The 72,089-nt window shown below is 37.3% G+C and overlaps 1 protein-coding gene and 1 pseudogene across 1 annotated transcript; one reads left to right on the top strand and one right to left on the bottom strand.

The window, feature by feature from the left end:
- Positions 1-37,574: 37,574 nt before the first annotated feature.
- Positions 37,575-38,429, bottom strand: LOC131825644 (olfactory receptor 5K1-like; annotated as a pseudogene).
- Positions 38,430-40,060: 1,631 nt separating this feature from the next.
- LOC131825643 (olfactory receptor 5K1-like) lies at positions 40,061-47,653 on the top strand. Its single transcript, XM_059165077.1, has 2 exons — positions 40,061-40,160; positions 46,713-47,653. The coding sequence occupies exons 1-2, from the start codon at positions 40,061-40,063 to the stop codon at positions 47,651-47,653; spliced, it is 1,041 nt and encodes a 346-aa protein (XP_059021060.1).
- Positions 47,654-72,089: the final 24,436 nt, after the last annotated feature.

Here is a 72,089-nt window from a genome sequence, read left to right as displayed (position 1 = left end):
ATCAACTTTGTGGGAATGGGAAGGTGGGGCTGTAGTCACAGTGCTAGTAGTGGTAGTAGCAGTTTCCTGAACTCTAGAGGCAGCAATAGAGCTGTGACCTTGAAAATGAAGATCAATGGTCAAATCCTGGCTTTTGATCCTCCAGCCCTTCCAGTGATTGTTTTTCTTTAATATTTGACTTTTGGGCAGCACATAGGTGGCTCAGTCATTAAGCACCTGCATTTGACTCAGGTCATGAGCCTAGGGTCCTGGAATTGAGCCCTTCATTGGGCTCCCTGCTTGGCTGGAAGCCTGTTTCTCTCCTCTCACTCCCCTTGCTTGTGTTCCCTCTCTCACTGTCCTTCTCTCTGTCAAATAAATAAATATAAATCTTTTTAAAAATCTGATTTTTTTAAAGCCCGCTTTATTAGGGTACAATTTACATAGAGTAAAATTCACTCTTTTTTCCCTCTTTAATGTCCCTTACCCAGTTACTCCATCTCCCAAAACCTCTCCCTTCCAGCAACCCTGTTTGTTTCCTATGATTAAGAGTCTTTTATATATTGTCTTCTCTGATTTCATTCTGTTTTATTTTTTCCTCTCTTCCCCTATGATCTTCTTTTTTGTTTCTTAAATTCTGCATATCAGTGATCACATATGATAATTATCTTTCTCTGATGGACTTATTTTGCTTAGCATAATATCTTCTAGTTCCTCCCATGTCATTGCAAAAGGCAAGATTTCAGTTTTCTTGATGGCTGTGTAGTATTCATATATATATATATATATATATATATATATATATACATACATATATATCACATCTTCTTTATCCATTCATCTGTCAATGGACATCTAGGGTCTTTGCATAATTTGGCTATTGGGAACATTGCTGCTATAAACATTGGGAGGAAGGCGCCCCTTTGTATCACAGTACCTAATTGAGGACACCTAATTCCCTACTTCTCCCACTATTTGGATAAAAGTTTCTGTTTTTTGCATCAAAACATCAGAGTCTCTTAGAACACATTTCTGTAACTTTAAAATAACTAAATAACTATCTTGATTCAACAAAATAGAGAAATACATGAAAAAGAACAGAGTATTTCATAGTGATAAAAAAATTGCAGTAAAAGGACAAGCTCCCTATTATTTAAGTACAAATAAGAGCACCAGTGGACTAGGATATAATTTATACTGTTGGAAGAAGGTAGTCATCAAATACCCCTGTTGAACTGAAGCTAACACCATCACTTAACTACCACAGCCTCCAGAAAACCGTCAGCCAATCAATAAATTATAGATGCTTAAAATTGATTTGTATCCTATAAATTTTTAAGAAGTTTATAAAATAATCAAAAGATAACTAGATTTAGAATCTGAATACCTAGAAACAATTAGGTGCATGATTTGGGGAAATTATAAACAACCTATCCCATCTGCTAATGAGGAAAACAGCAGTATCCTTCCAGAACTGTTGTGAGGCTTAAAGGAAATAATACATGAAAAAAATGTAGTTTTTTTAAAAGATTTTATTTATTTGACAGAGAGATAACAAGAGAGAGAATACAAGCAGGGGAAGTGGAAGAGGGGGAAGCAGTCTCCCTGCTGAAGAGACAGCCCTATGTAAGGCCCAATCCTGGACCCTGAGATCATGACCTCAGCCTAAGGCAGAGGCTTAACGACTGAGCCAACCAGGTGGCCCAAGAAAATGCTTTTTAAACAGAAAAATACTCCACACTTTTACATTTTATCTCTAGTCATTTTTCAGCAATAGTTTTTAAATCCACAATTTTACAATTCTTATTTAGTGATCTGTTCTGGTCCTTTGAGTTCATGATTCGTCTCTGTTAATTCATTCTGAGTTTGGCATAGCTAATCGGTGGAGATGAAACTTGTTTCATGTAAGTATGACCCTTCTTGTGAGATACTGAACTTGGATAAATTTTTCCTCTTTATTTTTGCACCATATTGCATAATTTATTGCATATTGCATATTTCATGATAATAAAGACAAATTTAAAGGAAACCTGTTTAACTTTAATCACACACATAAAGAATATTTAATAAATAAATCTTTCTTCACCTTGACATTAATGACTTCCATTATTTTCTTCTGAGGTATTCGCTATGATTTCTATATTGTTTATAATATAAAAATATTTAGGTAAGTTTTATTACAATATTAGACATCTTTATGAACTATTAAGAAAATTTACCAAAAAATATACATATAACTAAAAACTTTAAATATTTTGGTTCTGGAAGATATAGTAAACTTTGAATTGTTTTCTATGACAATGGAACCTAGAGGGAACCAAGACACAAATGGTCAGTAACAACAACAAAAAAAGGTCACGGACCTCTCATCAGAAATAGAGCCACAAAGACAGTAGGAACAACATCTTTAAAGGGATGAAAGAAAATAAAATATCTCAATGAAGAACTGTATATCTGTTATAAATATGTTTCAAGAATAAAACACAGTAAAGATATTTTTGTTAATAATAACTAAGAAAACCTACCATGGATATCACTGTGATATAGGAATTTCTTAAGAATGAGTGGAAATGAGTCCATGTGGAAAGTCAGATATTTGGGAAAAAACAACTGAAGATAATAATTTTGTAAATAAATAGAAATGAGTATTTTCTCTTTAATCTCTTTAAATACATATGAACAATCAATAAAACTAAAAGGAAGGCTATTTTCAAGAGGAAGATATTTTCAAATGACGTATCAGATAAAGGGTTAGTATCCCAAACCTATAAAGAACTTCTCAAACACAACACCCCAAAACTAAAAATTCAATTAAAAAGGGAGTTGAGGGAAATTGGAAGGGGAGGTAAACCATGAGAGACTATGGACTCTGAAAAACAATCTGAGGGTTTTGAAGGTGCAGGGGTTGGAAGGTTGGGGGAACCAGGTGGTGGGTATTAGAGAGGGCACAGATTGCATGGAGCACTGGGTGTGGTGCAAAAATAATGAATACTCTTATGCTGAAAAAAATAAATAAATTTTAAAAAAGAAAGAAAGAAATAGGCAGAATATTTGAATAGACACTTTTCTAATGAAGACATCTAGATGGCTAATGGCTAACAGACATATGAAATGATGCTCAACATCACTCGTCATCAGGGAAATACAAATAAAAACCATGATAAGATAATACCTCACACCTGTCAGAATGGCTAAAATTAACAACACAAGAGATAACAGGTGTGGGTGAGGATGTGTAGAAAGGGGAACACTCTTGCACTGTTGGTGGGAAAACAAACTGGTGGAGTCACTCTGGAAAACAGTTTAAAGTTTCCTCAAAAAGTTAAAAATAGAACTATTTTACAATCCAGCAATGACATTACTATGTATTTATCCAAAGGATATAAAAATATAGATTCAAATGGGTATGTGCACCTTGGTGTTCACAGGAGCATTATCAACAATAGCCAAATTGTGGAAAGAGACCAAATGACCATCAGCCGATGAAAAGATAAAGAAAAATGGTGTGTGTGTGTATATATATATACACACACAATGAATGCTATTCAGCCATCAAGAAGAATGGGATCTTGTCATTTGCAACAATGTGGATGAAGATAGTATATTATGCTAAGTGAAATAAGTCAGTCAGAGAAAGACAAATACCATTTGATCACACTCATATGTGGAATTTAAGAAAGAAAACAGATGAATATATAGGAAGGAGAAAATTTAAAAAAAAAAAAAGAGAAAGGTAAACAAGCCATAAGTGACTCTTACTGCTATAGAACAAACTGAGGGTTGATGAAGGGAGGCAGGTGAGGGATGGGTTAGATGGGTGATAGGTATTATGCCCCATAAAGGCACTTGTGATGAGCACTGGTGCTGTATGTAAGTGATAAATCACTAAATTCCACTCCAGAAACCAATATTGAACTGTATGTGAATTAACAAATTTAAAAAATAAACTATGATCCTGTATGGAAATCAACAAGCAAATTCCAAAATTTAAATAAAAATGTAAAAATATCTAGAATATCTAAAGCGATTTAAAAAATGACTGAAGGACTTATTGATTGATTTCAATGCTAACCATAAAGCTATTGTAGTTAATACAGTGTGCTATGGAAATAAGTTTCTACAAGTAGATGTGAGAGAGACAAAGCAAAGAGAGGCTCACACATATGAAGAAATTTTTTTTAAATAAAAGACTTGAAAGCATTCCATGAAGGAAGAATGTCTTTTCAATCTGTTATGCTTGAAAAACTAGCAGCCTATTGTTAAAAAACAAAACAAAACCAAAACAAACAAACAAACAAAACCCCCCAAAACCCTTGGTCTTTAACTCTTACCACACACAATAACTAATTCAGGATTTATCATAGAACTAAAACTAAAAGCTAAACCATGAAGCTTCTGGAAGTAAACAAAATTATCTTCAAGAATTGTGGGTATGCAACAATGCTTAAAAAGGTCATCATCAAGACAGCATGGTACTGGCACAAAAACAGACACATAGATCAATGGAACAGAATAGAGAGCCCAGAAATAGACCCTCAACTCTATGGTCAACTAATCTTCGACAAAGCAGGAAAGAATGTCCAATGGAAAAAAGACAGCCTCTTCAATAAATGGTGCTGGGAAAATTGGACAGCCACATGCAGAAAAATGAAATTGGACCATTTCCTTACACCACACACAAAAATAGACTCAAAATGGATGAAGGACCTCAATGTGCGAAAGGAATCCATCAAAATCCTTGAGGAGAACACGGGCAGCAACCTCTTCGACCTCAGCCGCAGCAACATTTTCCTAGGAACAACGCCAAAGGCAAGGGAAGCAAGGGCAAAAATGAACTATTGGGATTTCATCAAGATCAAAAGCTTTTGCACAGCAAAGGAAACAGTTAACAAAATCAAAAGACAACTGACAGAATGGGAGAAGATATTTGCAAACGACATATCAGATAAAGGACTAGTGTCCAGAATCTATAAAGAACTTAGCAAACTCAACACCCAAAGAACAAAGAATCCAATCAAGAAATGGGCAGAGGACATGAACAGACATTTCTGCAAAGAAGACATCCAGATGGCCAACAGACACATGAAAAAGTGCTCCATATCACTCGGCATCAGGGAAATACAAATCAAAACCACAATGAGATATCACCTCACACCAGTCAGAATGGCTAAAATCAACAAGTCAGGAAATGACAGATGTTGGCGAGGATGCGGAGAAAGGGGAACTCTCCTCCACTGTTGGTGGGAATGCAAGCTGGTGCAGCCACTCTGGAAAACAGCATGGAGGTTCCTCAAAATGTTGAAAATAGAACTGCCCTATGACCCAGCAATTGCACTACTGGGTATTTACCCTAAAGATACAAACGTAGTGATCCAAAGGGGCACGTGCACCCGAATGTTTATAGCAGCAATGTCCACAATAGCCAAACTATGGAAAGAACCTAGATGTCCATCAACAGATGAATGGATCAAGAAGATGTGGTATATATACACAATGGAATACTATGCAGCCATCAAAAGAAATGAAATCTTGCCATTTGCGACAACATGGATGGAACTAGAGCGTATCATGCTTAGCGAAATAAGTCAAGCAGAGAAAGACAACTATCATATGATCTCCCTGATATGAGGAAGTTGTGATGCAACATGGGGGCTTAAGTGGGTAGGAGAAGAATCAATGAAACAAGATGGGATTGGGAGGGAGACAAACCATAAGTGACTCTTCATCTCACAAAACAAACTGAGGGTTGCTGGGGGGAGGGGGTTTGGGAGAAGGGGGTGGGATTATGGACATTGGGGAGGGTATGTGCTTTGGTGAGTGCTGTGAAGTGTGTAAACCTGGTGATTCACAGACCTGTACCCCTGGGGATAAAAATATATGTTTATAAAAAATAAAAAAATTTTTAAAAAAAGGACATAGAAATAGCATCTTACAAATGATAAATTAGATCAAAACACAGTTTTCTGTTTATGAAAAGATGCCATTAAGAAGTGAATAGGTAGGTCAAAAATTGGGAGCAAATAGTTGTAAAACTATACTGGCCAACAGACAAACAATATAAATATAAAAAGCTACTACAATACAATTAGAAAAAAAATGAGTCTTTCAGTGAAAAATGGGCAGTCAATTGGCCTTTACACTAATTGAAATGGAGTTCCACTGAAGTGTCTTGAGCAGTGACATTACATAACTTATAACTCTGGCTGCTTTATTAGGATAAGACTGTAAGATGCATGGTTAGAAGCTGGGAAATTCATTAGATGCGTTTTCATTAACAGGTAAGAAATGGTAGTTTGCATTTGGATAGACAGTGATTGGACTACAAAGCTGTGATCACCAAGACAGCATGGTACTGGCATAAAAACAGACACATAGACTGTGGAACAGAGTAGAGAGCCCAGAAATAGACGCTCAACTCTATGGTCAAATAATCTTCGACAAAACAGGAAAAAAAATATCCAGTGGAAAAAAGACAGTCTCTTCAATAAATGGTGCTGAAAAAACTGGACAGCTATATGTAGAAGAATAAAATTCGACCATTCTCTTACACCATACACAAAGATAAGCTCAAAATGGATAAAAGACCTCAACGTGAGACAGGAATCCATCAGAATCCTAGAGGAGAACATAGGCAGTAACCTCTTCGATATCAGCCACAGCAACTTCTTTCAAGATATGTCTCCAAAGGCAAAGGAAGCAAAAGCGAAAATGAACTTTTGGGACTTCATCAAGATCAAAAGCTTCTGCAGAGCAAAGGAAACAGTCAACAAAACAAAGAGGCAACCCACGGAGTGGGAGAAGATATTTGCAAATGACAGTACAGACAAAAGGTTGATATCTAGGATCTGTAAAGAACTCCTCAAACTCAACACACACAAAACAGACAATCATATCAAAAAATGGGCAGAAGATATGAATAGACACTTCTCAAATGAAGACATACAAATGGCTATTAGATACATGAAAAAATGTTCATCATCACTAGCCATCAGGGAGATTCAAATTAAAACTACATTGAGATATCACCTTACACCAGTTAGAATGGCCAAAATTACCAAGACAGGAAACAACATGTGTTGGAGAGGATGTGGAGAAGGAGAAAGGGGAACCCTCTTCCACTGTTGGTGGGAATGCAAGTTGGTGCAGCCACTTTGGAGAACAGTGTGGAGATTCCTCAAGAAATTAAAAATAGAGCTTTCCTATGACCCTGCAATTGCCGTCCTGGGTATTTACCCCAAAGATACAGATGTAGTGAAAAGCACAGCCATCTGTACCCCAATGTTTATAGCAGCAATGGCCACGGTTGCCAAACTGTGGATTTTGAATACATTTTGATAGTAATGCTAACATTTATTTGATGACTGGATCGTATTTTGCCTGAGTAACTGAAATAATTGGGTGACCATTTTCTAAAATAGAGATGACACAGTAGAAATAGAATTGGACATTGATAGTAGTAACAAAACTCAAGCTTGACCTTGATAAATTTGAAATGCTTATTAGACATTTACATAGGGATATCAAGTAGGCAGCTAGATATAAAACATGATGTATTTGACAGTTAATAACTGAAGAACTAGCTTTAGTGCTCCTTGGGACAAAACTTTGTTTTGAGAAGAAAATGAATTTTTGACTCTTCTCTCTTACGCTAGACCAACTTCCCTTTGGAGATGATCTAATTGGACCCAAGACAAATCCAAATCAGCTATCTTTATCCTTAAAACAGTTAAAACACCCAGAATAGACCTCAATATATAGATTGAAATAGTTGAAAGGATTACCCTGATTGTCAGCAGAACCTTCCTAGTTTCGCTCTCACACCTGGAGACAAGTCAGGAGAACAAAGCACAGGAATAAGAGATACAAGAAAAGCAACTACAAAATAAACATGGAGAGAGGAAATAATGGAGGACAGAAGAGAAATATTTAGGCCAGGGTAAGTGATAAAAGTAGAGCTAGAACTTGGAAAAGGGAAGAAGGGATTTAGAAGGGAAACAAATAGGTGTGGAACTCACTCCATGATGTCTTAGAGTCTTAGATGCTTTACCGTTATACCACTATAATGGATAAAATTAAAGTTTTCCAAAAGTTTATTCCCCTTTATTCAATATCTCAAAGTTCACTACTAGACCAGTTTCCAATATTTATGCTGATTTTTTGTGTATTCTAAATATAAATTAATAGCTTCCACAAATCTCATACAGAAGGCCCAGAAATTCTTCTCTCATTTTATTATGAAACAGGCAGATGGGCTTCTTCAACTATTTCTAGAACATAAATGGTCAACATATTTCCCTTTCCAAGACTATCATCAGTCTTCGAAAAATAATCCATCAGTGAGAACCATTAAGGACAGTACTATGCTTAATGCTCTCATTCACTTGTTACATGGTGACATACATAGACAATTAACATTCTCTATTAAAGATATAGTAGTGAATCTGAGACTCTTCTCTAGAGACCCTATTAAAAGTTTGATGATTAGAGACTGGGACTAGGGAAAATTATGTAATGGTAAATGTGTATATGTAATTTACCTGCAATGTTCAGAGGATATTATTAGGAAATCAATAGGGATTTCTTATGGAAGGTAACATTGTTGTCACCAAATGAGAAAACATAAACCTCATTTTATCTAATATTGATATGGAAAATGTGTTTACATAGTATTAATAAAACCCAAAAGTTAATCTTGGCATTAAGGACAGAGATGTGTTTCCTCTGTTCTGGACTAAAGCCAAACTGACGGCACATCCTACCATCCCTCACCTGTTATCAAGCTGAGGTTAGAGCAAGATCCTAATGCTAATGAATGCTCTCTGAAATTTTTTATAACCCTACTCTCTGCATGTCAGCACTTATGCTTGTTCCCTCTAACATCTGACTCCATTCTCAATTCCATACCTTCTTGGGAATTCCTTAGATTTGGTAGTCCTGAGTTCTAAGTACTCCAAAGGAGATGTCTCTTTTTCCTCATCTGAATTAAAAATTGACCCCAGATTACATTAATAGAAATCTGCACTGGGAGTTCATTAGTACATTGGCTCTTGAAAAATGTGGAGGTTAGGGGCACTGAGCCTTCACACAGTTGGAAATCTGCAACAAACTATTGATTCCTCCAAAAATGTAACTACTAATAATCTTCTGTTAATTGAAAAGCATACTGATAACATAAACAGTTAACACGTATTTTGTATGTTATATATATTATATACTGTATACTTACAATAAAGTAAGTTAGAGAAAGGAAAATGTTATGTAACAATCATAAGAAAGAGAAAATATATTTACATTTCTGTACTGAGTTACATAAAAAAATTTTCACATATAATTGGACCCACATGAGTTAAAACCCATGTTGTTCAGGGACCAACTGTATTTCCAATTCCCCCTAAAATCTCCAGGAACTATTCATATATAAGAAATTGGATAGTGGCCTGATTTGGGTCATCAGTATACTCAATTATTTCTTTTTTATCTTTATTGTTTTAAAGAGAGACAGAGGGCAGGAGAAGGGGGAAGGGGGAGAGGGAGAAGCAGGCTCCCACTGAGCAAGGAGACTGATGTGGGGCTTGATCCCAGAACCCTGGGATCATGACCTGAGCCAAAAGCAGACATTTAACTAACTGAGCCACCCAGGAACCCCTCAATTATTAATAATATCACAATAGAGTAGTGAAGTGCATAAACTCTAAATTTAGAACCCTGGGTTTTTTGAAGTTTGGCTTTGCCACTTACTAGCTGTAGAATCCTCAGTCACAAACTCTCTGTGTCTTTGTTTCCTCATTTGTAAGTTGGGGGTGAGTAGAATAATATCATTGACTGTAGATATTTGTTGTGAAAATGTCTAAGATTAATTATTCTATTTAATGCTAGTCATTGATGCCAGATTAGTAATTGGCTGGGGCCTAGCAATTTCTGGAGGCAGAAACTGACTGCAAAGAGGTATTAGAAAACATTTAGATAATGAAAGTGTCCTAAAATTCGACGATGGTAGTGTCACAACTGCATACCATTTCTAAAATTTATCAAATAATACTCTTAAATAGATCTTACCACATATACATTATACCTCAATAAAGCTGTAAAAAAATGTTTTTTAAAAAGCTGGGTTTTTTCCTGATTTTTCCTATTCTCTTGGCTGCCTTATTTAAACTCCCCAATCTCATTAATTTCACTCTAAAAAATTTGCCATGGGACATCATCAAAATGGCTGAATAAGACATCTCTTGCTCAATGACAATTTCACATCCATTCACAGATTAGAGTGTCTTCAGATCCAGGTAAGAGACTGTGAAACCGTGGTGCATTCTACAACCTAGGAGAACTGCTTTGAGAAAGCAGTCTTGTACAAAGAAAGTTAACTCACTAACTCTGATCCCAGCTACAGACGCAGAAGTAGTTTCACTTCTGAAGACTTGATACAGCTTTATTTAGCTTTAGTTCTGTTACCAGCACCATACACCAAAAGGACCCAGGAGTCATCACAATCACCTGTGCATCAGGATATAGGCACACAAACCTCTGTCCCTGCTATGGACCCTGAAGTCGTCCATGAAAAGTTTCCAGCTCCTCTCAGTTGTGATCCAAAGGCCATTAGAGATAAGCTCACCAGGTTTGATATGACTATTGGTCCTGGAACTGAGTTCCAGTCCACCCTGTTGTACTCCTTGAACATTTCTATTGGCAGAGACTCCCAAAAGGAGACACTCTTGTCTACAACTTTAGAGGTTGTGAAAGGGCCCTAAACACCTCCTGCATACTTCTAGTCACAGTCTTCCAGAAGTCCTGAGAGTCCAAAGTTCCAATGGGAGAAACACCTGTCTACAGTCCTGAAGATGCTAAAATGCCCTATACTTGGCTTTGATCTCCCAGTCATAATTCATAAGCAGTTCTTTTGGCACAGGAACAAGATAGGAGATGCTCACAGCTGAGCCCTCAGAGATTTTAAAGGGACCTTACTCAGCTTCAGCCCTCATAGTTCAATCTATCAGCAGAATTGCTTGCCCAGGGAAGAAGCAGCAGACAGTGTGTCTGCACCCAGGAATTGCAAGAGATCCCTTTCTAGCTACAATCTGTGAGAAGTCATAGTAGCACAGGGTCCAGCTGAAGATCTTTCCATCTGTACTTCCAGAGATACTGTAAGTACCTATACTAAACTCTAGCCTCCTCAGCCATGGTCAGAGAGTAGCCCAGTCTTCCCAGAAACTGGCATGAGACATGCCTGTCCATGCATCTAGAGTCATATCTGAAGATCTCAATCTTGGCTGTAGAACAGATAACAAGTCCTGTGGTTCAGTCATTTCCAGCCCCTCTCAGCCATGGTCCAGGACCCACCCATGAACCTATGCAGTCACCTGGCAGGAGCCCTCTTGGAGTGTAGTGGGATCTACACATGTCTTCATACCTGTTAATGGGCCTAATGTCTGAGAACCCAATTGTTTACCTTGAAGCAGTTAGCTGTCCCAGTACAACTCCTCCAAACAAGGTACGAAGGAAGTCCCATCCACCCTGTACCAGACAGGATCCACAATTTCCTGAAAGCCTGGTAGAAAGACTGCCAATCATGGTCCCCACTGCAGGCTCAGCAACAGCTTCATAGCTGGTTACAAACCAGCACAACTACAATTCTGTGTTTAATCCTATTGACATGGGGAACCAATAAGGAAAAGAAATCTTCACCTGTCAACATTATCAGTGATGACTAGAAGAAGTGCTTGTTCCCTCAAATCCACAGACACTAATGTAAGGCTATATAGATCATGAAGTATCATGCAGACATAACACCAACAAAGGACTAGTTAACCCAGTAATTGACTCCAAAGAAATAGAGCTCTATAGTTTGCCTGAAAAGGCATTCAAAATAATTATCTAAATGAAATGCAAAGCAATGCAACAGAATAGATAACAAAATGAAATGAGGAACAATGTACAAAATCAGAAGTTTCATAGAAAAATAGCTGCAATAGGGGCACCTGGGTGGCTCATTCACTTACGTGTCTGCTTAGTCTCAGGTCATGATCTCAAGGCCCTGGGTTTGAGCCCTGTATCAGGCTCCCCACTCAGTGTGGAGTCTGCTTGTTCCTCTACCTCTGCTCCCTTCCAAACGTGTGTTCTCACTCTCTCTTAAATGAATTAATAAAATATTTTTTTAAAAATAATGTCCATGAAAATTAACCAAGCAAATCTTGGAACTGAAGAATACAATGTGAAGAATACAAAGTGAAAAATTCAATAAAGAGTTTTAACAACAAAGTTACTCATTCAGAAGAAAGAATCAACAAAATTGGAGGCAGATTATATGGAATAAGACAGTTAAAGGAACAAAAAGGGGGGAAACAATGAAAATGAATGAAAAGAGTCTACGTTAACTATACAATATCATGAAGTAAATGAAAACTTGCTTCACTAGAGTTCAGGAAGATGAAGAGAAAGAAAGAGCCTGAAAACTTATTTAAAGAAATAATAGCTGAAAACTTCCCAAATCTTGGTAGATATGGATATCCAAGGACAAGAAACTCCAAGGACCCTAAGCAAGATCAACGCAAAGAAGACTAGTCTGAGACACATTATAAACACAGTGTCAAAGTAATAGATAATAAGAGAATGTTGAAAGTAGTAAGAGCAAAACGACTTGTGATCTACCAAGGAACCCCCATAGGCTATATGCAAATTTCTCTGCAGAAAATGTATACACTAGGAGGAGGTATAATGATATAGTCAAAGACTGAGAGAAAAATATCCTGCCAACTAAGAATGCCATACCTGGTAAAATTATGCTTCAGAACTGAAGGAGAAATAAAGACGTTCTCAGACAAACAAAAGCTAAGGAATTCCATCACCACTAGACTTGCCTTACAAGAAGAGCTAAAGAGAGTTTTTCAGGAGAAGATGGAAGGACACTAAGCAACAACATGCAAACATATATAAGTATAAAACTGACCTACAAAGGTAAATGTGTAGCCAAACTTTGACTATCCTAATGCTATAATGGTGATATATAAACCATTTTTTTATCTCTAGTAGAAAAGTGAGAAAATAATAATATTAAAAATATCTATAGACACAATAATTTCCTAAAGGACAAGCAGAGAGAGTCAATTATCATATGGTTTCACTTACTTGTGGAGCATAAGGAATAACATGAAGGACATTAGGAGAAGGAAAGGAAAAGTGAACTTGAGGAAAGCAGAGGGTGAGACAAACCATGAGACATCTGTGGACTCCAAGAAACAAATTGAAAATTCTGGAAGGGAGGGGGTGGGGAATGGGTGAGCCTGGTGGTGGGTATTAAGGATGGCATGTATTGCATGGAGCACTGGGTGTGGTACATAAACAATAAATCTTGGAACACTGAAAAAATAAAATAAAATTTTAAAAAATGGATGCATTATAGAAATAGATGCAAAGTGTGACAATAACACAAGATGTGGGAACAAAAACCAAAGTATACTCTCATATGCATCTGAAGGGAAGTTTTATCATTTAAAATAGACTGTTAGATCTACAAAGTGTTTTATTTAATCTTCATGATAACAACAACATGATAACAACAACAAAACATCTACAGTAGATACATAAAAGATAAAAAGGAAACAAAGCATATGACTATAAAAAATAAATCACATAGGAAGACAGCAAGGGAGGAAGAAAGGGTCAAAGGCACTAAAAAATGAGAAAGCAATTAACAAAATGGCAATAGTAAGTCATTACTTATCAATAATTACTTTAAATGTAAATGGACTAAATTTTACAATTAAAAGACAGAGTGGCTGAATGAATAAATGTAGAAACAAAAAACAAGATCCAACAATATGCTACCAATAAGAAATTCGTTTTACCTTTAAAAATACACTTAGGGGTGCCTGGGTGGCTCAGTGGGTTAAGCCGCTGCCTTCGGCTCAGGTCATGATCTCAGGGTCCTGGGATCGAGTCCCGCATCGGGCTCTCTGCTCAGCAGGGAGCCTGCTTCCTCCTCTCCTCTCTCTGCCTGCCTCTCTGCCTACTTGTGATCTCTCTCTGTCAAATAAATAAATAAAAAATCTTTAAATAAAAATACACTTAGAATCGTAAGAATGATAACCAAAATGGCTACAGTGATATCAGATAGAACAGAATTTCTATCAACATCAATAAGAGAAGGCAAAGAAGTCACTATATAATGATAAATGTGTCAATTCATCAGGAGGATACAACAGTTCTAAACGTATACCCACCCAACATTGGAGCACATGAATATATAACACAAATATTAACATAAATTAAGAGAGAAACAGGCAGCCATTACAAAATAGAAGGGAACTTCAATACTTCACATTCAGCACTGGATAGATCATCTGGACCAATAATCAATTAGTAAATAGCAGAACTGAATAACACGATAGAGAAAATGAATGTAAGAGCTTTATTCAGGAAATTCTCTTTCATAACACCAGAATATACCAACTTCTCAAGCCACATGGAACATTCTGTAGGATAGATCATAAGTTGGGCCACAAAGGAAGCCTTAGCAATTTTATGAATATTAGAATCATTAAAAAAAAATTGCAGAATCATATTGAGTATCTTTTCCAACCACAATGATAAGAAGCTGAAAATTAGTAATATTAATAAAACTGGAAAATCCACAAATATGTGGAAATTAAGCAATGCACTACTGAACTCAAAGCAGAAATGAAAGCGAAATCAGAAAACTTTTTTAGACAACAAAACCACAACATGTTAAAACATACAAGATAATTCAAAAATGATTCTTAGGTGAAAGTTTAGAATGAGCAATGTGTAATTAAAAAATATATATCTCAAATAAACTACCTCATCTTAAATCTCAAATAATTAGAAAAAGAAGAAAAATTAATCCCAAAGTTAAGAAAAGGAAGGAAATAATAAGGATTAGAGTGGAAATAAATAAAAGACACCAGAAATACAATAGAAAAGGCCAGTAAAAATAAGTTTGTTTTTTGAATGGTAAGCAAACAAACAAAAAAACTTTAGCTCTATTAACCAAGAAAAAAAAAAGGACTTAAATAAAGTTTTAAATGAAAGAGGAGACATGAGGTGCCTGGGTGGCTCAGTGGCTCAGTGTTACAGCCTCTGCCTTCAGCTCAGGTCATGATCTCAGGGTCCTGGGATGGAGTCCAGAATTGGGCTCTCTGCTCAGCGGGGAGCCTGCTTCTTCCTCTCTCTCTCTCTGCCTACCTCTCTGCCTACTTGTGATCTCTGTCAAATAAATAAATAAAATCTTCAAAAAAAGAAAAGAAAAAGGAGACAACATGACTGACACTACAAATATATAAAGGATTATAAGAAGGCATGAGGAACAATGATAAGGAATCAAGTTGGATAAAATAAACCAATGGATAAATTTCTAGAAACATACCATCTACCAAGCCTGAACCATTAAGAAATAGAAAATGTGAACCGGCCAATAACAAAGTAAGAAAATTGAATTGGTAATCAAAAACCTCCCAACAAAGAAAAGCTCAGGAATAGGTGGTTTCACTGGGGACGTCTACCAAACATTTTTTTTTTAATTTTTTATTTTTTATAAACATATATTTTTATCCCCAGGGGTACAGGTCTGTGAATCACCAGGTTTACACACTTCATAGCACTCACCAAATCACATACCCTCCCCAATGTCCATAATCCCACCCCCTTCTCCCAAACCCCCTCCCCCCGGCAACCCTCAGTTTGTTTTGTGAGATTAAGAGTCACTTATGGTTTGTCTCCCTCCCAATCCCATCTTGTTTCATTTATTCTTCTTCTACCCACTTAAGCCTCCATGTTGCATCACCACTTCCTCATATCAGGGAGATCATATGATAGTTGTCTTTCTCTGCTTGACTTATTTCGCTAAGCATGATACGCTCTAGTTCCATCCATGTTGTTGCAAATGGCAAGATTTCATTTCTTTTGATGGCTGCATAGTATTCCATTGTGTATATATACCACATCTTCTTGATCCATTCATCTGTTGATGGACATCTAGGTTCTTTCCATAGTTTGGCTATTGTGGACATTGCTGCTATAAACATTCGGGTGCATGTGTCCCTTTGGATCACTACATTTGTATCTTTAGGGTAAATACCCAATAGTGCAATTGCTGGGTCATAGGGCAGTTCTATTTTCAACATTTTGAGGAACCTCCATGCTGTTTTCCAGAGTGGCTGCACCAGCTTGCATTCCCACCAACAGTGTAGGAGGGTTCCCCTTTCTCCGCATCCTCGCCAGCATCTGTCATTTCCTGACTTGTTGATTTTAGCCATTCTGACTGGTGTGAGGTGATATCTCATTGTGGTTTTGATTTGTATTTCCCTGATGCCAAGTGATATGGAGCACTTTTTCATGTGTCTGTTCGCCATCTGGATGTCTTCTTTGCAGAAATGTCTGTTCATGTCCTCTGCCCATTTCTTGATTGGATTATTTGTTCTTTGGGTGTTGAGTTTGCTAAGTTCTTTATAGATTCTGGACACTAGTCCTTTATCTGATATGTCGTTTGCAAATATCTTCTCCCATTCTGTCAGTTGTCTTTTGATTTTGTTAACTGTTTCCTTTGCTGTGCAAAAGCTTTTGATCTTGATGAAATCCCAGTAGTTCATTTTTTCCCTTGCTTCCCTTGCCTTTTGCGTTGTTCCTAGGAAGATGTTGCTGCGGCAGAGGTCGAAGAGGTTGCTGCCCGTGTTCTCCTCAAGGATTTTACATTTTTCTTAGGTGTTTTCTTTTTTTTTTTTTTTTTAAATATTCTTTTCTTTTCTTTTCTTTTTTTTTTTCTTTTTTCTTTCTTCCTTTTTGAACCTCTTTTTATCCCCTTTCTCCCCACTCACGATTTTGGATCTCTTCTAATTTGGTTAAAGCATATTTTCCTGGGGTTGTTGCCACCCTTTTAGTATTTTACTTGCCCCTTCATTTACTCTTATCTGGACAAAATGACAAGACGTAAAAATTCAACACAAAAAAAAGAACAAGAGGCAGTACCGAAGGCTAGGGACCTAATCAATACAGACATCGGTAATATGTCAGATCTAGAGTTCAGAATGACAATTCTCAAGGTTCTAGCCGGGCTCGAAAAAGGCATGGAAGATATTAGAGAAACCCTCTCGAGAGATATAAAAGCCCTTTCTGGAGAAATAAAAGAACTAAAATCTAACCAAGGTGAAATCAAAAAAGCTATTAATGAGGTGCAATCAAAAATGGAGGCTCTAACTGCTAGGATAAATGAGGCAGAAGAAAGAATTAGTGATATAGAAGACCAAATGACAGAGAATAAAGAAGCTGAGCAAAAGAGGGACAAACAGCTACTGGACCACGAGGGGAGAATTCGAGAGATAAGTGACACCATAAGACGAAACAACATTAGAATAATTGGGATTCCAGAAGAAGAAGAAAGTGAGAGGGGAGCAGAAGGTATACTGGAGAGAATTATTGGGGAGAATTTCCCCAATATGGCAAAGGGAACGAGCATCAAAATTCAGGAGGTTCAGAGAATGCCCCTCAAAATCAATAAGAATAGGCCCACACCCCGTCACCTAATAGTAAAATTTACAAGTCTCAATGACAAAGAGAAAATCCTGAAAGCAGCCCGGGAAAAGAAGTCTGTAACATACAATGGTAAAAATATTAGATTGGCAGCTGACTTATCCACAGAGACCTGGCAGGCCAGAAAGAGCTGGCATGATATTTTCAGAGCACTAAACGAGAAAAACATGCAGCCAAGAATACTATATCCAGCTAGGCTATCATTGAAAATAGAAGGAGAGATTAAAAGCTTCCAGGACAAACAACAACTGAAAGAATTTGCAAATACCAAACCAGCTCTACAGGAAATATTGAAAGGGGTCCTCTAAGCAAAGAGAGAGCCTACAAGTGGTAGATCAGAAAGGAACAGAGACCATATACAGTAACAGTCACCTTACAGGCAATACAATGGCACTAAATTCATATCTCTCAATAGTTACCCTGAATGTGAATGGGCTAAATGCCCCTGTCAAAAGACACAGGGTATCAGAATGGATAAAAAAACAAAACCCATCTATATGTTGCCTCCAAGAAACACATTTTAAGCCCAAAGACACCTCCAGATTTAAAGTGAGGGGGTGGAAAAGAATTTACCATGCTAATGGACATCAGAAGAAAGCAGGAGTGGCAATCCTTATATCAGATCAATTAGATTTTAAGCCAAAGACTGTAATAAGAGATGAGGAAGGACACTATATCATACTCAAAGGGTCTGTCCAACAAGAAGATTTAACAATTTTAAATATCTACCAAACATTTAATGAAGAGTTAATGTCAGTCCTGAAACTCTTCCAAAAAAGGAAGAAATATGTTCAAACTCAAGTTTTTTTTAAAGCCAGCATTACCTTAATACCAAAATCAGATAAGAACACTAGAAGAAAACAAAACTACAAGATGATATCTCGATAAATACTTAAGCAAAATTCCAGCAAACTAAATTCAACAGGATCCATTAAAAGGATCATATACACCATGATCCAGTGGGCTTTCTCCCTTGGATCCAAGTATGGTTCAACATCCACAAACCAATGTGATATACCACATTAATAGAATGAAAGATAAAGATCATATGATCATTCAATAGATGCAGAAAAAGCATTTGACAAAATTCGATATCCTTTCACGACAACAGCTCTCAACACTTTGAATTAGAAGTATTGTGTCTTGACATAATAAAAACCATATACAACAGGCTCACAGCTAACATCCTGTGCGACAGTGAAGAGCTGAAATTTACCCTCAAAAATCAGGAAGAACACAAAGGTGCTACCCTAATCACTTCTATTCAACACAGTACTAGAAATCCTTGCCATAGTAATTAGGTTAAAAGAATAACATAAATAAAAGGGATTCAGATAGGAAAGGAGGAGATAAAATTGTCCTTGTTTGCAGATAGCATAATCTTATATGTAGAAAACTCTAAGAACACCACCAAAACAGTTAGAAGTAATGAACAAAGTAACTAAAATTGCATGATAATAAAAATCAACATACAAATATCAGCTGCATTTCTGTTCACTAACGACAAAATAGCTGAAAAAGAAATAAAATAATACCATTTATCAATATCTTTGAACACCAACAAAATACTAAGGGATAAATTGAACCAAGGAGGTGAAAAATTTGTACACCAAAAACTATAAGGCATTGATGAAAGAAACTGGAAAATATGTGGATAAGTGGAACAATAGCTCATGTTTTTGGAATGGAAGAATTAATATTGTTAATATGTCCATGCTACCCAATGTTATATGTAGATACAATGCAATTCTTATAAAACCTCAAGGGCAATTTTCATAAAAAGAAAAAATCCTAAAGTTTTTATGCAACCACAAAAGAATCCAAAATCAAAGGTAATCTTGTGAAAGAAGAATAAAATTAGAAGCATCATATTTCTTGATTGTAAACTAAGAATCTATAATAATCTAAACAGTATGGAACCCTGGTATAAAAATGGTTACATAAATCAATGAAACAGATTTGAAAGCCCAGATATAAAACCACACACAAACAGTCAATTAATATTTGAAAAAGAATCCTAGATCTTTTCAGCAAATAATGTTAGGGAAACTGGATATTTCCATGCAAAATACTAAAATTTAATCTTTACCTTACACAACTCTCAAAAATTGACTCCAGATGGATTTAAGATGTACACATGTAAGACCTGAAATCATTAAGCTCCTAGAAAAAAACATAGGAAAATGATTCTTGGTAGTGCCTTTGCCAATGATATTTTGGATGTATTGCCAAAAAGCACAAATAATAAAAGTAGAAAAAAAAAACATTACTTCAAACTAAAAAGCTTCTGTACACCAAAAGAAACGATCAGCAAAATGAAAAGGGAAACCATGGAAGAAAAGAAAAATATTTGCAAGCCATATATCTGAAAAGAAGTTATTATATAAAATACATAAGGAACTCCTTTAACTTATTAGCAAAATACTACTAATAATAATCTGATTGAAAATGAGCAGAGGTCCTGAATAGACTTTTTTCCAAAGGAAACATACAAATGGCCAACAAGCCTGTGGAAAGTTGCTCACCATTATTCATCATCTGGGAAAAGCAAATCAAAACCACAATTAGATATCACCTCACACCTATCAGAATGATTGTTTTCAAAGGACAAGAAAGAAGCATTGGTGAGGATGTGAAGAAAAGGAAACTTGATACACTATTTGTGAGAGTGTAAATTGGTATAGCAACTATGGAAAACACTATAAAAGTTTCTCAAAAAATTAAAAAAATAGAACTACCATCTAATCCAGCTATCCCTATCTGGGTATATATCCAAAGAAAATGAACTATTTTGAAAATGTACCTTCATCCCCATATTTATTGCAGCATTACTCACAATAGCCAAACATGAAAACAACCTAAGTGTTGGTCAACAAATGAAGAAAATATGTGTGTGGGTATGTATATGTAAGTATATACACATAAATATGCACAAACACATAGATATATACATACAATGAAATATTCAGCCATAAAAAAGAAGAAAATCCTGCTATTTTTGGCAGCATAGATGGACCTTGAGGGCATTATGCTAAGTGAAATAAGTTAGAGAAAGACAAAGCCAGTTTCTCACTAAAATATAGAATCTAAAAAAAGTGCACAACAGTTTCCTCTTCTCTACATCCTCAGAAATACTTTTTATTTCTTGTCCTCTTGATCTTTATGTTAATACTTAAAAATTTGTTAATTTTAGGAGGAGTTATATGCTTTTCTGCTAATAAATGACAAGTATTCTAAATTTGCTGCTTCAAAAGTCATTAACATTTTTATTTTGTCCTTTGATATAATTGTCATATTTAAGTAGAAAGCAATTATTTTCCAAAAAGAAACCATGCAATACAGATAGAATTATGAAAACATATTTGGGATGTTCCCATATATCTTGATAGGATTTTCTAGTGAAAAATTATATGAGTAACATATAAAATTTTTTCAGATCTGCATATTTTCTTTAATTTTTAATTTTTTATTGACTCATAATGTATTATTAGCCCCAGGGCAGCAGGTCTGTGAATCACCAGGTTTACACACTTCACAGCACTTACCATAGCACATACCTTCCCCCATGTCCATAACCCCACCACCTTCTCCCTAACTCCCTCCCCACAGCAACCCTCAGTTTGTTTTGTGAGATTAAGTGTCTCTTGGTTTGTCTCCTTCCCAATCCCATCTTGTTTCATTTATTCCTTTTCTAACCCCAAAACCCCCATGTTGCCTCTCAACTTCCTCATATCAGGGAGATCACAAGATAATTGTTTTTCTCTGATTGACTTATTTCGATCAGCTCAGCATAATACAATCTAGTTCTATCCATGTGGTCTCAAATGGCAAGATTTCATTTCTTTTGATGGCTGCATAGTATTCCATTACACACACACACCCACACACACCCACACTATCTTCTTTATCCATTCATCTGTTGATGGACATCTAGGTTCTTTCCATAGTTTGGCTATTGTGGACATTGCTGCTATAAACATTTGGGTGCACATCCCCCTTTGGATCACTACGTTTGTATCTTTAGGGTAAATACCCAGTAGTGCAATTGCTAGGTCATAGAGTAGCTTTATTTTCAACTCTCTGAGGAAACTCCACGCTGTTTTCCAGAGCGGTTGCAGCAGCTTGCATTCCCACCAACAGTGTAGGAGGGTTCCCCTTTCTCCATATCATTGCCAGCATCAGTCATTTCTTGACTTCTTAATTTTATGAGACTGATTGGTTTGAGGTGGTATCTATTGTGGTTTTCATTTGTATTTCCCTGATGCCGAGTGATGTAGAGCACTTTTTCATGTGTCTGTTGGCCATCTGGATGGATGTCTTCTTTGCAGAAATGTCTGTTTATGTCCTCTGCTCATTTCTTGATTGGATTATTTGATCTTTGGGTGTTGAGTTTGCTAAGCTCTTTATAGATTTTGGATACAAACCCCTTATCTGATATCTCATTTGCAAATATCTTCTCCCATTCTGTCAGTTGTGTTTTGGTTTTGTTAACTGTTTCCTTTGCTGTGCAAAATCTTTTGATCTTGATGAAGTCCCAATAGTTCATTTTTGTCCTTGCTTTCCTTTCCTTTGGTGATGGTCGTAGGAAGAAGTTGCTGCGACTGCGTTCGAAGAGGTTGTTGCCTGCATTCTCCTCAAGGATTTTGATGGATTCCTTTCTCACAATGAAGTCCTTCATCCATTTTGAGTCTATTTTCAGGTGTGGTGTAATGAAATGGTCCAATTTCATTTTTATTCATGTGGCTGTTCAATTTTCCCAACACCGTTTGTTGAAGAGGCCTTCTTCTTTCCATTGGACATTCTTTCCTGCTTTGTTGAAGATTAGTTGACCATAGAGCTGAGGGTCTATTTCTGGGCTCTCTTTTCCATTTCATTGATCTATGTGTCTGTTTTTATGCCAGTACCATACTGTCTTGATGATGGCATCTTTGTAATGGAGATTGAAGTATGGAATTGTGATGCCACCAATTTTGGCTTTCTTTTTCAATATTCCTCTGGCTATTGGAGGTCTTTTCTGGTTCCATATAAATTTTAGGATTATTTGTTCCATTTCTTTGAAAAAAAAAAAAAGGATGGGATTTTGACAGGGATTGCATTAAATGTGCAGATTGCTTTAGGTAGCATAGACATTTTCACAATATTTGTTCTTCCAATCCAGAAGCATTGTGTCTTCCTCAATTTCTTTCATGAGGGCTTTATAGTTATTTGAGTAGAGATTCTTTGCCTCTTTGGTGAGGTTTAAAAACCTAGTTATTTTATGGTTTGGGGTGCAATAGTAAATGGGATTGAGTCCTTAATTTTTCTTTCTTCTGTCGTGTTGTTGGTGTAAAGACATGCAACTGAAATCTGTGCATTGATTTTATATCCTAACACTTTACTGAATTCCTGTACAAGTTCTAGCAGATTTGGAGTAGAGTCTTTTGGGTTTTCCACATATAGTATCATATCACCTGCAAAGAGTGATAGTTGACTTCTTCTTCCCGATTTGGATGTACTTAATTACTTTTTGTTGTCTGATTGCTGATGCTAGGACTTCTAGTCATATGTTGAATAGCAGTGGTGATAATGGACATTGCTGGCATGTTCCTAACCTTAGGGGAAAAAGCCCTCACTTTTTCTCCATTGAGAATGATAGTTGCAGTGGGTTTTTCACAGATGGCTTTGATGATATTGAGGTATATACCCTCTATCCCTACACTTTGAAGAGTTTTGATCAGGAAAGGATGTTGTACTTTGTCAAATGTTTTTTTCAGCAGCTATTGAGAGGATCATACGATTCTTGTTCTTTCTTTTATTAATGTAGTGTATCACATTGATTAATTTGCAAATGTTGAATTAACCATTCAGCCCTGGATTAAATCTCACTTGTTCGTGATGAATAATCCATTTAATGTACTGTTGGATCCTATTGGCTACTATTCAGTTGAGAATTTTCCCATATGTGTTCATCAAGGATGTTGGTCTGCAATTCTCTTTTTTAATGGGATCCTTGTCTGGTTTTGGGATCAAGGTGATGCTGGCCTCATAAAATGACTTTGGAAGTTTTCCTTCCATTTCTATTTTTTGGAACAGTTTAAGGAGAATAGGAATAAATTCTTCTTTAGATGTTTGGTAGAATTCCCCTGGGAAGCCCTCTGGCCTTGGGCTCTTGCTTTTTCAAAGATTTTTGAAGACTTATTTGATATCTTTACTGGTTATGTCTCTGTTCAGGTTTTCTATTTCTTTCTGGTTCAGTTGTGGTAGTTTATATGTCTCTAGGAATGCAACCATTTCTTCCAGATTGTCAAATTTGATGACGTATAGTTGCTCATAATATGTTCTTATAATTGTATTTCTTTGGTGTTGGTTGGATCTCTTCTCTTTCATTAATGATTTTATTTATTTGGGTCCTTTCTCTTTCATTTTGGTAAGTCTGTCCAGGGCTTGATCAATCTTATTGATTCTTTCAAGGAACCAGCTCCTAGTTTCATTGATTTGTTCCATTGTTTTTTGGTTTCTATTTCATTGATTTCTGCTCTGATCTTCATTATTTCTCTTCTCCTGCTGGGTTTAGGCTTTCTTTGTTGTTCTTTTCCAGCTCTTTTAGGTGTAGGGTTTGGCTATGTATTTGAGACCTTTCTTGTTTCTTAAGAAAGGCTTGTATCGCTATATATTGTCCTCTCAGGACTACCTTTGCTGTGTCCCACAGATTTTGAACCATTGTGTTTTCATAATCATTTGTTTCCATGATTTTCTTGAATAAATATTTAATTTCCTGTTTGACCCATTCATTCTTCAGAAGGATGCTATTTAGTCTCCATGTATTTGGGTTCTTTCCAAATTGCCTCTTATGATTAAGTTCTAGTTCAGAGAATTGTGGTATGAAAATATGCAGGAAATGATCCCAATCTTTTGATAGTGGTTGAGACCTGATTTATGACCCAGGATGTGATCTATCCTGGAGAATATTCCATGTGCACTAGAGAAGAATTTGTACTCTGTTGCTTGGGGATGGAATGTTCTGAATATATCTGTGATATCCATCTGGTTCAGTGTGTCATTTAAGGCCTTTATTTCCTTGTAGATATTTTGCTTGGATGATCTTTCTATTTCAGTGAGGAAATTGTTAAAGTCCCCTACTATTATTGTATTATTATCCATGTGTTTCTTTGATTTTGTTATTAATTTGTTTATATAGTTGTTTGCTCCCATGTTCAGGGCATAGATATTTAAAATTGTTAGATCATCTTGTTGGACAGACCCTTTGAGTATGATATAGTGTCCTTCCTCATCTCTTATTATAGTCTTTGGCTTAAAATCTAATTGATCGGATATAAGGATTGCCACCCAGTCTTCCTTTTGGTGTCCATTAGCATGGTAAGTTGTTTTCCATGCCCTGACTTTAAATCTGGAGGTGTCTTTGGGTCTAAAATGTGTTTCTTGTAGGCTGCATATTGATGGGTTTTGTTTGTTTGTTTGTTTTGTTTGTTTTTTTTAATACATTCTGATACACTGTGTCTTTTGTTTGGGGCCATTTACATTCAGTGTACTATTGAGAGATATGAATTTAGTACCATTGTATTGCCTATAATGTAACTGTTACTGTATATTGTTTCTCTTCCTTTCTGATCTACCACTTTTAAGGTCTCTCTTTGCTTAAAGGATCCCTTTCAATATTTCCTGTAGAGCGGGTTTGGTGTTTGCAAATTCTTTTAGTTTTTGTCCTGGAAGATTTTTATCTCTCCTATGTTCAATGATAGCCTAGCTGGATATAGTATTCTTGGCTGCATGTTTTTCTCATTTAGTGCTCTGAATATATCCTGTCAATTCTTTATGGCCTGCCATGTCTCTGTGGATAAGTCTGCTGCCAATCTAATATTTTTACCAATGCATATTACAGACTTCTTTTCCCAGACTACTTTCAGGATTTCCTCTTTGTCACTAAGACTTGGAAATTTTACTATGAGATGATGGGTTGAGGACCTATTCTTATTGATTTTGAGGGGGATTCTCTGCACCTCCTGAATTTTGATGCTTGTTCCCTTTGCCATGTTAGGGAAAATCTCTACAGTAATTCTCTCCATATACCTTCTGCTCCCCTCTCTCATTCTTCTTCTGGAATCCCAATTATTCTAATGTTGTTTCATTTTATGGTATCACTTATCTCTCGAATTCTCCCCGCATTGTCCAGTAGTTATTTGTCCCTCTTTTGCTCAGCTTCTTTATTTGGTCTTCTATTACTAATTCTTTCTTCTACCTTATTTATTCTAGCAGTAAGAGCCTCCATTTTTGATTGCACCTCATTAATAGCTTTTTTTATTTCACTTTGGTTAGACATTAGTTCTTTTATTTCTCCAGAGAGGGTTCTTATTTCTCTGGACATTGTTTCTCTAATGTCTTCCCTACCTTTTTCGAACCCAGCTAGAACCTTGAGAATCATCATTGTAAACTCTAGATCTGATATATTACCAATGTCCGTATTGATTTGGTACCTAGCCTTAGGTACTGCCTCTTGTTCTTTTTTGTGTGTGATGAGTTTTTCCTGCCTTGTCATTTTGTCCAGATAAGAATATATGAAGGAGCAAATAAAATACTGAAAGGGTGGCAAAGACCCCAGGAAAATGTGCTTTAACCAAATCAAAAGAGAACTGAAATCATGATGGGGGAGAAAGGGAAGTTCAGAAGAAAAAAAAATGAAAACAAAAAAAATATATAAAAAGAAAAAAAAAAATATATATATATATATATATATTAGACTAGTGACAAGAACAGGGTCACCTACTTAATTTTGGGAATATTTTGGTCTCTTAGAAGAAACTACCTCCCAAAATTTTATGGAATGGAAAACATTTATAGGGGTAAACACAATGAAGGGATGGAATATGACTATAAAGATTAAAAGAATTTTTTTTTTTAATTTCTAAAAAAGGAGTTGATAAGATAAGTTGGTTGGGAGTATGTAGAAAAAGAAAGTGGAGAGAATTTTCTCAGGCTGGAGACTGGAACAAATCCAGTGGCTAATTTAGGGTGTATTTTCATGTATTAGAAGAAGTTGTACCTCAATTTTTTTAGAAGAAAGAACCCTATGTGTATACAAAAAATAAAGTTAAATACAATGAAGGATAAAATATGACTATACTCATGAAGGTTCAAAAAAGATAATTTTTTAATGAAAGATATTGTTAAAATAAACTAGTTAAAAGAAAATAAAACTTTAAAAGAGGAGAGGGCAAAAGTTAAAAAAATTAGCAAAAGAAAAAAAATAAAATTAAATAAATTAATGAACTTTGCAAGACTAAAGAATCATGGGGAGAAAGCCATGAATTCCCTGGTTTGCTTTCTCCTCCTCTGGAATTCTGCTGTTCCACTTGGTAAGTGAGCTTAGTCTTGGCTGGATTTCTTGTTGATCTTCGGGGGGGGGGGGGGGGCGCTGTTGTAGTGATTCTGAAGTGTCTTTGCCAGAGGCAGAATTGCACCACCCTTCAGGGGCTGGGCTAAGCAATCTGCTTGTGTCACTTTCGGGAGCTTTTGTTCCCTGAACACTTTGCGTAGAGCTCCAGAGTACGGGAATGAGAATGGCAGCCTCCCAATCTCTGGCCCAGAAGAGCTGAGAGCTTGGGGACCCACTCCTCAGTGCGCCCTCGGAGAAAAGTGCTCAATCACTCCCATCTCTCTGGCCTCTAGCCCCCGCTTGGAAAAAAGCCCTCAGTAACTCCCATCTCCCTGGCCTCCAGATGTGCTTCGAGCTCACCCAGTCTTTGACCAAGCATTTCTGTCTTGGACACACAGCTCTGCCTGAAGTCTCCAAACCCCACAGATCCCTGAGCTCTTCCAGGGGGGGTCCCCTGGATCTTGTGGGGATCCTACTAACAGAGAAGTGGTGTGTGCTGCAGATTATAGTTCAAGGTAACCCCAAGTTGAGAGCTTGTTCCTTGGCTCTGTCTCTGTAGCCAGCTTCCACACTCTAATACCGGTGAGCTCTGCAACACTCAGACACCCCTGATCCTTCTGTGACCCCACAGGACCTGAGGCCACGCTGTCCCCACATGGCCTTCATCCTGGGTTAGCCTCTGGAGTGATGTCCCTCTGTGGAGCAGACTTTTAAAAGTCCTGATTTCATGCTCCATTGCTCCACTGCTTGCCTGGAGCCGGCCCGTCCCGCCATGGTCTATCTTCCCATTGCCTTGGATTCACTTCTTCACTGGTCCTACCATTCTGAAAGTGGTCAACTTTCTGTTTCTAGAATTGTTGCTCTTCTTCTCTTCAATCTCTTGTTGGATTTGTAGGTGTTCACAATGGATTGATAAGCTATCTAGCTGATCTCCTGCTACCTGGTGTCATTTCAGCCTGCTACTTCTCTGCCATCTTGACTCCTCCCCGCCTTCCCAAAGATTATTAAATCATCTTTTTTTTTTTTTTTTAACAAGAAACGGACTTCGTTTCAAAAACAGAAACAGTGTGCCAGAGTTTTGTTTTTTTGGTTTTTATTTTTAAGATTTTATTTATTTATTCGACAGAGAGAGATTACAAGTAGGCAGAGAGGCAGGCAAAGAGAGAGGAGGAAGCAGGCTCCCTGCTGAGCAGAGAGCCCGATGTGGGACTCGATCCCAGGACCCTGAGATCATGACCTGAGCTGAAGGCAGCGGCTTAACCCACTGAGGCACCCCTTAAATCATGTTTTTTAACACAACATTGTCACCTGTTCTGTTGGGAACTGGGCCATGGAACTTTCCATGCTGCTATTTAGAAGTGGACCTAAGCTATGGCTTTTTCAGAATTGTTCTCATCAAGTTGAAAAAGATCAATCTCCTTACTAGCATTGTTCTGTTAGATTTTCTATTTCTTCCTGACTCAGTTTAGATAAGTTACAAGTTTCTAGAAATTTATTCATTTATTTTTGGTTATCCAATTTCCTGGCTTATAATCACTCTTAAGTAGTTATCTTCTATGATCCTTTGTGTTTCCATGAATTCAAGTGTAATGTCCCCTTTTTGTTTTTATATGTTTTTAGTCCTCTCTCCTCTTTTCATAGTTAATCTAGCTAAAACCCGTCAATTTTTTATGTGTTTAAAAACAGCTCTTAATTTCATTGGTCTTTTCCATTGTCATTTTAGTTTCTATTTTTATTTATTTCTGCTCCAAACTTTTATTTCTGCCTGCCTGTTCATTTTGGGTTTAGTGTGTCCTTCTATCTAGGTCTTTGAAGTGTAATGATAGATTGTGTATCACAGATTCTTTTTTTAGTAATATATACATTTATTTATTTATTTATAATTTTATTTTATTTTTTTAATGTACTAAGATTCACTGTTCATGCACCACACCTAGTACTCCATGCAATACGTGCGCTCCTCAATACCCATCACCAGGCTCACCCCAACCCTCCATCCTCCTCCCCTCCAAAGCCTCAGTTTATTTCTCAGAGTCCACAGTCTCTCATGGCTTGTCTCCTGCTCCAATTTTCCCCAACTCACTTTTCTCCATCTACCTTGGTGTTATTCCTTATGCTCCACAAGTAAGTGAAACCATATGGTAATTGGCTCTCTCTGCTTGACTTATTTATCTCAGCATAATCTCCTCCAGTCCTGTCCACATTGAATAGAAAAGTTGGGTATTCATCCTTTCTGATGGAGGCATGATAGTCCACTGTATACATGGGCCATATCTTTTCTACCCATTTGTCTGTTGAATGGCATCTTGGCTCTTTCCACAGTTTGGCTACTGCAGCCACTGCTGCTATGAAAACTGCGGTGCAGATGACCCTTCTTTTCACTACATCTGTATCTTTGGGGTAAACACCCAGTAGTGCAATTGCAGGGTCATAGGGTAGCTCTATTTTTTAAAATTTTTTATTTTCAGCATAACAGTATTCATTATTTTTGCACCACACCCAGTGCTCCATGCAATCCGTGCCCTCTATAATACCCACCACATGGTACCCCGACCTCCCATCCCCCACCCCTTCAAAACTCTCAGATTGTTTTTCAGAGTCTATTTTTTTTAAAGGTATATTTATTTATTTGACAGAGAGAGACCACAAGTAGGCAGAGAGGCAGGTGGAGAGAGAGAGAGGGAAGCAGGCTCCCCAGTGAGCAGAAAGCCTGATGTAGGTCTCAATCCCAGGACCCTGAGATCATGACCCAAATAGAAGGCAGAAGCTTAACCCACTGAGCCACACAGGTGCCTGGGTAGCTCTATTCCCAATTTCTTAAGGAATCTCCACACTGTTTGCTGTTCACAAATAACACTAAAGACAAAGGGCTGACATCCAAGATCTATAAAGAACTCCTCAAACTCAACATTCAAACAACAGATAATCATGTCAAATAAATGGGCAGAAGACATGAACAGATAGTTCTCCAAAGAAGACATACAAATGCCTAACACACACATAAAGAAATGTTCATCATCATTACCCATCAGGGAGATTCAAATAAAAACCACATTGAGATACCATCTTACACCAGTTAGAATGGCCAAAATTAACAAGTCAGTAAACAATAAGTGTTGGAGAGGATGTGGAGAAAGGGGAACCCTTTCCTTGTGTGGGAATGCAAGTTGGTGCAGCTATTTTGGAAAACAGTGTGGAGATTCCTTAATAGCAACATTTATATCAACATGTATCTTAGAATTGATTTTGTTGCATCCCTTAAGTTGTTCTATGTGTGCTTCCATTTTTAAGTGTCTTGATTTTTTTCTCTTTTATTTTTAATTTGATCTAATTGTAATTTTCATGTATTTGTGAATGTTCCAACTTTCTTCCTGTTATTAATTTCTAGTTTTGTACCATTGTGGCTGGGAAAGATACTTGATGTATTTTCTATCTTCTTGAATCTGTTGAGGCATGTTTTGTGACCTAACATATAATCTATCCTACAATGGTCTATGTGCACTTGGGAAGAAGATGTATTCTGTTGTTGTTGGATGGAATGTCATGTATATAACCACTAGGTCCACTTGGTGTATAGTATTCCTCAAATCCACAGTTTCCTTACTGACTCTCTTTCTGGGCTATACTATCCATTGTTGAGAGTGGGGCATTAATCTTTGGAACTATTATTATATTTTTATTCCTCTTTTTAGTTCTGTTAGTATTTGCTTTATATATTTACATGCTGTAATGTCAGGTGCATAACTACCTACAATGGTTACACCTTCTTGATACATTTACCTTTATTATCATATAATGACCCTCTTTGTCTCTTGTGACCATGTTTAGCTTACATTCTATTTTATCTCAGTATAGGTACCTCTGATTTCTTTTGTTTACCATTTTTTTAGAATATTATTTTCCATCTCTTCACTTCCAGCTTCTCTGTGTCCTTAATGCTAAAGTGAGTGTCTCCTAGGCAGCATGCTGTTGCATCTAATTTTTCATTTATTAAACCCTTCTATGTCTTTGGCTTAGAGAATTTAATCCATTTTCATTTAAAGTCATTATTGAATGCTAAGGCTTACTACTGCCATTTGTTAATTATTTTCTGACTGTAGATCCATTCACCCATGCCCCCTCTCTTGGCTGTCTTCTTTTGTAATTTGATGACTTTTTGTGGTGGTATGCTCTGACTCCTTTAGTATAATCTTCTGTGTATCTACTAATGGGTTGACTTTTGTGGCTGCCCTGAGGATTACATAAAACTTCTTACAGTTATCCTGTTTTAAGGTAACAACAACTCTGACAGCATAGAAAACTTCTTTCCTCTTCAACATTTTAGATTAGTGATGTTATAATTTACATTTTTTAATTTCTATATGCAATGTCAAATTATTATTGAGTTATTTTTCATACATTTGCTTTTTAGCTTTTAAACTAGAGTTTGATTTTTATATTGCCATTACAATATTAGAGTATCTAAATTTGACAACATTTTTACTAACTTCATTGATGAGTTTTACATGTTCATATATTTTTTAAAGTATTAATTAGTATCCTTTCATTTCGGATGTAGAACATACTTCAGTATTCTTTGTGAAGAAGGTTTAATGGTGATGAACTCTGTCGGTTTTTGTTTGGGAGCCTTTATGTCTCCTTCATTTCTGATGAATATCTCTGCTGGGTATATTATTCCTGCTTAATAGGTTTTTGTTTTTGTTTTTGTTTTTTTATTATTTTTAATATAATGTCCCAATCTCTCTTGGCCTACAAAGTTTCTGCTAGGAAAACCACTGATAGTCTTTTAGGCACTCTCTTGCATATAATAAGTGACTTCTCTCTTTCTGGTTTCAAAATTCTCTTTTCCTTTTGCTTTTTGACATTTTAATTGCAATGTTTCAATGTATCTCTTTTGGGGTTCAATGTATATGAGGTCCTTTGAGCCTCATGAATTCTGATATCCATTTCCCTCACCACATTTAAGAAGGATCCACCCATTGTTGGTTTGCTTGTTTGTTTGTTTGTTTTAAATAAGCCTTTTTACCTTTATCTTTTTCTTCACCATCCAAGATTTCCATAATGCCTATGTTATTTCTGTGATGGTGTCTTCTAAGTGCCGAAAGCTTTCTTCAGTATTTTTCATACTGTTATTTGCTTGTCCGTTTAGATAATTTCAAACAACTTGTCTCCAGGTCATGGATTCTTTCTTCTCACTCATTAAGTCTATTGATACTATTGAATATTTCAGTCATTACATGCTTCAGCTCTACAATTTTTTTTTTTTATTTTATGGTTTCTGTTTCATTGTTGAACTTCTCATTTTGCTTATGCATTATTTTCCCAATTTCATTTAGTGTTCTTATACTCTATTGTACTACTTCAAGAAGATCATTCTGAACTCTGTCAGGTCACAGATCTGCATTTCTTTAGGGTCAGTTATTGGAGCACTATTAGTTTCTTCTGGTGGTATCATATTTACCTAATTCCTTGTGAAGCTTTTATCCTTGTGTTTGTATCTGTGCATTTGAGTAAGTGGTTTGTTCTTCCATACTTTATATATTTGCTTGGAAAGACCTTCCCTAGTTGTGTCAGCTTGAGGTCCTAGATGCTTCAACTGGTGGCATCCATTGGCAGGTGGGATTTGTTTTGGGGATCTTTGTTGGATGAGACCAGTGCCTATAATCTGAAGTGGTGGTATGTATGTGTTTGGGGGGAGAGTGCAAGCGTGTAAGCTTCATGGTAGGGTGGAACTGTAGGCTGTGCTCTGTACTCAAGTGGGCTCAGTGTATGAGCTTCCTAGCTGGGCATGATGCCCAGCTGTATGGAATCAGGTAGGGTTACTAGCTGAGCTCTCTGCTATTACCTCTGATTTCCAGAGTCGCATGATGTACTGCCTTGTAGGGCAGTGTCACCTTTTGTATTCTGTTATTCGACACAGCTAGGAGGTATGCTCCACAATCACTACTGGACAAAATGGGCCTCAGGTTGTGTTCACCACCTGTATTATGTCACTCCTTGGATTCCATATTTGGATGGAGGTAGTCACAGGTCAGGCTTTAAAGTCAGATGAATACTCAGACTGCTCTGTCATCAGGCAGGTGACAAGCTGTGCCCTGACACTGGGCAGACTATAAGCTAGACTATGTGATCAAGTAGACTGTTGTTGTATTCTGTGATTGGGTGACATTGCTGGCTTGTCTTTCTGGTCATGTGGGGCTTCCAGCTATACCCTAAAACTAGGTGGTACTAGAGACTATGCTCTGCAGTTAGGAGGGTTCACTGTCCAGGCTCTCTGATCAGGTGACACTTCAGGCTATGTTCTGTGATTAGATATGGTCACTTAGTTTCCTGCCTGGGCAGTCCCTAGGCTATGTTTAGCAATTGGGCATGGCCATATGCTGAACTCTCTCCACTGCTGGGTGGAGTTTTAAGCTTGGTTCCATGGTTGAGTGGCCTTGTAGTCTGGGATCCAAGGCTGCTCAAGTTCACCATTCAGTTTTCCTGGATATGAGGGCCAGAAATTATGCTCAATGGTTAAGCGAAGCTTTTAGCTTGGCTCCCTGACCAGCCAGGCTGTAGGATATGCTCTGTGGCTGGCAGGGGCCTGTGACCATGCTTCTTGAAGCAGTGAGTCTTGAGCAGTTGGGTACAATTGAGAATGTGCTTTCCTCCTTAGGGAACCAGTAGGAAGTGCTTCATGACTGCTGGATATAGACAGACCCATTCTTAAAGAAGTGCTTGGTACAGGCCATTCTGATTAGGCTTCTGCAGTGACATCTTCAGGTCAATGTCAGTAAATATAATTTATTTTCTTTTTCTAATATAAAAATAAAAATTATAAATATGATGCATTTAAAAAGTAAAAAAAGAAAAATGTACAACACAATGAATTATAAGGGAGTAAACACCCATGCAATATTCATAAAGACCAAGACATGGAATATTAGATTCACATAAGAGGTTTCCTGCATATATTTTTCAATCCCAAACTCCTTCCTTGACCTCTTGTCTACCTCATTCTTGATTCTTTACTTTCTATTCATTTTTTTCTTTTTTTTTTTTGCTCCTATTTTAGTGGCTGTAACATTCATTATGAAACCAAATACAAGTGATGACAATAGACATCTTAGTGTCAGTCCTGAACTCAAAAGGAAGCATACACTATTTACTATTAAGGCAATATTCATTTGTTATTGATTCCTAATTTTTTTATTAAAGAACTTCTTTTTAATTCCTAATTTGTTAAGTGTTATTTCATAGAAGATGACTAAATTTATTATGGCTCCATCAGAAAGGATGAATACCCAACTTTTGTATCAACATGGGTGAGACTGGAAGAGACAATGCTGAGAGAAATAAGTCAAGCAGAGAGAGTCAATTAACATATGGTTTCACTTATTTGTGGAGCATAACAAATAACACGGAGGACATAGGGAGATGGAGAGGAGAAGTGAGTTGGGGGAAATTCGAGGGGGAGAGAAACCATGAGAGACTGTGGACTCTGAGAAAAAAAACTAAGAGTTTTGGAGGGGAGGGTGGTTGGAGGTTGGGTAAGCCTGATGGTGGGTATTATGGAGGGCATGTCACTGAATACATAAACAATGAATTCTGAAACACAAAAGAAATTAGAGAGGAGAAGGGAGTTGAGGGAAATTGGAAAGGGAAGTGAAACATGAGAGACTATGGACTCTGAAAAACAATCTGAGGGGTTTGAAGGGGCAGGGGTGGGAGGTTGGGGGAACCAGGTGGTGGGTATTGGAGAGGGCACAGATTGCATGGAGCACTGGGTGTGGTGCAAAAACAATGAATACTGTTACACTGAAAATAAATTTAAAAAAATTAAAATAAATAAATAAATAAATAAATAAATAAATATTTTTTAAAAGGATTATTAAATCTGACCAACTCTTTTTTTTTTTTTACATCTGTTTAAACTGCCATATTATTTTCTTTTAATCTACTAGTGAGACAAAGTAGACTGATCAATTTTTAAAGCACTAAAGAATCCTTAAATCCCTGGAAGACACCACTTTGGTCATATTATATTTTTCATAGAATGCAAGATTCAGTTTGCCAATTTGAAGAATCTGAGGAGGTATACGTTTATGAGTCAGCTTGTCCTACAATTTTCCTTTCTCATGTCCGGGTTGTTGTAACCTCATAAATGTATCTGGGAGTCTATCCTCTCTTTGGATTTTCTGTTTTTAACCAGCGTAGTATTCATGAGAAAGATTGTAAGCTTCCAAATGACATCATGTTCCTTAATTTAGTAACATTCATTAGTAACTGAGGCAGCATGCTTTGCATTAACAGAGAGTTTACTATTTAGAAATTAGTGCGGGCAGTTGTTTGAGAGGTTCTATTGATAGTCCCAAGGACCTCTGACTGATGTATGCCAAACTGATCCTTTCTTACTAGAATGTATCTATGACATTGCCAATTATATGACAGGTATTTAAGGTATTAAAATATTTGGTTTCCTTTAGTGATGAGAGCTGGCTCTCCCAAAATACTCTAATGTACCAACCATTTTCTCTTGAAATAACTGTAGTTGTTAGTTTCTGATGAATATATTTTCTGATGACTCCAAAATCACATTATTCATTGCTAGAAGCTGAGAGTTCAGTGGAAAACTTTTGCCAAAGATTATAGTTTGCATGCATAGGGATATTTGCTTAAGAAGTCATTTATGTCATATGGCCACTAAAACACTGTTTGGGATATAGTCTGTGCCACAGCACTGAGAGCATGTTTTTTGCTCCAGACTAAATTGAAAAATAGATTTCATTTTGGTCCCTTATGCCCAAAAGTGAATTAAGGATGGAACATGTGGATGACTGGGTGGCTCAGTTGGTTAAACATCTGACTTTGGCTCACATCATGATCTCAGGATCCTGGGATTAAACCTCAGGGTGGGCTCTATGCTTAGCAGGGAGTCTGCCTATCCCTCTGCGTCGTACGTTTTGATGTAGTCTTCTCTCATGGTTCCTCTCCCACTCTGATTTCTCCCCCTTCATTTTTCCCTTCTCCTAATGCTTAGGAGATAGGAATAGAATTTAGTGATTCATCAGTTAACATATAATATCCAGTGCTCATCCCAAGTGCCCTCCTTAATGCCCATCACGCATTTACCCTATCCCATCACCCATCTCCCCTCCAGCAAGCCTGTTATTCCTCTCTATATAAGAGCACCTTATGGTTTGCCTTATTTCTGTTTTATCTTATTTTTCCTTCCCTTCCCCTGTGTTCATCTGTTTTGTTTCTTAAACTCCACATACGTGTGAAGTCATATGATATTTGTCTTTCTCTGAATGACTTATTTTGCTGAGCCTAATACACTCTAGTTCTGTCTATGATGTTGCAAATGGCAAGATGAGCTGACAAATGAATAAAGAACAAGTGGTATATATATATATAAAGTGCAATATTAGCCATCAGATAGAATAAAATCTTGCCATTTGGGGGATGAACCATGAGAAACTCCTTCATATTTCTATATGTAATGGGTCAATAAATATTTATATTTAGGTATTTAGAATGTTCCCAATTATGTGTCTCATTTATGCTTACAGCATCTCCAACTTTTTCTTACTGCTATGAATGTATCAGTAAATTACATTGGAATCAGTACAACTTGGTGGAATTCCCAGCAAAAAACATATTAAGTAATATTAGAGAGAAAGAAATAGGGATTTCCATATAAATTCCATCTAGTTCAACTACATTTTGCTAAATCATGAGGATACAGATACTCTATTTCAGAGAATCTGAGAGTAAGGTTGACTAACAATAAAGATGAATGTAGTTTTTCTTTATTATACATTTTAACTAGCATTCTTTTCTTGTTTTTAATATTTTTTAATTGTGGTAAAAAAATATAGAATAAAATTTCACCTTTTAATAATGAAAATATTCTTGATTTAAGAATAAATACTTCAGGGGCGCCTGGGTGGCTCAGTGGGTCAAGCCACTGCCTTTGGCTCAGGTCATGATCTCAGGGTCCTGGGATCGAGCCCCGCATCAGGCTCTCTGCTCAGTGGGGGAGCCTGCTTCCTCCTCTCTCTCTGCCTGCCTCTCTGCCTGCTTGTGATCTCTCTCTGTCAAATAAATGAATAAAATCTTTAAAAAAAAAAGAATAGATACTTCATATGAATTGAATTGATATTCACATATAGTACTTTGAATAAACTCAAAGAAAATTAAGAATCAAATATATACAGTGTACTTCCAACAGATGGTGTTTAAGAAGGGATTAATTCTTGAGAACCTGGAATGGGACATGTTATGGTTCGAAATCTAGAAACTTGTCAACAATATTAAATGGAGGTGATATTTACATATACTGACTTGTATTCCTAGCATTTGTTAAAAATTGTGACTCATTACTCTTTGAAACAATTAGTTAATAGTTTAGCTAATTTTTCTGTGGCACAGTATATAATCTCAATAATAATTATTTAACTCATTCTTGAAGGGAGCTAGTAGCTATGATTTTGGAATACATATTAGCAGAATCTCTCTTTGCAGAAGTTATTTATTTGATTTCTATACTAACATGTATAAGTAATTGAATATTTTACGGACAAAGAGGTCCTTTTCTACTTTCTCAATATTCCATGATCTTGAAAAACATTTTATCAAATTTAATTTTCCACAGATGATGATATTTCTTTTAAAGTGTTATATAATATTCTTTATAATTTTTTTCCATAGCATTTATTACATCCTTATTTCTTAGAATATAAATAAAAGGGTTTAATAAAGGGATTACTATGGTATAAAAAATAGCACCAGGTATATCTTTATCCTCTTCTTTAACTGAATGTGGTTGAATGTACACAAAGATAAGAGAACCATAGAATATTGAGACAGAGAGAAAGTGGGATGCACATGTAGATAAGGCTTTGCTTCTTCCGTCTTTGGATTTCATTACCAATGGTGAAGAGTTGAACTGAACCTGCAAAGAAAAATATCATCAATTCATTGATATAAGGGTCAACACAAGAGAGTCTATATAATGGGAAAACATCACAAAAAAGTGATTAATTTGATTTGACCCACAGAAAGTTAAACTAAAGAGAAACCATGTATGAAAAATGGAATGCAGATTTCCAGCTATATAGGCCCCTGTGGTCATCTGAATGCAGAATTTCTTTGACATCATCGTGTGGTACTGCAGAGGGCTACATATGGCCACATAGCGATCATAGGCCATTGCTGCCAGGAGAAAGCAATCTGCAGTTTCAACAAGGCAGAGAAAATAAAATTGTGCCATGCACTTATAAAGGGAAATCATTCTGTCTTTAGAGTTTTCTAACATTTTGGGAGTAATGGCACAGGAACAACAGGAACCTATCAGAGCCAGGTTGCCCAGAAAGATGTACATTGGTGTGTGAAGACGATGCTCCATAAAAATCAATGCCACCAGGCCCAGATTCCCCACCAGAGTGATCACATAGATAGTGAGAAACACCACAAACAGGAGGCTCCTCAACTCTGGGTGATCTGTAAATCCTATTAGGATAAATTCGGTGGTCAAGGAGTAGTTATCTTCAGTCATATCCACCTTCTCTGTTTAGATAGGAATTCTGGAGATATAAGATTAAGGGAAATTAGAGAATTGATTCCATTTACTACAGCACCAAGAATCATAAGATACCTGGGGATAAATGTAACAAAAGAGGTAAAGGGTCTGTTCTCAAGGAACTATAGAATGCTCGTGAAAGAAATTGAAGAAGACACAAAAAGATCAAAGAGCATTCCATGGTCATGGATCAGAAGAATAAACATTATAAGATTGTAATTTAGAGTGTGTAAAACTTTCCTTCCAAATTTTTCTTTTTACAACAAAGAGAGAAGCTTCTTCAAACTCTTCCTAGTATCTCCGGATACAGGCACAAAAACCTCTAGGGAATAGCCATTCCCCTAAAATGTCAGTTTTATAACTGAAATTATTTTTGTAATTTCCAGAAGAATGCTTACAGAGGAAAAGGTTTGTCTTTATGAATTCACATATGAATAATGTAGAAATCTAGCATTCTCATATTTGGTTCATTGTTGACGAAAATTTCAGTGTCACTTTCACTAAAACATTGCAATAGAGTACAGCAGATGGCAGTAAGGTCTTGGAGGATCAAGGAATTGCCCAAAGAAATTTAGAAAATGTATCAATAACATGTAAATAAGGTTGATGAGGAAAAGATGGAAATGAGTTACATCCATTTGTCACAGTTCTTTGGCTTTTGAGCCATGAGGATTGGCTCCTGAAAAGTGCGGGCAACAGTGCAAAGGCAAACAAATAGGACAGGATTAAACAATATTATGCATTTTTCGAAGTGGAATGTGATAACAGTTGTGCAGTCGATTAACATTAGTATATAAAACAGTGTTCTTCTGCTGGTGATGTGAAAATAGGACATGGCAGGATATCTGCTTGATGGTTACCTTCCACCAATGGGTCCTGGGAGAAAAGAATGGGCCCGAATATGGGTGACATAGAGAGGATGGGAACAGGATTGTACAAGGGACTGTAGTTTTGTGAGAAGGTGTAATATGGATTTTTGTGTTGTAGATATCTGAGCTGTTTCAATGGCAGGAAAGAGACCAGCTACATAAGCATAATCAGAAAAGATGTAAGTGCAGAAGATATACGAATTAACAGAATAGTAAGAACAAATATTTCTGTTTGTTGCACTGATGCATACTCGCTTTGAATTGAGAGGTTTAAGCCAGGTCCATGTATACTTCATTTTCCAGATAAGCCAGGTCCATGTATACTTCGTTTTCCAGATGGAAGCACCTACAACTGGACTAGTTTCACCGATAGTAGAAATTACAAATGATGACTTTTTTAGGAAATCCCATATTTTACCCACAGGGCAATATATCCAATGGTTCCAGAATATTCTGCTAAAGTATTAAGGAGATGATCATTCAAGAGAAATAGGGAAGTAAAATGCTTTATAGAAATAGGAAGAATGATAGCATGAGGGTCATATCTCAATATGTGAAGACATCTGGTTTGGCCAAGGATAATGAGGTCTGCAAGAAGGTCTGCAAGAAGGTCAACATATGCAGTTAAAACCTTAGGAGCTTGGTATTTCAAGTAGATCCATTCTAAAGAACAGTCGTGTTGAGCTATCACCCCTGTAGGTGAATGGGAAGTAGGGAAAAGAAATAATAGTAAAGGTAATGCAAGAGCATATCGACACAAGAAGACTTGATGAAGGCATTCTTCAAGGAACTGAAGTTCCTGTTCAGCCTGCGGTATTAAGCTTTGAAGACTATCAAGGTTAGGGTCTCCCTCAAGAGTGGCAAATAGATTTGTAAGTTGATGTGTAGGAGTAACCAACACTGGGCATAATCAATTAATATCTCCTAATAATTTTTGAAAATCATTTAGAGTATTTAAAGCGTCTCAATGAATGGAAAACTGAGGACTAACAGTGGTACAGTCTATAATACGATCTAGATAGAAGAAGGGTGGAGTAAATTGTACCCTTTCAGAAGCTATTATAAGATTGCCCTGTTGTAGGTATTCTTGTGTATTTAGAAACACTTAATGTAAGAGCTCTGGGGTTGGGGCTGCTAGTAGGATGTCATCCATATAATGGATAATATAACAGTGGGATATAATTGTCAAATGGGCTCAAGAATCTTTCCGACAAAATTCTGGCACATCATGGGAGAGTTAGTCACGCCTTGAGGGAGAACTTTCCATTGAAATCTTTGTAAATGTTCTCATTAATTTACTGTCGGAATTGAAAACACAAAATGTTCTTTTTCTGAGGGGTGGATAGGAATAGGATAGTGTAAAAGCAGTCTTGTAAATCCCAAACTACTAAAGGCCATTTAGTAAGTATACAAGAGGGAGCAGGAAGTCCTGGTTGTAATGAACCCATAGTTACCATTACAGCATTAATATTATGGAGATATGTTATAATCTCCATTTGCTTGACCTTTTCTTTACTATAGAAAATGGAGAATTCCAAGGAGAAAATGAAGGCTCAATGTATCCATTTTCCAATTGTTCTTGAATTAAACCTCTTAGAATCTTCAGTTTTTCTAATGTGAGGGGTCACTGGGGTGTCCAAATCAGTTTGTTACTTTTCCAGGTGATTGGAATTGGTGAAAGGGATTTATCAACCCCAATGGCCCCTATATAAAACCCAGCCCAGCACAATTGTGATTAGGATTAAGATCTATAGGTTACTCCTTGTAGGTTTTTACCTAAGCCTCTCCTAGGAATATGCCCCATATTTTTCATCATGTTTTTTACAAGTGAGGATGTAGGTATGTGAATTTCAGCATCCCATTGTTGTAATAAATCTCATCCCCAGAGACTAATAGGTATGCGGGCAATGTAAGGTTGAATATAACCTAGTAATCCTTCTGGGTCCTTACAGGGCAGAGGTTGGCTGCTTTGTCTCAATTGCTGAGTAGTTACATAGCCAAAACCCTCAAGGGCATAATCAGCAGGCATTGTAGGCCATTGGCGTAGCCAATATTGACAAGAAATGAGAGCAATATCTGCTCCAGAATCTAAAAGCTGTTCAAATATTCATTCCTTAATAGAAAGCTTCATTTGGGGTTGACTTCCTTCAAACAGTTTCTTAGAAAAGGAATCTTTTTATTAGTACTGCCGAATCCTCTTTCACTAAAATTTGAAGATTGAATAGGCATAATATAGGGAAGTAGCAAAAATTGGGCGGCTCATTCACCTGCTGAAAAGATCCAAGGAACAGTGACAGAAACCATAATTTGAATCTCACCATAATAATCAAGAGTCTATTACTCCAGTATGTACTGTAACTCCTTTCATAGTTAAACTACTCTGTTCAAGCAGGAGACCAACCGTATTTGGGGGTATAGGTCCATATAGGTTTGTTGACAATTTATAAGGGCACTGAGATGGATGTATAAAGCAAGAGCAGCACTCCTAGTCCTTGAGTAGCAGGGACTAAGTCCATTACTGAGAGTCGCTCTTGGGTACAAACTGAATAGGAGAGTTCCATGACCCCATATTTATTGGAGCCTGGGGCTGCCCCTTAGGGAGTTTCCCTGATGAGGGTTCCCCAAAGGATTTCCATCTTTCTCATTTCTAGACATACATTCCTTGGCCCAGTGTTTGCCTCATCGACAGCAGGGAGAAACATTAGGGGGTTGAATCCTGGATTTATTCAGGCGATTGGCGGGAGAGGGAGTAACCAGACAGGGAGGGAGATGGCATTGTTTTTTTATGTGTCCTGTTTGTCCAGGATTAAAACATTTTGCCTGCAATTGTGTTTGAACAACCATGGTTTCTAACGCTGTAACTTGGGCCTGATGTTTAAAGGGTCCTACATTACAGAAGCTTTTAAATAATCCATGACATCGCCAGATTCTCTAAGAGGTCGAATCAGGGCCTGGCAGTCTTCATTAGCATTATCATATGCTAGTTGTCTTAAGAGTATTTTCTGAATTTGTTCTTCTCTTATCTGTTTTTCCAGCGATTCTTTTTTACCTGCCAATAAAAATCCATGTATGGCTCTTTAGGCCCTTGTATTTTTTTTTTTTTATAACTGATGGTATAATCAGTGTCTGAATTAATTTTTTGCCAGGTTTGTAAGGCCACATCACATTCGTGGGGAAGGTCTGCAGGAGGAATGTTATGACTTTGATGATTAAAAGTCATCCAAACTCCTGTTCCCATGAGCATATCATAAGTAACAGCAGCTATATTCCCTCTCTGTCCTAAACTCCTGACCTTTTCATGTGCCTCCTTAGAAAGCCATATCTTCCATTGTAAAATTTCAGAAGAGGTTAATAATACCATTTTAGCTATAAGTTGAAAATCATAACAAATCCGGCAGGCGTTTTTGCACCAAATGGATAAATATTCATAATTCATAACAATAGGGAGAAGTAGGCCCCTACTTTAAATTCTCTAACAGTCTCCATCAGCATCCTATCATAAGTAGTTGGCCTGTTAGTATGAAAAGTTACAGGGAAAACTAAGTGAAGTTCATGGGGTGAGACGGTGTAGAAACAGAACTTTGTTTTTTAGTTTTTTTGGTCCTAATTGTAACATGCATTAATTATCATTCAAACCAGTGTCACTTCCCTCATTCCCAAAGAGGTCTGCTGCTCTTTCCTTGTCCTCATTTCTGGAAGAAATTGGAGGCACAGTGACCAAAGGAGAAACATAGCATTTGTCCTTTTTGCTGAAAAATAAGTTTTTACTTTCAGTTTGAATTTGTTGGGTTGTTTCATCATCTAACTCATATGTATGCAGAGAGGTAGCTGTTTCAACCTTATGATTTCTTTCTTATACTCCCCTCTAAGAATTAAAACAACCATTTTTACCAATGCCCATGTAACCCAAAACTCCACAGGAATTTTTGCACCTTGTCTATAAGACTTTTCCACATTATGGCATGCGCACTCCCAAATTGTCTCTTTCAAGGTTCCTTCAACAGGAAACCAAGGATTATATTCTCAAATAACATCCAGACAAGTTCTTAATTGACATCTGGATACTGGAGCACCTCCCTGAGATAATGTATTGTATTAATGCTAGAAAACGCTGAGGGCGACTTTGATTCTCCCCCATCATTATCACTTACTTCCTTCTGTGAGGGTCTCTGTATCCATGCGTGACTGTTCCTTGATTTCAGTGCCCGGTTTGGGCACCACACGTGACCCTCGCGAGTGGGGATCCTGGTGATCAGAGCCTGTGTGATGGGGGAACTACCGATTGATGATCAGTAGATGTATTTATTTCTTAAAATCACTTCTTTTATACCTTCCCTAAGATCCCATTAGAAACGGTATAGATTTCTGTGCAGGGCGTGGGCTACATGTGGGATGTGATTTACATGCAGGCAATCAAGTGAGACAAGTGAACAACAATGATTATCACTTAGCTTTAAATGACTATATCTCTTAGCTTTAAATGATTAGAGAAAGTTAAGCATTCTCCACACTTACCTGATCTATCTAAAGGAGGACAAGAAAACACTCCAGGGATCTTCCCTTGTTTATTCTGGGTGTGGGCCCAGGAAGAAGCATGCGCTCCATTTCCTGGAGTTTTCTTACAGGATTCCGCAGGACCCCAGTCACCTTGGCGAGGATCCGGGTGGTATTCTCACAAAGGGGGAAAACAGGGAGAGAAAGGTAAAGCAATTCAGGTGAACTGAGAAGCAAAGTGATTAACTCAGTAAATCATATATGTGGCTGAAGGGTAACAGCAAAGTTCCCATGAGGATTTTGCAATACATGAGAACAACTTCAACTCAGGGTGAAGGAGTTGATGACACTAGCTAACACTACCACAACTTTTGTTCTCCTCTCTAAATGCTAATCATCTTTCATAAACCCTGTTATTCTCTCAGGTAACAGTCCAAACTGACCTGAGACTCCCCTTGGCTCATTTATATTTTATGCACAGGATAAAGAACAGAATTCTGAAAATGATGTCAGTTACATAAGAATCAGCAAGATGATCATCAAATCATGATTTGACTTTAGCAAAGGTCATTTATATTAACCTCATTGTCTCACAGGTCATCTTTAATTTATGTCACAGAGTTAATATGTTTTGGGAACTGAATCTCCCCATAGAAATACACCGATGTCGTCATAGGAAAGTCCCATAAGCATTTAATGGAAAGTTTAATTTTGCATTGAAAGAAACATAATTATTGACACTGACTTATTAGTCATCTCCCAGATTTTCATTCTTTTAATCCCAAATGTTTCTGAGAAAAAAATTATTTTCTGAAAGTATATGAGACTTCACACCACACAGATACACGCAAAACCAATATGATGTTATTAAACTCTTCTCAGAGCATTCAGGTAAAGGAAGTATTCAGATTTATCTTTACTTTACTATTAGTGTCCATAAGTATTGTTTATCTGAATTAGTTAGCATTTTTTAATATTCTCAGGTTTCAGCTTCTCACCTTTCTAGGTCTTCCACAGCTGAAGGCAATGGCAAATCAGCATGAGATTTGAACTCAGTTCATATCAACCTTTTCCAATTAAAAGGTAGATCTTCAAAACATACAGGTAAGGATTCAGTTTAATTCTGTTACATAATTCAGGCAAGTACATTGAAAGTTAATTCTAACATAGTTGAATAATTAAATAACTTATCTTTAGTACTTTAAAACAAGAAAGTAAAATGTTCAGCCTGTGCTTTTATTTTGATGTTTTTAGTATAGAAAAAGAAACCCATTTTGACCACAGAATTTACATAATTAGACACACTGGTCAAAATATCCTAAGGGAATCCCTAAGTAGTAATAGAAGATAGCCTTTGAGGTAAAACAAAATTTGTTCCCAAAAATCATATTTATTTTTAAGATTTTTTTTTTCATTTATTCATTTGAGAGAGAGAGAGCCAGAGAGAACTCAAGCAGAGGGAGAGGCAGAGGAGAAGAACAAGGAGAATTCACACTGAGCTGGGAGCCAGACATGGGGCTCAGTTCCAGGACCTGGAGAGTCATGACCTGAACCAAAGGAAGATGCTTAAGTATCTTAGCCATCCAGGGAACCCATCTCAAAATCATATTCAGATTCAAGATTTTTCTCTTTCTCTAAGTGTTATAAAACATATACAGGCAAGCTTTTTTTTTTTTATTAGCTTTAAAACTACTGTGATATACTTCAGAAAATATTACGTAAGTTCCTTAGGAAGCAGGAAAATAGTAGCTGGGTGACTTCCAGTAAAAGAATGATGCATAAGGTTTTCCATGATAAATTTCCTAGAATTTCCTTTGTAGCCTGTTCTTCAAAACTAGCAGTCTCAATTTGTGGAGACTAAAGAGGTCACTAAGGATCAGTGATAGTATACTGACAACAAGTTCACCTGTCTCAAGTCTTTGAAGCTAGGACTGAAATCAATACTTTTTTTCCCGCCCCTCTATAGCATTAAATAACTCTTATGAGAAGAAGAAGTCATAGCTGAACTCAAATGACTACAATTCTAATAAAGAAACTGTACATGCATATTTTTTTAAAAAGCCATGTGTATTTTACATAAACAACTCTAGATTGTGTTGGGTATATAGGTTATGCTTGAGAATGCAAGAAGTGAAAATCAGTGTGGTCTAGAGCATTTAGTTAAAGCTTTCTTAAGTAGCATAATATGTAAACTATGCTTTACATAAGGATGGAAAGGATTTAGATATTGGGGAAAAATCAACAGGAATGATGGCACGGGCAAAATCAGTTCTTATGGAAATGGATCTAATACCAGGAACAGGGATGAGAGAGGTGAAAATACATAGATATTTATTTCCTTGGATATCCCAAGGATTTCATTTAAAGATTAAAGTCCTATTCTTAAATCTTTGAGATTTTCATACAATTCCTAAGGTATAAATTTAAGATATCTGTTGTATGCTCTTTTCAAGCATTCATTCCACTGGGAGAGTATATGAAAACTTTTTGCTTAGTTAAAAAATTTGCATACATGAAAATTGATAGCAAATGTATTTTAAGGATTATTAAACAAAAACTGACACTGATATTGTTTGTCAACATTGAACCAAATATAGGAATGCTAGATTTCTCAACTATTCATGCATGAAGTCATCAAGACAAACCTTTTTCTCTGTAATCATTCTTCTTGGAATTACAAAAACATTCATGGGAATGCTGATTTTCACAGTTGAGCTTATAAAACTGACATTTTTAGGGGAATGACTATCCCCTAGATGTTTGGGTGCCTATATCCAGAGATACTGAGGGGAATTTGAAAAACCTCCTCTCTTTGTTGTAAAAAGAATAATTTGGAAGGCACACTATATAGACTCTAAATTAGAGTCTTATATCTCCAGAATTCCTGTCTCAACAGAGAAGGTGGAAATGACTGAGGATAACTACTCCTTGACCACTGAGTTTATCCTCATAGGATTTACAGATCGACCAGAGTTGAAGAGCCTCCTGTTTGTGGTATTTCTCATTATCTATGTGATCACTATGGTGGGGAATCTGGGCCTGGTAGCATTGATTTTTATGGAGCATCGTCTTCACACACCAATGTACATCTTTCTGGGCAACCTGGCTCTGATGGATTCCTGTTGTTCCTGTGCCATTACCCCCAAAACGTTAGAGAACTTCTTTTCTAAGGACAGAATGATTTCCTTTCATGAGTGCATAGCACAATTTTATTTTCTCTGCCTTGCTGGAACTACAGAATGCTTTCTCCTGGCAGCAATGGCCTATGATCGCTATGTGGCCATATGCAGCCCACTGCAGTACCACACTATGATGTCAAAGAAACTCTGTATTCAGATGACCACAGGGGCCTACATAGCTGGAAACCTGCATCCCATAATTCATGTGGGGTTTTTCTTTAGGTTAACTTTCTGTGGTTCAAATGAAATTAATCACTTTTTTTGTGATGTTTTTCCATTATACAGACTTTCCTGTGTTGACCCTTATATCAATGAATTAATGATATTTATCTTGTCAGGTTCAGTTCAAGTCTTCACCATCAGTAGTGTCTTAGTATCTTACTTCTACATTCTCTTTACTATTTTCAAAATGAAATCCAAAGAGGGAAGAGGCAAAGCTTTATCTACTTGTGCATCCCACTTTCTCTCTGTCTCCATATTCTATGGTTCTCTTCTCTTTGTATATATTCGACCACATTCAGTTAAAGAAGATGATGAAGATATACCTGGTGCTGTTTTTTATACTCTAGTGATCCCTTTATTAAACCCTTTTATTTATAGTCTAAGAAATAAGGAAGTAATAAATGCTGTGAAAAAAATTATAAAGAAAATTTTCTAACAATTTATTTTTTTTTAAAGATTTTGTTTATTTATTGGACAGAGAGATCACAAGTAGGCAGAGAGGCAGGCAGAGAGAGAGGAGGAAGCAGTCTCCCCACTGAGCAGAGAGCCTGAGGCAGGGCTTGATCTCAGCACCCTGGGATCATGACTTGAGCGGAAGGCACAGGCTTAACCCACTGAGCCACCCAGGTGCCCCATATTTTCTAACAATTTAAAAGAAATATAATACCCTGTGGAAAATTAACTTAAATTTGATAATATGTTTTTCAAAATAATGTAATATTGAGAAAGGAGAAAAGGACCACTTTGTCCTTATAATATTCAATTACTGAATATGATATTATAGGCGTCAGATAAATAAGTTCAAAAAGGAGAGATTCTGGTATAATGTATTGCAAAATCTAAGCTCTAGCTCCCAGAAAGATTGAACTATATAATTCTTCTTCAGGTCACACACTGTGTCACAAAAATATTAGCTAAACAATTAGCTAATTGTTTCAATGTGTAATGAATTACAATTTTTCAACAAATAACAACAAATATGATGAATAGAAGCCAGCTAGATAAAAATCACCTCCATTTAAATTAATTTAAAACAATGAGTCTTGGAACACTGCAAAAATTTAAAAAAGAAAAAATTGTTGACAAATTTCTGGAATTCCAAAGCATAATCTTACTATCTCTGGCACATTCCAGGTTCTCAAGAATTAAGCCCTTCTTTAAAAACACCAACTGTCAGAAGTAAACTGTATAACTTTGATTCTTAATTTTCTTTGTGTTTATTCAAGAGAAGATATTTGAATATTAGTTCACACAGAATATTCTCAAATCCAGAATATGTTCACCTTTAAAAGGGGAAATTTTGTTATATATATTTTACCACAATTAAGAAATGTTGAAACCAAGAAAAGAATGCTAGTAAAATGTACAATAAAAAAAAGACTATTTTCATCTTTAGTGTTAGTCAATTTTACTTTCAAGATCTCTGAAATAGAGTATCTGTATACTGCTGATGTAGCATTCTGTAGTTGCCATAAATGGTATTTATGGATTAGATGTCCATATGGATTTGGCTGTTTTCATATAATTTGATTAGGGCATCCAGCAAAAATGCAGTGTATTCCTGAATACACTAAATTAAATGAAGGCATTTTCTCTCTGATATTGCTTATCTTGTTTGCTAACAGGAATTCCACCAACCCGTACTTATTCCAGTGTAAATTACTAATACATTCATAAAATAACAAAAAGTTGGAGTTGCTATAAAGCATAAATGAGGTACAAAATAGTGACAATTCTAAATTCCTAAACAAAAATATTTATTGATCATTTATATATGCAAATATGAAAGAAAACCATATATTACTCAGAACATGTTACCTGCTAGGCACAAAACTACACCTTTCATATATATCACCTACCAATTGGTTAGAAATGACTTTTCATGCATCTTCTCAGCAAAATCCTCATACTTTGAAACATTGAGTGGCTTGCTCAAGTTCAGCCAGGCGATTGAGATTGAGCTAGAATTTGTATCAATGATGTTTGGGAGTTCAGAAAATGGAGATGCTTGTCCCCTGAGCTATATAGACCTTATTCAGCATCAGAAGTGAGATGTGCCTTGAAAATGATTTTAAAATATGGTGTTTTGAGGAAAAAAAAAGAATGAGTATGACCACAGTCAAAGTTCATGGAAATTAGTATGACACTGGGAACTGGGGTGAAGGAGGTGAACCATGGACAGAGTCAGAAAGTTGACAAAGCTTTTGTTAAAAGGTGTTGCAGAATATGAGAAATAAGGGTGGGAAGGAATCGGGTTAGTGAGAATCTTCAAAGCCAACCCTTAAGAATCCGAATTTATCTCAGAGGCCTCAGACACTGAATACTTCCTAGAACCAGATGATATGATTGTATTTTTCAGAAAAGTAATCTGGTGATCAGAATGATGCTAGAAGCAATGAGGCTAACTTCAAGAATTCTTATACCAGATGATGAGAGTTGAAATTGGAGGATAAAAGAAGAGGAGTGCACAGATATAAACAACATTTTAAAAGGAAAATAATGAATTATAACTACTGGATAATAAAATGAAGGCCTATCTTCTTCCTGAGAGTACCAACCATGTTATAACTGATTTCCTTCACTAATACTTAAAAAGGTACCTGACACATTTGGCCATTCACTAGCCATTTCTTTAATATACATTTAAGTTAATATGTAATAGGTTTGTTATTTTTATTTTTAACAAGTCAATAAATATTTTTAATTTCTTGGTTTTAGTTTATAATATTGCAAGTACTGTTAGTTATCACCCACAGTGTCCTAAATACTTTTTTTAAGGGTGTAAAGGAATCCAGATACCTGAGTTTGATGAAGGCTGTTTCTTTGTATCCACTCTCTATTTTCAGGGATATTTTTATTTGTCAGATTCACATGTATTGATCCCTTTCCCTTTTCCAGACATACCACAAGTTCCATTTACATATTCTGCACCACCCACTGCTAACCCTTAGTAACACTGAAGCCTAGAGATATACTAAGGGAAGAGTCTGTGACTTATTTGGGACCAATGAGACCAAAGAGGGAATTTTGTGGAAGTTCCTGGGAAATATGTTTCCTTTGTTTTAAAAGAGATCCACAAAAAAGTAGTCTTCCTCTGAATGTCATGTTTTGTGGATATGAAATCTGGCACAGTCTACAACCGTTTTGCCATCAAAAGAGACACCAGCCTGGAGGTGAACTCAATACACTTGGAGGGCATAGCTGAGGGAATCACAGACAAGCAGATCCAGGGTTTCTGCGTCTGCCACCCCTTCTCATTTCAAAATCCAATAGATCTCATTACTGTTAACCTTGTTTGAAAAAAATGATTTAATGCAACTGAATAAATATTAACAGATACATTTATGTCTCTTGTCTTATCTTTCATTTTTGCTTTATTTTAAATTAATTCTAAGACACCCTTTTAGCTTGTAAATAACATTTCATCACTCTCCATTTAACTACTTAGCAAATCTCTTAAATTTTTTACTTTGACTATTATATTTTAATTTCCTATAGCCCCATTGAAAAAATGGGGAACATAGAGGTTTCCTAATTTGTCTACAGAAATATTGAGGAGGTGCTCAGGATCAAATTGAGGGATCCAATCCAAAGTCAATAACCACTAAGTGGTTAACCACTAAGTCATATTGTACACAACATAGAGAAGTGAAAGTAGCAAGAGAGGAAATCTTTTAAGAAATGACCCTGTTAAGGGCAGAGAGTCAAGAAAAATGTGAATCAATGATATTTTCCTCCAAATTTGCTTTGAAAAAATTTCAAACCCACAGAAAAGTTGAGAAAATGCCCATGAATTTTGACAATCATGATTAGTAATTATTGACATTTCACCACATTTGCCCAACAATCCACCTGGAAAATGTGTATACATACATATTGAATACAGGTATGTATATGTGAGTATACATAAATGAGATTTTTTGTTTGTTTGTTTTGTTTTGTTTTGAGATTATGATAGTTTGCCATAAATTATTCAATATATATCTCAAAAGAACAAAGACATTTCCTACACTGTCATATCGTTTTTAAAAGATTTTATTTATTTATTTGAGAGAGAGAGCCAGGGAGAGCAAGAGGGAACACAAGTGGGAAGGGGAGAAGCAGGAGCCCTAGGTGCATGGGACTTGATCCCAGGACCCCAGGATCATGACTGGAGCTAAATGCAGACTTAACTGACCAAGCCACCCAGGTATCCCATCATATTATTATTACCCCCAAGAAATTTAACATCACCTAACATGATGTTCACACTAAAATTTTGCCCAAATTGTTCTTCTTGGCAATATATTTTTTCATCAAGAATTCAATTAAATGTCACTACTTGGTGTTTTCTCATTTTTCAATCTCCTGTAATCTAGAACAAACCTCTTGCTTTTTTCTCCTTTCATGACATCTGAAAATTTTTAAATCATTGTGTCAGACATCATGTAAAATATCCCACCATATCTATTTTTGTGATGTTTCCTCATGAGTAGATTAGGTTAAATAATTCAGCCATCACAAGTGTGCTGTTTTAAGGTAAGGCCTATGACATTAGCTTGCCTTGTTAACCGAAGCCATTTACTGACTACTTCATTAAGGTGGTACCATCATCATCTGCTCTACAATAAAGATAACATATTTCCTTCCTATGAAAACTTAATCTGTAGGGTAGTACCTGGACACCATGTCAATTTCTTGTTCCCTAATAATTTTTCATCAACAGTTTTAGCATCCAATGACAATAATTTTTGAATCAATTATTATCATTGGAAGCATAAAACTGGTGATTGTTTTTCCCCAAGTGTTCTCTGGCTGCATTCTGAGAAAGAGAATTAAAAAAAAATTTTTTTTTGAACAGTTTGGATTTATAGAAAATAATAAAGATAGTATAGAGAATTCCCATATCTGACATACCCATTTTCCTATGTGATTAATATCCTACATTGGTATGATACTTTTGTTATAATTAGTGAGCCAATATTGATACATTGTGATGGAGTGAAATTCATACTTGGATCTGATTTGCATAGTTCAATCTAGTGTCCTTCCATCCAGAATCCCATTCAGCATATCACTATATATTTAGTCATCACGTCCCTTTAGACATTAGTTGTTTGCGATAGCTTTTCAACATTCCTTGTTTTTGAAGTCCTTGGTAAGTTTTGAGACGTTCTAATCAGACATTTTGTAGAATGTCCCTCAACTGGAATCCTTCTGATGTTTTTCTCATGATTAGACTTGGGGGATAGCTTTTGAGGAGAAAGGTTCTGGGAGTAAATCACCATTTTCATTACATCCTGTCAGTGGCAACTACTGTCCTCATCACTTGTAACTCTTTTTTTTTTTTTTTAAAGATTTTATTTATCCATTTGACAGAGAGAGATCACAAGCAGACAGAGAGGCAGGCACAGAGAGAGATAGAGGGAAGCAGGCTCCCTGCTGAGCAGAGAGCCCGATGCCGGACTCGATCCTAGGACCCCGAGATCATGACCTGAGCTGAAGGCAGCGGCTCAACCCACTGAGCCACCCAGGCGCCCCTTGTAACTCTTGATGTTCACCTTGACCACCTGGTTGAGGTAGTATTGTTAGGTTCCTCCGTGGTGAAGCTGCTTTTCCACTACCCTCTCTTACTGTGTTCTGTGTAAGGAAGTAACTATCCACAGTCCACACTTACATAGAGGAAAGAAATGGACCACCTCCCTGGGGCAAAGTATCTATACAAACTGGAAATCTTCTGCATGGAAGATTTATCTAGTCACCTCACTTATTTATATTTTCCATTCTCTATTTACGTAAGTATGGGATCATGGATATTTATTTTATACTTTGATAAAATTACACAGTACTTTATTAATTTTGCTGCTCAAATCATAGAAGCTTTGGCCACAGGGAGCTGTTTCCATTGGCTCCTTTGTCCCTTTGACATACACGCATCATTGTGTATGCAGGGTGGGTTTGTGTTTGTTTGTTGTTTAGCTCTGGTGGTTTGTTGTTGGTGGTGGTGGTGGTTTTTTCTGGCATTCCAAGATGTTCCAGGCTCATCTTGCATATGTACCTCATGCCCTAGTCACTCTCTCAGCTACTTCTCCAAGTATATCTAATTCCTTTGCCTGGAAAATGATATTAAAGACCCAAATCTGGGGGGTTGAGTCAAAATGCGGAGAAGGAGCATGTTGAGATGACATCAGGTAGCAAGAGATCAACTAGATAGTTTATCAAACCATTCTGAACACCTAAAAATCCAAGAGGAGATCGAAGAGAAGAAGCAGCAATTCTAGAAACAGATAATCAACCACTTTCTGAAAGGTGGGACCTGCTGAGAAGTGAATCCAAAGCCACAAGAAGATAGACCATGAGGGAGGGACTGTCTCCTGGCAAGTGGCAGAGCCATGAAGCACAAAATCAGAACTTTTTAAAGCCTGCTCCATTGATGGGCATCACATGAGAGGCTAAGCCAGGGTGAAGCCAACGTGGGGACATCATGTTCTCAGGTCTCACGGGGTGAGAGAAAGATCAGGGGTGTCTGAGTGTCTCAGAGCTCGCAGGTATTAGAGTGGGGAAGCTGGCTACAGAGATGGAGCCTAGGAATGAGCTCTCAACTCAGGGGTACTTTAAACTGTGGTGCATGGCACAATCAGGCCATTGCTCTGTGAACAGGGACTTCACAATATCTGGGAAGTAGAAAAAGAGCAAAGGGATCTGCTGGGTTTGGAGACTCCAGGCTAATAGTGTGCCAGAGACAGATGCTTGGTCACAGGCTAGGTGAGCTCGGTGTGCAGATGGAGGCTGGGGAAACTGGAGTGACTTTGAGGGCACACTAAGAGGTGGGGCCCTGAGCTCTCGGCTCTTCCAGGCCAGCTATGTGGAGGTCACCATTTTCATTCCCATCCTCCAGAACTCTTCGGAATGTGTTCAGAAAACAAAAGCTCCTGAAAGCAAACCTGTGTATATTACTTAGCTGTCCCCTGGTAAGGGTGGTGCAATTCCACCTCAGGCAAAGACACTTCAGAATCACTAGAACAGGCCCCTACCCCAGAAGATGAGCAAGAAATCAGGCCAAGACCAAGTTCACTTACCAAGGAGAAAAGCGGAATTCCAAAGGAGGAGAAAGCAAAGCATGGAATTCATAACTTTCTCCCAATGATTCCTTAGTGTTTCAAAGTTAAATAATTTTTTTCATTTTTTTTCTTATGCTACTTTTTTAAAACTTTTACTCTTCCTTCTTTTAAAGTTTTTTCACTAATTTATCTTAACAATACCTTTCATAAAAAATCATTTTTGAACTTTCATTTTTATAGTCATATATTATCCTTCATTATATCTAATGTTTTTTGGTTTGGATTGGTTTGGTTTTGTATGCATATAGAGTTTTTTCTTCTAAAAAAATTTGGGATACAACTTCTTCTAACAGATCAAAATATACCCTAAATCTGGCATAGGGCTTGTTCTAGTCTGAGCAAATTCTCTCCACTTTCTTTTTCTTTATTCTCCCAACTAATTTATCAACTCTGTTTTTAGAAATATTTTTTAAAAGTTTTCAACTTTATAGTCATATTCCACCCCTTCGTTGTGTTTAACTTAATTTCATGTGTGTGTGTGTGTGTGTGGGTGTGTGTGTGGGTGTGTGTGTGGAGAGAGAGAAATATAGAAGTTTTTCATTCTTTAAAATATTAGAAGTTAGGACATGGAGTCAAGATGGCGGAGAAGTAGCAGGCTGAGACTACTTCAGCTAGCAGGAGATCAGCTAGATAGCTTATCTAAAGATTGCAAACACCTACAAATCCATCAGCAGATCGAAGAGAAGAAGAACAGCAATTCTGGAAACAGAAAAACAACCACTTTCTAAAAGGTAGGACTGGCAGAGAAGTAAATCCAAAGTGACGGGAAGATAGACCCTGGGGGGAGGGGCCGGTTCCTGGCAAGCGGCGGAGCAACGGAGCACAAAATCAGGACTTTTAAAAGTGTTCCGCTGAGGGACATCGCTCCAGAGGCTAAACCAGGGTGAAGCCCACGCGGGGTCAGCGTGGCCTCAGGTCCCTCAGGGTCACAGAAGGATCGGGGGTGTCTGAGTGTCGCAGAGCTTGCGGGTATTGGAACGGAAAACCGGCTACAGAGACAGAGCTGACAGTAAGCTCACAGCTCGGTGTTACCTTGAACCGGCCACAGGCTCGGTGAGCTCGGAGCGCGGCCGGAGGTCAGGCAGACAGGAGTAACTGGGTGCTGTTTTCTGAGGGCGCACTGAGGAGTGGGGCCCGGGGCTCTCGGCTCCTCCAGGCAGGAGACCAGGAGGCCGCCATTTGTATTCCCATCCTCCAGAACTCTACAGAAAGCGCTCAGGGAACAAAAGCTCCTGAAAGCAAACCCGAGCAGATTACTCAGCCCGGCCCCTGGTAAGGATGGTGCAATTCCGCCTGGGGCAAAGGCACTTGAGAATCACTACACCAGGCCCCTCCCCCAGAAGATCAACAAGAAACGCAGCCAAGACCAAGTTCACCTACCAAGGAGTGCGGTTTCAAAACCAAGGAGACCAGCAGAATTCCAGAGGAAGAGAAAGCAAAGCATGGAACTCATGGCTTTCTCCCTGTGATTTTTTTTAGTCTTGCAATAAATTCAATTTTTTTCTTTTTCATTTTTTTTTTCTCGCCTTCTGGTAAAAATTTTTTTTTAACTTTTACCCTTTCATTTTTTAACGTTTTTTAACTAGTTTATCTAATATATATATTTTTTCTATTTTATATTTTTCTTTATCTGTTTCCTTTTTTTTATTTCTTTTCTTTTTTTTTCTTTCTTCCTTTTGAACCTCTTTTTATCCCCTTTCTCCCCCCTCACGATTTGGGATCTCTTCTAATATGGTTAAAGCATATTTTCCTGGGGTTGTTGCCACCCTTTTAGTATTTTACTTGCTCCTTCATATACTCTTACCTGGACAAAATGACAAGACGGAAAAATTCACCACAAAAAAAAGATCAAGAGGCAGTACCGAAGGCTAGGGACCTAATCAATACAGACATTGGTAATATGTCAGATCTAGAGTTCAGAATGACAATTCTCAAGGTGCTAGCTGGGCTTGAACAAGGCATGGGAGATATTAGAGAAACACTGTCTGGAGAAATAAAAGCCCTTTCTGGAGAAATAAAAGAACTAAACTCTACCCAAGATGAAATTTAAAAAGCTATTAATGACGTTCAATAAAAAACAGAGACTCTTACTGCTAGGATAAATGAGGTCACAGAATTACTGATATAGAAGACCAAATGACAGAGAATAAAGAAGCTGAGCAAAAGAGAGACAAACAACTACTGGACCACAAGGGAAGAATTTGAGAGATAAATGATACCATAAAATGAACCAACATTAGAATGATTGGGATTCCAGAAGAAGAAGAAAGAGAGAGGGGAGCAGAAGGTATATGGAGAGAATTATTGTAGAGAATTTTTCTAATATGGCAAAGGGAACAAGCATCAAAATCCAGGAGGCACAGAGAACACCCCTCAAAATCCATAAGAATAGGACCACACCTCGTAATCTAATAGTAAAATTTACAAGTCTTAGCAACAAAGAGAAAATCCTGAAAACAGCCTGGGACAAGATGTCTGTAAGATACCATGGTAAAATTATTACATTGGCAGCAGACTTATCCACAGAGACCTGGCAGGCCAGAAAGAACTGGCATGATATATTCAGAGCACTAAATGAGAAAAACATGCATCCAAGAATACTATTTCTAGCTAGGCTATCATTGAAAATAGAAGGGGAGATTAAAAGCTTCCAGGACAAACAAAAACTGAAAGAATTTGCAAACACCAAACCAGCTCTACAGGAAATATTGAAAGGGGTCCTCTAAGCAAAGAGAGAGCCTAAAAGTAGTAGATCAGAAAGGAACAGAAACAATATACAGTAACAGTCACCTTACAGACAATACAAGGGCACTAAATTGATATGTCTCAATAGTTATCCTGAATGTAAATGGGTTAAATGCCTCAATCAAGAGACACAGGGTAGCAGAATGGATTAAAAAAAAAAAAATCAATATGCTATCTACAAGAAACTCATTTTGGACCCAAAGCCAAATCCAGATTTAAAGTGAGGACGTGGAAAACAATGTACCATGTTAATGGACATCAAAAGAAAGCTGGGGTGGCGATCCTTATATCAGATCAATTAGATTTTAAGCCAAAGACTATAATAAGAGTTGATGAAGGACATTATATCATACTCAAAGGGTCTGTCCAATAAGAAGATCTGACAATTTTAAATATTTATGCCCCTAATGTGGAAGCAGCCAACTAAATAAGCCAATTAATAACAAAATCAAAGAAACACATCAACAATAACACAAAAATAGTGGGGGACTTTAACACTCACCTTGCTGAAATGGAAAGATCATCTAAGGAAAAGATCAGCAAAGAAATAAAGACCTAAGTGACACACTGGACCAGATGAACATCACGAATCTGCTCAGAAATTCCATCCCAAAGCAACAGAATACACATTTTTCTCTAGCGCACATGGAACATTTTCCAGTACAGATCACATCGTGGGTCATAAATCAGGTCTCAACCAGTATCAAAAGATTGGGATCATTCCCTATATATTTTCAGACCACAATGCTTTGAAGCTAGAACGCAATCACAGGAGGAAATTTGGAAAGAACCCAAATACATGGAGACTAAAGAGCATCCTTCTAAAGAATGAATGGGTCAACCAGGAAATTAAAGAAGAATTGAAAAAATTCATGGAAACGAATAATAATGAAAACACAATGGTTCAAAAACTGTGGAACACAGCAAAGGCAGTCTTGAGAGGAAATATATAGTGATACAAGCTTTTCTCAAGAAACAAGAAAGGTCTCAAATATACAGCCTAACCCTACAGCTAAAGGAGCTGGACAAAGAACAACAAAGAAAGCCTAAACCCAGCAGGAGAAGAGAAATAATAAAGAGGAGAGCAGAAATTAATGAAATAGAAACTCAAAAAAACAATAGAACAAATCAACAAAACTAGGAGCTGGTTCTTTGTAAGTATTAATAAGATTGATAAAATCCTGGCCACTTATCAGAAAGAAAAGAGAAAGGACCCAAATAAATAAAATCATGAATGAAGGAGGAGCGATCACAACCAACACCTACAAAATACACACAATTATAAGAACATATTATGAGCAATTATACACAAGCAAATTTGACAGTCTGGTGGAAATGGATGCATTCCTATAAACATATAAACTACCACAACTGAACCAGGAAGAAATAGAAAGCCTGAACAGAACTATAACCAGTACGGAGATTGAAGCAGTCATCAAAAATCTCCTAACAGGGCCATCTGGATGGCTCAGTGGGTTAAACTCTCTGCCTTCAGCTCAGGTCATGATCCCAGGGTCCTGGGATCGAGCCCCGCGTTGGACTCTCTGCTCAGCGGGGAGCCTACTTACCTCTCTCTCTCTGCCTGGCTCTCTGCATACTTGTGATCTCTGTCTGTCAAATAAATAAATAAAATCTTAAAAAAAAATCTCCTAACAAACAAGAGCCCAGGGCCAGATGGCTTCCCAGGGGAATTCTACCAAACATTTAAAGAAGAATTAATTCCTATTCTCCTGAAACTGTTCCAAAATACAGAAAGGGAAGGAGAACTTCCAAACTCATTTCATGAGGCCAGCATTACATTGATCCCCAAACCAGAATAAGATCCCATCAAATTATAGACCAATATCCTTGATGAACACAGATGCAAAAATTTTCACCAAAATACTAGCCAATAGGATCCAGCAGTACATTAAAAGGATTACTCACCATGACCAAGTAGGATTTAGTCCAGGGCTGCAAGGATGGCTCAACATTTGCTAATCAATCAATGTGATACAATACATTAATAAAAGAAAGAACAAGAACCATATGATCCTCTCAGTAGATGCTGAAAAAGCATTTGATAAAGTACAGCATTCTTGCCTGAACAAAACTCTTCAAAGTGTAGGGATAGAGGGTACATAACTCAATATCATCAAAGCCATCATGGAAAACCCACCACAAATATCATTCTCAATAGAGAAAAACTAAGAGCTTTTCTGCTAAGGTCAGGCATACATCAGGGAGGTCCATTATCACCACTGCTATTCAAAATAGGACTAGAAGTCCTCGCCTCAGCAATCAGACAACAAAAAGAAATTAAAGGCATCCAAATCAGCAAAGAAGTCAGTGATCACTCTTTGCAGATGATATGATACTATATGTGGAAAACTTGAAAGACTCCACTCCAAATCTGTTAGAACTTGCACCGGAATTCAGTAAAGTGTCATTGATATAAAATATAATATAAAATCAATGCACAGAAATCAGTTGTATTTCTTTACACCAACAACAGGACTGAAGAAAGAGAAATTAAGGACTCAATCCCATTTAAAATTGCACCCAAAACCTTAAGATACCTAGGAGTAAACCTAACCAAAGAGGCAAAGAATCTATGCTCAGAAAACTATAAAGTACTCATGAAATTAATTCAGGAAAACACAAAGAAATGGAAAAATGTTCCATGCTCCTGGATTGGAAGAATGAATATTGTGAAAGTGCCTAAGCCACCTAAAGCAATCTACACGTTTAATGCAATCCCTATCAAAATCCAAACCATTTTTTCAAAGAAATGGAACAAATCATACAAAAATTTGTATGGAACCAGAAAATACCTCAAAAAGCCAGAGGAATATTGAAAAAGAAAGCCAAAGCTGGTGGCATCACAATTCCAGATTTCAAGTCCTATTACAAAGCTATCATCATCAATACAGTATGGTACTGGCACAAAAACAGACACATAGATCAGTGGAACAGAATAGAGAGCCCAGAAATAGACCCACAATGCTATGGTCAACTAATCTTCGACAAAGGAGGAAAGAATGTTCAATGGAAAAAGGACAGTCTCTTCAACAAATGGTGTTGGAAAAATTGGACAGGCACATGCAGAAAAATGAAAGTGGACCATTTCCTTACACCACATGCAAAAATAGACTCAAAATGGATGAAGGACCTCAATGTGAGAAAGGAATCCATCAAAATCATTTCTACAAGCACAGACAGAAACCTCTTTGACCTCAGCCATAGCAACTTCTTCCTAGGAACATTGCCAAAGGCAAGGGAAGCAAGGGCAAAATGAACTATTGGGATTTCATCAAGATCAAAAGCTTTTGCACAGCAAAGGAAACAGTTAACAAAACCAAAAGACAACTGACCCAATGGGAGAAGATATTTGCAAACGACATATCAGATAAAGGGCTAGTATCCAAAATCTGTAAAGAATTTATCAAACTTAACACCCAACGAACAAATAATCCAATCAAGAAATGGGCAGAGGACATGAACAGACATTTCTGTAAAGAAGATAGCCAAATGGACAACAGACACATGAAAAAGTGCTCCACATCACTCAGCATTGGGGAAATACAAATCAAAACCACAATAAGATACCACCTCACACCAGTCAGAATGGCTAAAATTAACAAGTCAAGAAATGAAAGATGCTGGCGAGGATGCAGAGAGAAGGGAATCCCCTACACTGTTGGTGGGAATGCAAGCTGGTGCAACCACTCTGGAAAACAGTGTGGAGGGTCCTCAAAAAGATTAAAATAGAGCTACCCTACAACCCAGCAATTACACTCCTGGGTATTTACTCTAAAGATACAAATGTAGTGATCCAAAGAGGCCTGTGCACCTAAATGTTTATAGTAGCGATGTCCACAATAGCCAAACTATAGAAAGAACCTAGATGTCCAACAACAGATGATTGGGTAAAGAAGAGGTGGTATATATACACAATGTAATGTTATGCAGCCATCAAAAGAAAGGAAATCTTGCCAGTTGTAACGACATGGATGGAACTATAGGGTATTATGATTAGGGAAATAAATCAGAAAAAGACAATTATCATATGATCTCCCTGAAATGATGAACTTGAGAGGCAATGTGGGGGGGGTTAAGGGGTAGGAAAAGAATAAATGAAACAAGATGGGATTGGGAGGGAGACAAACCATAAGAGACCTTTTTTTTTTTTTTTTTAAGATTTTATTTATTTATTTATTTGACAGAGATCACAAGAAGGCAGAGAGTCAGGCAAAGAGAGGAGGGCTCCCCGCTGACCAGAGAGCTTGATGCAGGACTCTATCCCAGGACCCTGAGACGATGACCCAAGCCAAAGGCAGAGGCTTTAACCCACTGAGCCACCGAGGTACCCCCATAACAGACTCTTAATTTCTCAAAACAAATTGAGGGCTGCTGGGGGTATGGGGGTAGGGAGAGTGTGGTGGGCTGTGCTGGTAGGGAGGGGGGTGGGGAGAGTGTGGTGGGGTTATGGACATTGGGGAAGGTATGTGCTATGGTGAGTGCTGTGAAGTGTGTAAACCTGGAAGTTCACAGACCTGTATCCCTGGGGTTAAAACATTATATGTTAATAAAAAAATTTTAAAAATAAAAAAGAACCAAAATCTGGGCCATAGGTATGTTAATTGCTTCTGCAAAGTCATTTCTTCTGTGCTCTCTCAGCTGACAGAGTGAGGGTATGTATGTTTCTATCATCCATATTCTTGCCAGCAACTGGTATTTATTTTCTTAATTTTAGCCAATGTTTTACATATACCATTATTGTATTAATTTGAAATTTTCTATGGCAAACACTGTGGACAGATTTCCATATGCTTATTTATCATTTATATTTCTTCTTTGATAAAATGCTTATTCAGACCTTTTGCCCATTTTTTAATTTTTTAATTAATTTAATTATGATTCAAATGCTGATTCAATCAAATATTATGAATCAAATATGATTCAAATGCTGTAGATTCTCATTGTTCTTACCAAATTTTAATACATTTTCTTGAATGATTGTTTCATTTACTGCATACCTTGGGACAATTTCCAGTCAGAGACTCTTTTCTTTCTTCCTTTTTAAATTTTTTTATTTTATTTTTTTAGAGGACATAAATACCCACAGTCCAGAAGATCATCCACTTGGTGCCAAAGAAAACCCTGTAGGCTGTGGGAGGGATGCAGACACCATGAGCTTACCCAGACTGCTATGGCCTGAAACCAGAGTGGCCACAGCTCCAGGTCTCAGCTCATGAGGAAGTGTGAGGTTTGCAGCAATCCCTGATCTTGGAGTCAGGTTCCCTAAGATGGAATAGCATAGATATGGACTCACTGGTGCTCTCAGGTGAGTCCTGTGCTCACAATACTTCAGCTTTCACAGCTTAGTGTGGGCACAGAGTCCAAAGCACAAGCCTTTCTGATGAGCACAGGCGTGTAGAGCAAAGCAGGTGTAGGCACCATGCTGATTTCCATCCTCACCTTGCTGTTGATGTCAGGTAGCCCCATGTTGCCATACTTCACCTGGTGGTAGTTCTCATCATAGTGTAGGCTCAGCTTCATCTGCAGGGGGCCCAGGGTAAAGCCAGAGGTCAGCACACCCCCCTCACCACCCCCCCGCCCCGCACTGGATGCAAGCACATTATTGAGCACGCAGAGGCGCTTGCAGCTGTAGTAGCTGCTCTCTTTTACCTCCTCCTTATACATGGATGTATGCACCCACCAGCTCATCCTAAGAGCCCTAGGCCCATGGGGGACCCCGAGCCAGTCCTCACTGCCCTGTGGTGCCCTGGCCCCTGTAGCGAGGTCCTGTGGCAGCACCGAATCTGGGCTGGGAACCAGCCAGAGCACTAGCACCATCACCTTCACTTCCCAAAGATTTTTTAAATCATGTTTTCTAACATAAAATTGTCACCATTTATACTGTTCTATTGGGAACTGAGCCATGGAATTTTTCATACTGCCATTCAGAAGTTGACCTACGCTATGGCTTTTTCAGAAATTTTTCAGGAATTTGAAAAATTCTCCTTTTAGCCCTAGGTTACTGACTGGTTTTTACTCTGCTCTAGTTCTCCCAACCTTTCCCTGCGTCTCAACCCAGGTTCTGTCACTTACAAACTGTGGCATATTGGGCCAGCTCATCCTTGCTCTTAATTAAAAGTATTCATTAAATATCTCATCCACTTATTCAAGATCACTTTATCCCCATAAAACTTCACAGTTTTTAAGGAAGAAATATCAATTCTCACACCATTTTCATGTCCTTTATCTGTCTTTTGGTTAGACATGTCTGAGCTTTTAAAATATGCTTAGGTTGCGATTTATTGATGTTTTTAAATGACTTTAAAAAAAAAATTTTTTTTTTGACAGAAAGCATGAGTAGGGGCGAAGGGCAGAAGGAGAGCGTAAAGCAGACTCCCCTCTGAGCAGGGAGTCTGACAAAGGACTAGATCTCAGGACATTTGGCTCATGACTGAAGCCCAAACCAGGGGTTAACCAACTGAGCCAACTGAGGGCCCTTTATTTGTACCTTTTGATACAAATGTGGGGATCCAAAGGGGCACATGTACCCAAACGTTTATAGCAGCAATGTCATCAATAGTCAAACTATGGCAAGAACCTAAATGTCCATGAACAGATGAATGGATAAAGAAGATGTGGTATATGTGTACAATAGAATACTATACTACTATACATATAGTATATATACTATACTATACAATATCATAAATTGAAATCTTGCCATTTGCAATGACCTGGATGGAACTAGAGGGTATTATGCTAAGCGAAACAAGTTGATCAGAGAAAGACAATTATCATATGATCTCTCTGACATGAGGGATTTGAGAGGCAGGGCACAGGTCGTAGGGGGTAGGGAGGGAAATAATGAAACCAGATGGGATCAGGAGGGAGACAAAGTATAAGAGACTATTAATTTCTAAAACAAATGGAGGGTTACTAAGGGGTGGAAGATTAAGAATAAGGTGACTGGTTTATGGACATTCGAGAGGATATGTGCTGTGGTGAGGTTTCTAAAATGTGTAAGCCTGATGATTCATAGAACTGTACCCCTGGGGCAAATGATACATTATATGTTAATGAAAAAAACATAAATGTACAGCAAAATAGTTTGAAATATCTTCTCCAGTAAAGCCCTCAGTAGTTGAAAACAGAGAGTAGACAAGATAATATGGGGAAAACTCTAGAATAAAAATAGAGGGAGGTCAAGGAACAATCAGAAGGAAGCATCATTAGGGGCAAAGAGTGAAACATGAACTAGTGTGAAATACTGAGATGCAGCTATCAAGAACACAGAAGCAGAGAGAGTTATCATAAGAAGCCAGAGAGGACTTTAATAGTACCAATCACTACACTTGGTTAGGAAAATGATTAAATATTCTTTACTTTTGGCATTTAAATTTAGTTGTGGTCTTGGAGAGAGGTTTTAATGAATTGGTAGAGCAGAGAAAATATGCGAAGGAATCAAACAGGACATTTTTCAATCTCTTTTATTATTCCTTTTATGTTACCTGTTTTGTCTCCTTGTATCATGTATGAATAAACTTGAGGCTTTTTAGCTTACTATCCATTTTTGTTTTTAATTTGGCCTGTCTCTTTTAAGACTCCAGGCTTTTATACATGGTTCCCTCAGTCCACTATTTTTCCTCATGTTCTTCCCCAATTCTTACCTTGCATATCTTATAAAGTTATCTGAAATTATACTTCCACTGGGGAACATTTCTTTCTTCATCCAGGTCACTATTCACTTCCCTCACTATATTTTTACACAACTTGTTTACACTTCTTATATACTATAGGCTAAATTGCACACTGGTTAGCAATGTATGTGCCTTTCTTTCTCCCCATGAGAGGATGAACTTATTGTCAGCAGCCATATATAAAAACTAGGAAATTATCCCCATCAGTCTCACATCCGTAGACACACTCTCCATTGTCTTTTCCAATATCCTGTATATAAAAAGTACTTGATAAAAGATAAACAGAATGGTAATGTTAGCAGTTAATGCAGTGAGATCTAGCTCAGTTTGTAGTCAGTTTCTCAGAAAGATGCATGACATGATTGGTGACTTAATATGCAGTCAAGACTTTTACAATCAAGGGGCGCCTGGGTGGCTCAGTGGGTTAAGCCGCTGCCTTCGGCTCAGGTCATGATCTCAGGGTCCTGGGATCGAGTCCCACATCGGGCTCTCTGCTCAGCAGGGAGCCTGCTTCCCTCTCTCTCTCTCGCTGCCTGCCTCTCCATCTACTTGTGATTTCTCTCTGTCAAATAAATAAATAAATAAATCTTTAAAAAAAAAAAAAAGACTTTTACAATCAAGACACAGATGAGTCACACGTGATATGGAAGTGAATGCATTATAAAAGCAGTGAAGTATCATGTAAAGGAAAGAATCAATTCTATTTTAAGGACCTAGAAAAGTCCCCATGGAGATCTGATTTAAGTTCAAAGATGAGTAGTACTGAGATGGAAGGAAAGAAAGAAGGAGTTTTAGTTGAGGGAAACATTGAAAGTGAATTAGTTGAAGCAACTGCCTATAGGGCTGTGAAGGAATGCACATGGCCAAATGCCCTGATGTAGGAAGAGAAAAGAAAGAGGTAGATAAGACACAGGTTGACTGTGGAGCATCTGGAATACCAAAATAAGAAAGATGGATTTGGTGGTGCCTGGGTGGCTCAGTCAGTTAAGTGTCTGCCTTCAGCTAGGGTCATGGTCCCATAGAGTTGAGGGTCTATTTCTGGGCTCTCTATTCTGTTCCATTGATCTATGTGTCTATTTTTGTGCCATTACAATACTTTCTGGATGATGACAGCTGTGTAATAGAGCGTGAAGTCTGGAATTGTGATGCCACCAACTTTGGCTTTCTTTTTCAATATTCCTTTGGCTAATTGAGGTCTTTTCTAGCTCCATATAAATTTTAGGATTATTTGTTTCATTTTTTTGCAAAAAAAAAAGATGGGATTTTGATAGGGATTGCATTAAATGTGTAGATTGCTTTAGGTAGCTTAAACATTTTCAAATATTTGTTCTTCCAATCCAGGAGCATGGAACATTTTTCCATTTCTTTGTGTCTTCCTCAACTTCTTTCATGAGTACTTTATAGTTTTCTGAGTATAGATTCTTTGCATCTTTGGTTAGGTTTATTCCTTCGTATCTTATGGTTTTAAGGGCAATTGTAAATGAGATTGACTCCTTAATTTCTCTTTCTTCTGTCCTGTAAAGAAATGCAACTGATTTCTGTGCATTCATTTTATATCCTGACACTTTACTGAATTCCTGTACAAGTTCTAGCAGATTTGGAGTGGAGTCTTTCAGGTTTTCCATATATAGTATCATATCATCTTCAAAGAGTGATAGTTTGACTTCTTCTCTGCCGATATGGATAACTTTAATTTCTTTTTGTTGTCTGATTGCTGAGGCTAGGACTTCTAGTCCTATGTTGAATAGCAGTGGTGATAATGGACATACCTGCCATATTCCTGACCTTAGCAGAAAAGCTCTCAGTTTTTTTCCATTGAGAATGATATTTGCAGTGAGTTTTCCATAGATGGCTTTGATGATATTGAGGTATGTACCCTCTATCCCTACACTTTGAAGACTTTTGATCAGGAAAGAATGCTGTACTTTGTCAAATCTTTTTTCCGCATCTATTGAGAGGATCATATGGTTCTTATTCTTTCTTTTATTAATTCTTTCTTTTATTAATGTGCTGTATCACATTGATTAATTTGTGGATGTTGAACCATCTTGCAGCCCTGGAATAAATCCCACTTGGTCGTGCTGAATAATCCTTTAATGTACTGTTAGATCCTATTGGCTAGTATTTTGGTGAAAATTTTCCCATCTTGTTCATCAAGGATATTGGTCTGTAGTTATCATTTTCGATGGGAACTTTGTCTGGTTTTGGGATCAAGGTAATGCTGGCTTCATAAAATGAGTTTGGAAGTTTTCCTTCCATTTCTATTTTTTGGAACATTATCAGGAGAATAGGAATTCTTTAGATGTTTGGTAGAATTCCCCTGGGAAGCTGTCTGGCACTGGGCTCTTGTTTTTTGGGAGATTATTGATAACTGTTTCAATCTCCTTACTGGTTATGGGTCTGTTCAGGTTTTTTATTTCTTCCTGGTTCAGTTGTGGTAGTTTATGTGTCTCTAGGAATACATCCATTTCTTCCATATTGTCAAATTGGCTGGCATATAGTTGCTCATAATATATTCTTATAATTGTGTGTATTTTGTTGCTGTTGATTTTGATCTCTCCCCTTTCATTCCTGATTTTATTTATTTGGGTCCTTTCTCTTTTCTTTTTGATAAGTCTGGCAAGGAGTTTGTCAGTCTTATTAATACTCTCAAAGAACCAGTTCCTAGTTTCATTGTGTTGTTCTATTATTTTTTTGGGTTTCTAATTCATTGATTTCTGCTCTGATCTTTATTATTTCTCTTCTCCTGCTGGATTTAGGCTTTCTTTGTTGTTCTTTCTTCTGCTCCTTTAGGTGTAGGGTTAGGTTGTGTATTTGAGATCTTTCTTGTTTCTTGAGAAAGGCTTGTGTCACTATATATTTTGCTCTCAGGATTGCCTTTGCTGTGTCCCACATATTTTGAGCTGTTGTGTTTTCATTATCATTTGTTTCCATGAATTTTTCAAATATTCTTTAATTTTCTGTTTGATGCATTCATTCTTTAGTCTGTTTAATCTCCATATTGGAAAGAACTCTATATATGGGTTTTTTTTCCAAATTTCCTTTGTGATTATATTCTAGCTTCAGAGCATTGTGGTCTGAAAATATGCAGGGAATCATCCCAGTCTTTTGATACCAGTTGAGACCTGATTTATAATCAGGATGTGATCTATCCTGGCGAATATTCCATGTGCACTAGAGAAGAATGTGTATTCTGTTGCTTTGGGATGGAATGTTCTGAGCAGATCTTGATGTCCATCTGGTCCAGTGTGTCATTTAAGGCCTTTATTTCCTTGTTGATCTTTTGCTTGGATGATCTGTCCATTTCAGTGAGGGGAGTGTTAAAGGTGCTACTATTATTGCATTATTGTCAGTGTGTTTCTTTGATTTTGTTATTAATTGGTTTACATAGTTGGCTGCTCCCATGTTAGGGGCATAGATATTTAAATTTGTTATCTCTTTTTGTTGGACAGACCCTTTGAGTATGATATAATGTCCTTCATCATCTCTTATTATAGTCTTTGGCTTAAAATCTAATTGATCTGATATAAGGATTACCACCCCAGCTTTCTTTTGATGTCCATTAACATGGTAAATTGTTTTCCACCTCTTTACTTTAAATCTGGTGTGTCTTTGGGTCTAAAATGAGTTTCTTATAGGCAGCATATTGATGGGTTTTGGTTTTGGTTTTTTATCCATTTTACCCATTTATCCATTCTGCTATCCTGTGTGTTTTGATTGGGGCATTGAGCCCATTTACATTCAGGGTAACTATTGAGAGATATGAATTTAGTGCCTTGTATTGCCTGTAAGGGGACTATTACTGTATATTGTCTCTGTTCCTTTCTGATCTACCACTTTTAGGCTCTCTCTTTGCTTAGAGGATTCCTCTAAGCAAAGAGAGAGCCTAAAAGTGGGTAATCTTACCCTCTAAGTGGGTAATCTGCTCTCTCTTTGCTTAGAGGATCCCTCTAAGCAAAGAGAGAGCCTAACAGTGGGTAATCTTGCCCTCTAAGTGGGTAATCTGCTGCTAATCTAATAATTTTACCATTGTATGTTACAGCCTTCTTTTCCCAGGCTGCTTTCATGTTTTTCTCTTTGTCACTATGACTTGTAAATTTTACTATGAGATGAGGGTGTGTGGACCTATTCTTATTTATTTTGTGGGGGGGTTCTCTGAACCTTCTAGATTTTGATGCTTGTTCCCTTTGCCATATTAGGGAAATTCTCTACAAAAATTCTCTCCAATATACCTTCTGCTCCCCTCTCTCTTTCTTCTTCTTCTGGAATCCCAATTATTCTAATATTGTTTTGTCTTATGGTATCACTTATCTCTCGAATTCTCCCCTCGTGGTCCAGTAGTTGTTTGTTTCTCTTTTGCTCAGCTTCTTTATTCTCTGTCATTTGGTCTTCTATATCAGTAATTCTCTCTGTTGCCTCATTTATCCTAGCAGTAATAGCCTCCATTTTTATTGTACCTCATTAATAGCTTTTTTCATTTTATCTTTGTTAGAGCTTAGTTCTTTTGTTTCTCCAGAAAGGGCTTTAATTTTCCAGACAGGGTTTCTTTAATATCTACCATGCCTTTTTCAAGCCCAGTTAGCACCTTGAGAATTGTCATTCTGAACTCTAGATCTGACATATTACCAATGTCCATATTGATTGCATCCCTAGCCCTTGGTACTGCCTCTTGTTCTTTTTGTCTGTGTGTATGTGGTGGGGTTTTCTGCCTTGTCATTTTATGCAGATAAGAATATGGAAAGAAGAAAATAAAATACTAAAAGGGTGGCAAAGACCCCAGAGAAATATACTTTAACCAAATCGGGGGGGGGGGGGGAGAAAGGGGGTAAAAAGAAGTAAAAAAAAAATGTAAAAAAGAAAAAGAAAGAAGAAGTATAAAGAAGAAAATATATATATTAGACTGGTGAATAGAATAGAGTCACACAAATAATTTTGGGAGCATTTTGGTCTCATAAAAGAAACTACCTCCCAAAATTTTAAAGAATGAAAATATGTGTATATATATGGTGAACACGATGAAGGGATGGAATATGCCTATAAAGATGATAATTTTCAAAATATATTTCCAAAAAATGAGTTGATAACTTAGTTGGGAGAGTAAAGAAAAAGAAAGTGGAGAGAATTCGCTCAGGTTGGAGACTAGAACAAAGTCCTGTGTTTTTTGTTTTTTTTGTTTGTTTGTTTGTTTTTAGGGTATATATTAATGTATTAGAAGAAGTTGTATCCCAAATTTTTAGAAGAAAAAACTCTATGTGTATACAAAATATAAAGTTAGATACAATGAGTGATAAAATATGACTATAAAAATGAAGGTTCAAAAAATATTTTTTATGAAAGGTGTTGTTAAGATAAACTAGTGAAAAAACTTTAAAGAGGAAAGAGTAAAAGTTAAAAAATATTAGCTTAAGAAGGAAAAATAAAATTTAAAACACTAATTAACTTTGAAAGACTAAGGAATCATGGGAGAAAGCGATGAATTCTGTGCTTTGCTTTCTCCTCCTCTGGAATTCTGCTGTTCTTGGTAAGTGAACTTGGTCTTGGCTGGATTTCTTGCTGATCTTCTAGGGGAGGGGACTATTGTAGTGATTCTCAAGTGCCTTTGCCCAATGCGGAATTGCACTGCTATTACCAGGGACCAGGCTAAGTAATCTGCTTGGGTTCGCTTTGGGGATCTTTTATTCCCTGAACATTTTCCTTAGAGTTCTGGAGGATGGTTAATGAAAATGGCAGCCTCTCAATCTCTGGCCTGGAGGAGCTGAGAGCTCAGGCCCCACTTTTCGGTGTGCCCTCAGAGAAAAGCCCTCAATCATTCCTGTCTCCCTGGCATCCAGCAATGCTCCAAGCTCACCCAGCCTATGACCAGGCATCTCTTTCTCTGTTACACAGCCCTGCCTGGAGTCTCAAACCCAGCAGATTCCTGAACTCTTCCAGGGGGACCCCTAGGATGTTGTGGGGGTCCCTTCTCAAAGAACAGTGGCCTGACTGTGCTATGGATCACAGTTTAAGGTACCCCTGAGTTGAGAGCTCACTCCTTGACTCCACCTCTATAGCCAGCTTCCCCACTCTAATACCTGTGAGCTCTGAGACACTCAGACACCCCTGGTCCTTGTGTGACCCTGCAGGACCTGAGACCATGCTGTACCCACATGGGTTTCACCTTGGCTTAGCCTCTGGAGCTATGCCCCTCAGTGGAGCACACTTTAAAAAGTTCTGATTTTTGTGCTCTGTTGCTCCAACACTTGCAAGGAGCCAACCCGTCCCACTGAGGTCTATCTTCCTGTTGCTTTGGATTCACTTCTCTGCAGGTCCTAACTTTCAAAAAGTGGTTAATTTCCTCTTTCTACAATTGCTTCTCTTCTTTGATCTCCTCTTGGATTTGTAGGTATTTGGAATGTTTTGATAAACTATCTAGCTGATGTCCTGCTACCTGATGTCATCTCAGCCTGCTACTCCTCTGCCACCTTGACTCCCCCCCCCCAACAAGATTTTGTTTCTTAATATCATTTTCCAGGCAAAGGAATTAGATATACTTGGAAAAATATCTGGCTCACTGACTAGGACAGGAAGTAAATATGCAGGACGAGCCTGGGACATCTTGGAATGCCAGAAAAACCATCAGCAACAACAAAAACAAAACACAAAAGCTAAACAACAAACAAACAAACACAAACCCACCCTGCATACACAATGATGCATGTATGTCAAATGGACAAAGGAACCAACTGAAACAGCTCCCTGTGGCCAAAGCTCCTATGATTTGAGCAGCAAAATTAATAAAGTACTGTGTAATTTTATCAAAGTATAAAATAAATATCCGTGATTCCATACTTAGGTAAATAGAGGATGAAAAATATAAATAAGTGAGGTGACTAGATAAATCTTCCATGCAGAAGATTTCTAGTTTGTATAGATACTTTGCCCCAGGGAGGTGGTCCATTTCTTTCCTCTATGTAAGTGTGGACTGTGGATAGTTACTTCCTTACACAGAACACAGTAAGAGAGGGTAGTGGAAAAGCAGCTTCACCATGGAGGAACCTAACCCTACCTCAACCAGGTGGTCAAGGTCAACATCAAGATTTACAAGTGATGAGGTCAGTAGTTGCCACTGACAGGATGTAATGAAAATGGTGATTTACCTCTGGGGCCTTTCTTTTCAAAAGCTATCTGCCCCCCCCATCTAATCATGAGAAAAACATCAGAAGGATTCCAGTTGAGGGACATTCTACAAAATGTCTGATTAGAACGTCTCAAAACTTACCAAGGCTTCAAAAACAAGGAATGTTGAAAAGATATTGCAGACACCTGATGACTAAAGGAACGTGGTGACTAA

This window comes from Mustela lutreola, chromosome 2 (genome assembly GCF_030435805.1).
Source record: "Mustela lutreola isolate mMusLut2 chromosome 2, mMusLut2.pri, whole genome shotgun sequence".
In the NCBI taxonomy this organism is placed as follows: Eukaryota; Metazoa; Chordata; class Mammalia; order Carnivora; family Mustelidae; genus Mustela; species Mustela lutreola.
Note: the sequence above shows the minus strand (reverse complement) of the source record. Positions and strands in the feature narration are given on the sequence as shown.

Excerpts from the sequence above, each read along its gene's own strand:
- LOC131825643 (XM_059165077.1), top strand. The coding sequence starts at position 40,061 with ATGCAAGAGCATATCGACACAAGAAGACTTGATGAAGGCATTCTTCAA. Across the intron at positions 40,161-46,712 it reads AAGCTTTGAAGACTATCAAG|AGAAGGTGGAAATGACTGAG; the intron begins GTTAGGGTCTCC and ends CTGTCTCAACAG.